Consider the following 67800-nt stretch of genomic DNA (forward strand, 5'->3'; position numbering starts at 1 on the left):
TGGTGGCGGCGCTGGCGGCGGCGCTGGTGGCGGCGCTGCCTTCCAGCACACAGCTCCCACAGAGGCGCCAGCTGGTAATTAACACTCTGCAGATTACGTTTACAGGACCGACCTGGTCTGCCTGGTTTTATTGCCGCCTGCTCGTGCCGCTGCCCTCCAGGGATACAAAACAGGCTCTGTTTGACTTTTGGCCGCCGCCGCGAGCGCTCAGCGGGGTCCGATGGTGGCGAGACTCTTCTGGCGGCGCGCTCGCTTCCCTCCACGTCGTTTCATTCCACAGGAGACGAAATTCCAGGGTTTGTTTCTGCCGACAAAACTTTTATTTGTTTATCTTAGCAGTTAGCGGAGAGGAGCGCTAAAGCTAGTCCGCTTCGCCGCAGGCGGGAGGTCAGGGGTCGCCGGGAAACGGGGGCTCTGGTTGCGTAACGACGACGGGCCTTAGCTCGTCCCACGCTAACAGTTAGCACATGAAGAAGCCCAGAAGAGAAAACCGGGTCAGTTTGATCCGTTTACAGAACCTGGTGCTCACCGTTGGTGTTCTCCTCGGGGCCACTAGAGGGCAGATCTCCTCTGGAACTGGACCCAAGCAGCCGTTACTCTGGTTTCAGAACATTCCGGAGGGCCACGGGTCCGAGTGTGTCGGACAGGTGGGATACGCTGGTTTCAGAGCCCAGAAGATTCACCTGCGGTTCCGTTTGAGCCTCAGCGACACATGTTCAGCTTCTACTGGTCCCTGAATCAGAACCAACTGGTTTGAATTGGTCATAAATTTGTGGTTTCGGGTCCAAAAGCAGCTCTGATGGTTCAGAAACGACCTCCTGCTGTGAGGCGGCTCCATCACACCCTGAAGTTCTGGACCGTCGGTGTTTTCTCCTCTGGACCCGGATTCTGGCAGAACTGATCCAATCTGAGCAGAAGTTGGGGGCTCCTGGACGTGGTTGTTCAGAACCTCCAGAATCCGGTCCACACCAGTGGTTCGGACTCCCAGTGGCACCATCAGGGTCCTGGTTCAGGCACAGTAGTTGGAGTCCAGGCCTGTCTGAAGTTCTGCAGAACATCTGGAGAACCTCATCAGTTCAGCAGCACCTGGAGTTCGATGGTGCCTGGAACATCGCGGCAAGATGGACCAAAGGTCCGGGACCACCTTCACCTGGATCTGGTCCTGTTCTTTATGTCAGAGAACCTTTTCTGGCAGGTCCAAACGAAGGTTCCGATGTCTTAAACAAAGGTTAGCGGCAGGTTAGCGACAGGTTAGCGATGCTAATGTGCTGTTTACGTTTCCTGCGGTACCGCGGCGCTTCGGGCCGCTACGATAGACACGGGAGTTCCACACATTCCGGGTCTTCTCGCTCCGACCTTGAGCACCAGATGAGGTTTGGAGTAACGAGCTCTGCACATCAAAGGCAGCGTCTCCACCCACGGGTCGACCCGACAGCTCCCAGGATTTACAGCAGAAGCGGAACCAGCGTCCGAGTCCAAGCAGCCTGACCGGGAACGGGACGCAGCCGGAATGTTTCACAAACCTCCAATTATCCGATGAGTGGGAGCGCACCAGGAGGAGGCCGAGCACGACCTTCAGCGCCAGCAAAGACCTCTGAATGGACCTGATCCGACCGGTTCTGCTCTCCAGGAGAACCTCGGTTTTACCTCCACTGAGGCCTCGACGGCCAGAACTAAGCCTCCACCAAGAGCTTCCGCTAAGCTAACTGGAGGTTAGCAGCTACGCTACAGATCCGGTTCCGTCGGGAGCTGAACCTCTTCCTGTGTGGAGCAGTTGGGTTCATCATAATGATGTCATTTCCTGTTTTTTAATGTCTTGTTTTCTTTGAAAACTGATTTGTGGCTTTGATGAATTCGTCCCAAACATGGATCAGAAGATTAGCTGATTAGCTCCGGTAGCGAGCCGGACTGGTCCTGGTTCTGGGCTCACCGTGGAACAGCAGAACCAGCAGGCAGCTGCACGTCTGGACGCCCTGACAGACGGACGCAGACCTGCGGTTCCGGTCCAAGACGGGTCTGTCCTCACCAGGGACGTCCTCCAGACAGGAATTCTGTCCTCCCAGGTGGAAACGCTGGTTGGACCTGGGTTCGACCTTTTTAACCCTGGGAGTGTTTCTGTGACCCAGATGTTGGTTCTGATTCGGCCCGTAAAGGAGCCGGTTATTAAAAGTGTTTGAGCGACTTCAGTGGGAAGAACAAAGAGGAGTTTGCTTTGATCTGGAGAATCTCCAAAGCCTGATTAGCGAGGAGCGGGGGAGCGGCGCCGAGGCCACCGGCCTGAACGTCAGCAGGAACGCTGAGTCAGCAGAAGCTCCAGGACCCCAAAACACCCCCAAATCCCACTTTTCTCCCATTCCCGGGATTTTAGATCCTCCTCATCAGGTTCTCAGCTCTCCTGCGGAGATGAAGAGGAGGAAGAGGAGGAGTCCGTCAGCAGCTGCGGCCTCTTTTATCACCCCGTGATGAGTCTGACACCTCCGTCACGTGATCCGACATCTGATCCAACAAAGAAGAAGCCGCTCGCATGAGTTCAGTGTGGTTTTATTGGGACAGTATAAAGAATAAATAGCGCATTTTCCATAATTTACTGGATAAAACAAGAATCCACTCTGACGTCACGACGTGGCTCAATGCGCCTCCATAAATACAGAAGAGAGAAGCAACAATCTCCAGGAATAAAGAAGCCTCTGCTGACAAATAATACTGACTGACAGTGAGACATGTGGAGCCGCACGGCACCGATATACACATACATTCGCTCGTGCACGTGACACAAAGGAATCACCAATCAGGAGCTTCTCATTTATTCACTGTCAACCCGAACAGGAGCATTTGCAGTCTGTGATGACCGGATACTGCATCGGTATCCACGCGCACTTGAGTCCCACCTTCCTCTGCACGCACCTCCACCTCAGGATGGTCAGGTGGGTCGAGGTCGCGGGCTTGCACGTCATCCCCTCCGGCACCGAGCACGACCTCTTGCTGAGGCAGCTGCCGGCGCGCACGAAGCGCGGCCAGAAGCGGCTGCCCAGGTCGGTCCAGGCGTGCGCGAGCGGGCAGAAGGAGTAGGCCCACAGCCACTGCTGCAGCCGCCGCTTCAGCTTCTTGCTCGGCTTGTGCTTCTTGCCGAGCTGCGGCGCGTCGAAGTCCACCGCGCGGATCTCCTTGGGCAGCGCGCCGCCCCACCTCTGCGCGTCGAAGTCGTCCAGCTCGTCGTTGCCCGCGTGTCCGTCCTCCGCGGGCGGCAAAACGGACAAAAAGCGGCTATCAAAGTCCCCCAGGACGCTTTTCAGCTCGGTCTCGTTCAGGTCCCGCTCCTTGGGGTCGAACACCGGGTCCGGGTCCTCCTTTAATTCCACAATGGGCAGGCTGTCACTCGGGATGGGGCGCAGCAGGTAGTAGGGCTGGCACGCGCCCCCGTGCAGCAGCAGTCCGACGGAGAGCAGCAGCAGATACGTGGCGACGCGCAGCCGCGGCGGATCCATGACGCGCTGATGAGGCTCTGTCTGCTGCGTAATTACGCACCAACCGTCTCCAAACGTGCGTCTCGCTCAAAGCTCAGTTTCCCATGTTGGGACCAAATCCGCGACGGTCTGCAGCATCGGCGTCAGTTCGTGACCAGGTGCACCGCAGAGCTCAGGTACGTCCTCGGGCTCCACGCGCGCGCCCTCGTCATGATGGTCCACCAGCCTCCTCCGGAGAAAAGCGCCCGGCGCGAGCCGCCGCCTCCTGTTATATGCGTAGCTCTGGGCGTGACGTCATGCGTGTTGCCCCCTCCGTGAATGTGGGTTTGTTGTCTAGGAGATCCCCAACAGGGAGGGGGGGGGACGCCCCCTGTCGGCTCTCCAGACCGGAGCTGCGTCACAGTGAGGACGATTGTTGGAGGTGGTGAAGAAGGAATGAAGCTGCTGTTGTTAACATTCATTCAACTCATGTTTTGAAATCTAAGAATTTGTAGTTTTTGCTGATTGAAGATGCTCGTGAGCGCTGAGGGAGGGAGGAAGGTTCCCAGCAGAGGACGGGGCAGACTGACCGGGTCCAGAACCAACGACTGAAGCTGCAGTCAGAGCCAAACCTGAAGATCTGGACCTGCGGGACCTTTTCCTCCGCTGCTCTTAAATCCAGATTTTCTGTCGTCATTTGTGTCAGCAGATAAACAAAAACCAATAAAAGACATTTAAAGCCTGGTTCCGACTGGTTTTTGGATTTCAGACGGACAATTTAGCCCCCAAACAAACATCCTGCTGAGCGGCGGCGGCGGTGGAAACGATCCCGTCTGAAACTCAATCACTGGAAAATTATCTGATGGAAGAACGTTGCCAGCAGCTGCATCAGCCGGAAACCATCCCGCTAAAGATAAAAGCATCTCTGTTTCCACGCTTGAATGAGCTAATTCACGCACGCGACGCGTTTAGTTTACGCTCATGTGGAAAATGTGGCTCTGGATTCTTCATCAGACCAGAACCAGAACCAGACAGATGCGGCCATGCTGGAGGTCAGCGGTGATGTCACCACCAGCAGACGTTAGCGCCACCAGCAGACGTTAGCGCCACCGCTACGCTACCACGGAGCTGCTGCCATCGGTCCCCTCGTTCCTGCAGACGATCCTGAAGATCCGTGGGAAAAGATGAGCGAGTCCAGTTGGATGATGGTTCTGGTAGCGACGGTCGTCTTTTAAACGCGCTCCTTTACCTTTTTCCCTTCCCACAGTTTCTCCACAGCAGCATCGGAGTGAATTCCGCTTCATTAACGGCGATAAAGCAGCCAATAAAGCCTCTGCGTTTATGGGCGAAAGCTGCGGCCCACGGGCCCCACGTGGCCCGTCAGGAGGTGACCTCCGGTCCACCAGAACTGATGCAGGTCGCACAATATTTCAACGCAAAAAACAAAAACAAAACGCAGTTTCTGTTGAAGATTGATCCGATTTCTCACCGCCGCGATTCTCAACTTCAGAAGAGAAACCTCGACAATTCTGAAATTCTTTGACAAACGTGACGTTTGGGAGCAGTTTTCTTTCGCGAAAGTCTCAGGATGTCGCAGCAAAGATGAAGCTGTTTCATGCTAACGTTCATCAAGCCCTCACGATAAAAAGGATGTTTAAGAACACGCTAGCATGTATGAGCATAAGTGTACGTAGGGAACGTGAAGCTAAGAATGATGAGCGCTCTCCCTTGGGCGGTTTGATCTGCGTGCGTGAGGACGCCGCTTCACACCTCGTGCTAATTGAGGCCACGTTGGAAAGCTGAATACACACTCAGACGGAGGCGGTGCCGCTCTGTTGACTCTGGCACTCCAGAGGGGAGCAATTTGCTAGTTTGTTTAGCACTTTTCTTTTTTTCCTCATTCCTCTGCGATCCGAGAGCACACAATCGCAATAATCACTCCTGCTGGGCGCTTAATTAAAATTAATCACCGTTTCACTCTGCTGACCACAGACGGAGGCTCGTTCTGGCCGTTTGTTTGCTGGAGGATTTAAACTTCTAACAGTTTTAGCCTTTCGTCTCCGACTCGCAGGGAAAAATCGCAGCTCTTCCCAATTTCTGCTGTTTTAGCAGCGTTTTGTTTCTTTGCAACAAAGTGATAAAACAAGTATCACTTTAAATTAAAAAGAGCGGACGGCCCGTGTTTACGTTATTCCAAATTCTTCATCGTTTCTCGGTGTCGGACCGACGATTCTTCACTCAGAACTCGTAAAGTCACAATAAACGTTAAAGTGTTTAAAACATGTGAAAAATGATCTAAACGAAGGAAACGATACATAAAAAAACCCAAATTTGCTGCTCGATAACCTGTAATAAGCTAAAGCTCGCTGAGGTTCGTCGCCACCTACTGGAGAGTCTAATGACTTCTGCCAAAGATTTAGCATTGACTGTTAGCATGGCTGAAAAGAGCTTCAGGTTTCTCCTCCCACACAGAGACAACTCGTTGGATCGGAGTCGTGTAGCAGCGCTCATGTTAGCATCCCGGAACGGCTGGAGGATCCATGTCAGGAAGTTCCTGATCCTGGTGGGATCATCCGTTTGTCACAAACAACATGTTGTCGCCGAGGAAAAATCCTAGAAGCGACGCTCGATTGGGAATATCTGGTGTAAGACGCTAACAATGCGTGGACGGTCACGTGACTTTTCAATGTCCACTAAATTAGCAGGTTTCATCCCCACGACAACAGAAGCCGACGGGATCCACAGGCGGCGATCCGGTCAGAGCGCCAGCGGTGGAGGCTGTGGGGGGGGGCAGCAGGGGATGATGGGAGGTCGCGGCGTCTCCAGCCGACAGCACAGACGTGTGTTTGTGCCACGCAGCCCTCCTGACCCCGCCCGGCTCTGAAGCGCTCAGCTCCGCGTTCACACTTCATAAATCAGGACGACCCGTCCCGGTGCGGCTTCGTGTCTCTCCGAGCCCGATAATACTGGCGCTATTGTTCCGGCGTCGGGATCCATTTCAGGGCTGCAACGTGGGTCCCGCGGCCGCCGCGCCGCGCCGCGCCGCCCCGATAGCCCTGGCAGCGCCGGCGCTGGCCGCCGGGCCGCGTCTGCTGGGTCATTATCCTCAATCCTCTGGCAGCGGCAGCAGTTCCAAAAATAAGACGGCTAATTGGCCCGTGTTTATTTCTGTTTGGGAGAAATACGCTAAGTGTTTTTAGCAGGTTGTTTGTGGCCCGACGGTCGGGCTCTCTGGGAGGTAGCGCTCCGTCGCCGCATGGAAAAAGTGCCGACTCGCCCCTTCTTTTAATAAAGAAGACCTTTTATCCAGAGCGCGGCGGCGTGTGACATCATGCCTGTTGACTCACGAGCAGATGAGTGATGCACGCGCAGCCTTTAGCCTCACAAACACGCGTAAACCGCTACGTCTGCCCGTCTCTACGGTGGGGGGGCACTAATGAAGCAAGTGTTCCCAGTTTGGGGGGGGGGGGGGCTGTCAGGTATGGACACAGCAGACCTCTGTCACCTGTTGCCACCACCGGGGGGCCCCCGGGCGCCAGGCCAAGCGTGCTGGCCCAGTAGCGGGGGGCCCCCGGCTCCACCTACAGACAGCTTGGCGGGGGTGATTTACGCTCAGGTGCCTGGGGGGGGGGCCATCGGACCAATGGGCTGAGGTTGACATCACAGGTTACGTGGAGGCGTGGCCTAATGCTCCTGTTAGCATTTCTCCGTTTAAATTAACTTAATTCAGGATGATTCGTACAAGGAGTCGATCCGACACGTGACAGGACGTCGTAACCACGGAGATCCACGGGCACGTTGGCTACAACCTGGAGCTGCCATCCATGGCGTTACAGAAGGAGGGGTAAGGATTGAGCGGGAGCCACGAAGAGGAAAGGAGGGTTACAACACTCGCTTTACAGCGCCCCCTACAGGCTGTGGCCACAACGCGTAGCTTTAGCTTAGCATCAAAGACACATAAACCAACAAGGTTGGACGATAAAAACGAGGCTGCTCCTCTGGAATGTTCCGTATCGGAACAACAGGGACACAACGTTCCCCTGGTAACGTAGCTAAACTTGGAATAACCTGGAGTTCTGTGTGGAGGTTCGCACGATGATCCGTGCGTTTCGGGTTGGAGGTGATTCCGTGTGTGAGCAAACCGCACCAGGATGTATCGCCATGGCGATTTACCATCTCTGCATCTGTTGACGGGGTCGGAATATCACACCAGAAGTTATCGGAATTTTCAGGGAACATGGACTTCTGGTAACTTCCTGCAGGACTGAGCGAGACCCAGAATCCATCGAGGTCTTTCAGCTTTGATGTCTTTGATCATCTGCACCTTCTTTTTGAAAAAAACTGGACAGGAAGGATGGAAAATATGAGATGGCAGCAAGAGCAAAAAAAGTGGGAATCTGAAGCGGCGGCGGCGTCGGCGCTGGAAGAGTTAACGGCAGACAAAAGTGGATCCAGATGTGCCGTTTTTATTAATATCTGTGGCTGATGAATGGGAAGGTAAAATTACAGGCGCCAGCCGGGAGGCCCCGCCCACAACCACCCAGACGCTTCACCTCAGGGACGGTGAGAGGGCGAGACTCCGGGGGGGGACAGTGGCGCTCCGTCCCATCAGGATCAGCTCCAGTCGGGAGGATTTGGGTTGCCGGGACCAGATTTACGTCTGATTTACGTTTGCTCGATCCGTCGAGTCACCCGAGAGGATTTATGGCGCCAAATGTTTTTATTTCCCCCGACAGCCGTAAAGACGGAGCAGACGGAATATTTAGTGTTTTTCCTTGGGATGATTTGAAGAACGTGAACGTTTGGGACGGACAAACGTCGTCAACGCGTCACTTTCGGCCAGCGGCAGCAATATTTCGCACCGTTGACGAAGCGAGGAAACACGCGACAGAAACGTGTTGCTAACCAAGGCAACGCTAGCGGGACTTTACCGTCAGACCTGATCCAGGCCACCTCCAGGTCCGGCTGATCCGGTCCGGCTCTTCTAGGTCGCTAAAGTTTCCTCTCTGATCATAAAAGAATCCGACGCGTGACAAAAGAGGGTGGAACAACAAGGTTAGCTAAAGCAGTAGCCAGAACAGGTGACTCAGGGTAGCGTCGTGAAAAGCTAGCCCGGGGACACCACTTCCTGTTTAGCTCGCGGCGTCGTGACGCTCCGATCACAGAAAATGTGAAAACGGTCCATTAAAGGTCCCACAAACAAACATTGGTACAACTGCGATTTATTCTCAAAACCTTTGAACCATTAGCATGACTTGAGTTTACCAGAAAGCGTTTCCTGTTTCCAGGACAATAAATTCTGGGATGTTAGCGCTCCGACGAGCTCGCGGCCGTTAAATGACGCACGGCGGAAAAATGTTAATTGATTTCTAATCGTTGAAATCGGGCTGTTGGGTAAACAGGAGAGTAATTCCAGCACAGAGGAGACTTTAAAACTCTGGAGTCGGTCTGATTGCTCCCCCAGGAGACGCCCCCCCCCAGAGACCCACAAATGACATGTTTGTGTGTAACGTAATCCACTTTCTTTAAGAGGTGGCGCTCCAGTGGCAGACGCCGGCCCCCCCCAGGCTAACTCCTGTTGACGCTTCCACTCTGCTTCTGCTTTTGTCAACGTAAACGTGAGACGTCTTATCTGTTTGATTTATACGTGCACGCAGGGCCGTGCGCAGGCTTCCTAGGCCCCGGTCAGGGGGGGGGCGCCCCCCCCACCCGAGGCTGAAACAAAGGAAAGCTCGACAACAACTTTGAAAAGATGCTAACAAAGATCGAGGTTTTAACAAAGCGGAATTTTTATGATGGGAAAAGTTGATCTGGAACTTTTTGGGAACCGATTAACGAAACGTTTACACCTGAAGCATGATGGGAAAAGAAAACGCTGCTTTTGTCCTGTTTCCTCCGGTGGTCGTTCGCGGTATTACGTGATGGACCCGTTGGGGACGAGAGTGGGACCAAGAGCAGAGCCCTGAGGAACACCAGGCCGACGGGAGACGAGCGAAGGTTCCAGATCCGTTTCTCCCCGTTTCAGCAGGAGAGTTGATCCCAAGGAGCTCTCAGAACCTCTGAACGGTGTTCCTGGCGTTCCAGGATGGTCCCTGTTGTGTGAGAGGGACCTCCAGAGTGATGGATGGTCTCCAGCGTGGAGACGCGCTGGTCTCTGGAACGGCCGCCGCCACCGAGCGGCAGATCAAAGGGAGCGTCCGAGGTCAGCAGGACACTTGACCCCGGCCCTCCTTCATCCCTCCATCACGGCCCCCCGCTGGATGAACTCTGACTCCGTCCTGGAACCAGAGCTGCTCCAGCTTCGTCCTCTTCACGAACAGAGGGGAGGAGGGCTGGGGGGGGGGGGGGGGGGAGGGGTGATGTATGCCGGGGTCCACTGGGTCCAGAGCAGGGATCCTAATGGTCTGCAGCAGCAGGAGGGCTGATCCCAGCAGAGGAACCATCATCAATAAACCCATCTGTGAGGGGGGGGTCACCAGATCCAGCCGGTCCGATCAGAACTGTCTTTAAGGCCCTTTGATGGAGGTGACGGTCCAGAAGACATCACCTCGGCTCTTCGGTGAGTCCTCCTCGGAGGTTCTTTGTCCTCCAGGAGGTCACTTCAGTTCAGTGTGTTTTATAGTCGTCTTCATCACACGGACTCCTGGAAGGGCACAGCCGCACCACAGCAGGGTCCAAATGGACTTTTCAGATGTTCTCCTTCTTCTGCATCACCGGAACATCTGTCCCACCAGTCTGCTGAGAAGGTTCAGATTAAATCTTGGATGTTCTGTGGAGGATGGATGGAAAAGGTCCAACCGGCGCGTCTCCATAACGGGTCCGTCTGTTTTTTGCGTTCGGCCTGAAGGAGCGTTTACGGCTCCAGCTCGACTTCCCAGACGGTGAAGTATGAAAACGCTCGGATATCCGAGACGGCGAGAGCGACGCGCCGTCTCTCCGGTCTCCGTAAAACGTTGCTGCGATAATTAGTCGCTGCGACGAGCCGAAAGGTCGACAGACGTGAACTGAGAAGATCCGAGGAGCAACGCCGGCCGGGACGTTCTGGAGGTCCAGATCTGCATTAATCTGACGGATTTAACGAGATTTTCCTCTGACGGGGATGTTTGGCTCCGGCCGGCGTCTCTGTGGGCTTAGAGAGCCGAAGAAAGACTAAACAAACCCCCTCCAGGGGGCCCCGGGGGCCCCGGGGGCCACAGCTCCGGCTCTGCAGGGCTGCAGGTAAACCAGCGGAGGACTTCAAACGTATCGGCCTCATCTGGAATCAAAATGGCCGCTCATTAAACTAATTCAGGCCCCAAACGGCCAATAATTAGAATAACAAAAGAAAATGATTTCCTGTCTGTAAACTTGGAAATGTTTCGATGATCGGAAGACAAATGAGCTCGTTTAGCTTCTGAATTATCACGTCGTTTGCTAACAAAACAAAGCGAGACTTTTCTGATTCCTTTTTTTCATGGGAAACGACGACAATCTACTGCCGCTACTCTACATTAGCAGCTAACATGCTAACCGTCAGGTCTCCTCAGACTCTCCAGAGACCTGCAGGAATCTGGGCCGGCGGCCAGAAACCACAGAAGAAGAGAAGAAAAGGAGAGGAGCCTCCAGTCTGTACCAGGAGGAGGTGGGAGGAGGTGCCAGCCAGGGGTGCCCCTCCCAGCCACAATTAGCTTTAATCACCCCAAACACCCACAACCCACGTTACCCAGCCGCTCGCCAGCGTTACACAACGGCCTCGCGCCTGCAGCGACAGGCAGCCGGCGGCGGCGTGCACGTACAGCTGTGTACTGTCAACAGGCGGCAGCTCCGGTCCAACCCCTGACGGCGGCGCCCGACTCATCACGCAGAAGGTCTGAGAACCAGGACAGCAAAACAGACAGAACCACAGACGCGGCGGCTTGAAGGTCGCCGCCGCTGGAGGTCACCGGGCCGACTGATGTGGGTCCAGCGGTTCTCCTCCCACCTTTGATCCTTTAATTGCTTTGACTTTTCTGAGCCAAACTCAGCAATTAAAGTTGAAAAAGGAGCAAATGATGATAAGAGGCTGGCTGGTGTTAGCGTTCTTTACGCCGAGGAATCCGACCGCTGAATCAAAGGATTCAGATGAAAGCACATCACGTGACAGAGCCTTCGTATCCATGGTTACATCGTAGACAAGCTAACTCGGAGCACTGCTAGTTAGCATCAACAAAGCAATTAGGGTGACTTTTATAAAACAGCCTCTTAAACAAATTAAAGATGCTTCCTCCAAATTAAATGGAAAAACCGTTAGCTTTATCGGCTAAGCTAAGTCTTTCCCTTTCAGGAAACAGCAGCGCTATTTGTGTGAGGAGAATAAAATTCTGGGACTGCTGCCTCCAGTTTTCCGTCTCCATAAACGCCACTGGAATCTAGAGGCCTCCATCAACATGTACCTGATTAGCACAGAGGAGCTAATGAACACATTTCAGGAGTTTCCAGGGTCAACCAATCCCCCGAGATCGCTAATCTATCTCTAATAGTGATCTATTAAAAATCACAGAAAAACACGCTGAAAAATCGGTTTCCTGGCAGAGCCGTTATTTTGTTACCTCTGGCAGACAGAGAGGCACCTGGGAAATCTGAGCCCACATTAGCGGGTAGAAACTATATCGCTTTCTTAAGCTAATTAGCTCCCTGTTTGACGAATCAGAGGAGCCTCGCTGCCAAGCCAAGAAACATATTTGTCTTCGAGCGGCCATCGTTGACCCAGAACATTCCAGGGATTACACGCTAGCACCAAAGGCTGTTCTGAGCAACTGACTTCCGTCAATGCTAACAATTAAAAACATCACAATTCCCCAGTTTATGTCAAACAAATTGAAAAATGACATGAACGATACTGCTAAAGACAAGTTTTTACAGTCAGTGTTTACGGTTTAGTTGCTGCTAGGTGCAGTGTTAGCTAAAGCAAGATACAGCTAACATGCATTTACTAGCTAATGCCTGTCATAAATATCTAAAACAATGGTAAATGTTAGCTGTGCTAAATGTTAAGTAATGAGATGGACTGGGATGATTTCCACTCCACTAGATGGCGCAGGAGCTCTACCAAAGTTTCCATTAATCTGCGTCATTTTCCTATTAAAACTAGTATTTTCATCATGAAAAGATTATGCAGAAAGTTAAATATTTATAGGTGCTTGTGTGATTTTTGTAGCTTCTTTGAAACGACGTTTATTAAAGAAGAAAGAGGAGAATCCCGAGGCAGGCTGAAGTACCTGGCCTTCGCCAGCAGAGGGCGGCAAACACCAAAGATCAGAGAGCTGAGAGAAGAAGAAGAAGAAGAAGAAAAGGCGAAACCGGACGCGGGTTCAAACCAAACTTCTGTCCCAGAATGAGTTCAGATCTTCTCTGATTGGTGAAAAGATTCCGTAAAGGTAAAGAGAGACCGACCTGCACGTGAGCTCACAGGAAACCAGCAGCATCTTCTTCCTCCAGGAAACAGCTGGCTCAACACGTGACGTCACCGGCAGCGCGAAGTGGCGGGAGCGCTGGGGGGCGGGGTCACCGAGGTCAAAGGTCGCTGTCCTGGACTGACCCAATCTGTGATCTGATCAGATTAAAGGATCAGTAATCAGACCAAAGATCCCTCGTTAGCAAATATGATCACCAGGTTTATAAAGATAAAGATAAAATAAAGGCTGAACCTTTCTGGGTTTAGAAGGTGGGCGGAGCCACACCTGAAACTTTGATTAAAGTTCTGATGCGTTTCGTAAAGTTCAGCACATTTTTTCTAGTAAAAACAAAAAGTGAGATTAAAGTCCACGTTCCAGCAGATCCTTCTGGATCCCGGCATCAGCGTCAGAATTCCTAAAACAGGTCTGAAATCCAAGATGGCCGCCAGAAGAAAGGTCCCATTTCTGTCACTCACCTGATAAACCAACGAGCTCCTCAGGACGTGGCTCCTGTTAGCCAGCATGCTAAATGCTAAAGGTTCCTCTGGAGCTCCTCAGACACTTCAGGACGTGGCTCCTGTTAGCCAGCATGCTAAATGCTAAAGGACATCAGGTTTATCAGTCTACCAGCAGCTTCAGGACCTCTGAGGGGTCCTCGGGGGCTGAGGGGCTGCCCTACACCTGCCTGACCTGAAGGACCTGCTGGTGGAAACTTGATTTCACAACATGAAACTTTAAGGTTTTTTTAAATGCTGAAGGAAAAAAAACTCAAACTTTATTATATTTGAACAAAAATGAAAAAGTTGCTCAGGTTTGAGTCTTTGAAGGTTTATTGATTTTCCTTCCACAGTAATAATCTCACCCCGACCTGATTAAACACATTATCTGATTTATTAATCATAAAACGGTGGTTGACGTTTCTTCTGTAAACAATCGATCAATAACATCAATAACATCAGCACATCGATCAATAACATCGATCAATAATTCGGATTGTTTTGTGCATTTTGTGATTTTTCTGATCACAATAATTCCACATTAAGGTCAGACTTTCTCCTCCAGGCTGGTTCTGACCCACTGGGCCCGGCAGCCCTTTAGGAACCTTATGATTGGTCCAATCAGGCGTCCGTCATCTCTCCTGGGGGGCCGGCGTTGCCACAGTTGCTAGTTGCTGTAGTTGCTGCAGGCCTTCTGCATGTCTTTCAGGAAACCAGGAACTCCGCTCTGAGCAACACACAAAACAGGATTATCCCACGGCGGCCAGGGGCCAGCGAACGCCACGTCCACACGTGCAGGGAGGCTCGGTGATGATGTCATCAGCTGATGACATCATCACCGAAGCTACAGGAACAGAAAACTTTTTACTCAAACAACAAATTTATATATTCCACATTAATATGTTGAAGCTTCTGACAGATGGAAACAGCCCCCCCCCCCCTCTACCCCGCCAGGGTCTCAGCCAGTTCTGACCTCCACCCCCACATGTGTCTTTCGTTAACGCTCCTCCCCCCCATCTCCTCCCCACCTCCTCCTCTCCCCCCTGACCTTCCCACCTTCCCTCCTCCTCTCCTCTCCTACCCTCCTCATCTCCTCTCCTACCCTCCTCCTCTCCTCCCCTCCTCATCTCCTCTCCTACCCTTCTCCTCTCCTCTCCTACCCTCCTCCTCCCCTCCCCACCTCCTCCCCTCCTCATCTCCTCTCCTACCCTACCCTCCTCCTCCCCTCCCCACCTCCTCATCTCCTCTCCTACCCTACCCTCCTCCTCCCCTCCTCCTCATCTCCTCTCCTACCCTACCCTCCTCCTCCCCTCCCCTCCTCATCTCCTCTCCTACCCTCCTCCTCCCCTACCCTCCTCATCTCCCCCCCTACCCTCTGGAGCTAACGTTCTCTGTTAGCCTGGGACCAGCGGCTAACGCGGCAGCTAGCTGGCCATGGTGTGATGTCAGGACTCACTTTAGCCGCCCAGTTCACCAGCCAGGTGGGAATCATCCCGCCAGGATTATCGAAGTAGTTCAGGAAGACTGAAAGAGAACCGGTGGGTCATCAGGTCCACCTCGCAGAACCAGAACCAACGTAAGCTCTCGTTAGGACACAATTCTACACGGTTAAAAACGCCGCACCTCTAACGAGCCATTTCTGTCTTTGATGTTGAAGCAAGAGAACAAAGCCCGCTCTTACGTCACCTTTGGTCCCGTGGGCTCCGTCGCTCTCCAGCGCCACACTCTGGTGGTAGTCGGTGACCCGCAGGACTCCGCTCTTCTCCGGACACGGTGTCTCCGGGGAGCTGCGGGCCAGGATGACCCAGATCTTCCTCCCGCCCACGTCCAGGTCTCTGCGCTCCCTCACGTACACGTACTGAGCGGATGGGTTAAAGGTCCGGAACTCACCTGTCCTGAACATGGACTCTCTGGCGGAAGGATACGTCTCTGTTGGACAGGGGAAAGGGGTACTTGACCTCCCAGTAGACCGCCGTGTGTCCGCCGAAGTCCTGCTCATAGAGCGCTGAAACACAAACAGCCGATAAAAACTGTGAGGTCACACAAACACCCTCGAGAAGACGATTTAGGAGGGTTTGGTTTGGGTTTTAATGAGCAAAAGTGTTGCTATTCTTTCACCTGATACGACAACAATCAACAAATTCAAACATTCAAACTCGTCAGCGCGTTTCCTGTTGCTGCTTCTGGCTCCGCCCCCAGACGGGCTACACGCCAAACGTCACAATCACTACACATTTCATAGGGAAGCTACGTGAACTAGCAACAGAGACAGCTAGCGTAGCAACAGAGACGGCTAGCCTAGGTCTGCAGGTGACATCAAGGTGTTACCTGGTAAAAACTACACATTAATCAACGTTATTCCCAGATGAGAAGATCTGAGGAGAAAAATGGAAAGTGGTTATTTCGGAGTCGGCAGGAAGTCCAGCCGGACAGGTGACAGGAAGTCGACCTCGCCCACGTGGTTTCTACCTTGAACATATTTATCCCAAGACTTCCGATAGGTCAGGTCCATATAGACGTCGGCGCACAGCTCCGGGCCGCAGCTGCTGAGAACTCCGTAAACTTTGTACTCATAAAGTCCAGTTTCCTGTAAACAGAACCAGCGGTTAGGCCACGCCCACTGCCAACACGGCGACATTAGCCAAGAAATCTCTACAACTGCAAACACAAATCACACTAAAGTGTACCGAGACACAACTTTTGAAGACTTTATCATTACAGACTGAAAAAAGTTAAATATAAATATGAAAATTCAGCACCAATCTGTGAAAGTTGTTGTTTTAATTGATCTGAAATGTTTTTGAGAGCTGCTTTGATGTTTCTGTTTCCGACATAAAGACCGAATCATTCTGATTAAAATGGCCCATTTGAATGTCGGTCCGGACGCCAACACTGGTTCCAGTGGTTCGGTCCAGTGTTCGGTTCGCTCCAGCGCTTCATGTCCTCTAGTTTCCGGGTTCCTGTCGGTGCCGGCCGCTGGGTCAGCGGGGTTCCGACCAAACGAACCCGGCTAAAATCATCTAAACTCATGAACATTTAGAAGAAAGCTGGACTTTTAGTGCCGTTGCTTGGGAAACCAAAGCGGTTTGGCCGCGGTGTGGAGCGGGCAGTCCGGTTCCGGGCGGGTACCTGCCGGTACCGGCGGTAGATGGCCACCCCCAGGGTCTCGGTGAACAGCTCCCATCCTCCCTCCAGCTGCGGCTCATCCAGCTCCTTCCAGGCCGCCTGGAACTCTTCCTCCCTGAAGCGGAGCGACATGACGGCGTTAGTGGCGACAGGATGTGCACACACTGCACTTCCGGTCGACCCTTTCACGATAAAAGCACCTTCGTTCTGCGTGAACGGCGGCAGCAGAGAAACGTCGCATAAATCCCACAAAACCCCAAATATTCCGATTAACAACTGATGTCTTGTTACACTTTCTTCTCTTTTTGATGTGTAGGGAGAAGATAATGAAGGCATTAATTTACCTTAAATTGGACTTTTATTTTTAACCTTTTAACAGTAACTATATTTTTGGGATGTTATTTCCAGCAACAAATAATGTTAATTCTAGAAAGGTTCTTAAATATCAAAGTTCTGGGGTGAGAATGATTTGATTGTCTTTTTTTCATGACGTCTTTTATTGTTGGGTTTTGTTAAAAAAAATAAATCGTAAATTTCTGATTTTTTTCCATCATCTGACTTCTGTCTGAGAGATTAGAATTTATATAAAATTTGAATTTCACACCGGAAATGTGGTTTTCACTTCAGAGTAAATGTCACCCCGGGGCTAAGCTTGCTTTATTTTGAAAGGCCTGCGACATCCCCGTGTTTCCTGTGTTCTGTCCAACTTCACGAGCCTCACCGGGAGTTGAAATAGTTGCGTGAATGAACCCGCATCTGCGGACTCTCCGTGAATGAGACCGCGGCAAACACGTGCAGCAAAACGAGAGTTCATCTTTTAATCGGATCAGTTCGGAAATTAACCCTGAAAATTGGGACGCGTCGGTTTTTGCGTCATGGAACAAAGATCTGAGGTAAAGAAAAAACCTTCTTTGTTGCGCAAATGTTGCGTTTTCTGCTCAGAAACACGAGCTGAGAGTTCATTCCAGTTTAATGGAATTAGCTGAATCGGATTATCTTTTCTATGGATGTAATTTTGTGGCGAAAAGATTTAAATGTGAGATTTCTGCTTTAAAATAAATAAAATGTCGATTCTGCCTTTAAAGTTTTTTCTCAGAATCATGAGATTTATTTCATAAGTGAAGTAAGAAATTTAATGAATTGTGTCGAAATAAAACAGATGTTTTAATTAAGAATGAAAGATTAAAAAGATTAAAAAGATCACAAATCACACTAAACTAATTTGCTTTGTTTCATAAATCTTTAAACAGTTTTAAAATTTTACCCCCAAAATCTTCACATTTCAATATCAGTTCATTATTCTTTTGATTTTATAAAAGTCTCCTTTCATAAATCAAAAGTTTCGTTTTATCTGATGTTTTTGATTTTAGCTTTAAAATCAGAACAAGAATCAACCTCACAATTTAGTTACCGACAGATGTGACCTTTAACCTTTGATCTGGTGTATTTTGCTGTTTTGTTCTGGTGTATTTTGCTGGTTTTACTGGTGTATTTTTCTGTTTTTTCTGGTGTATTTTGCTGGTTTTACTGGTGTATTTTGCTGGTTTTACTGGTGTATTTTGCTGGTTTTACTGGTGTATTTTGCTGTTTTGTTCTGGTGTATTTTGCTGGTTTTACTGGTGTATTTTGCTGGTTTTACTGGTGTATTTTTCTGTTTTTTCTGGTGTATTTTTCTGTTTTTTCTGGTGTATTTTGCTGTTTTTTCTGGTGTATTTTTCTGTTTTTTTCTGGTGTATTTTTCTGTTTTTTCTGGTGTATTTTTCTGTTTTTTCTGGTGTATTTTTCTGTTTTGTCTGGTGTATTTTTCTGGTGTATTTTGCTGTTTTTTCTGGTGTATTTTGCTGTTTTTTCTGGTGTATTTTTCTGGCTTTTCTGGTGTATTTTGCTGGTTTTACTGGTGTATTTTTCTGGTTTTTCTGGTGTATTTTGCTGGTTTTTCTGGTGTATTTTGCTGGTTTTACTGGTGTATTTTGCTGGTTTTACTGGTGTATTTTGTTGGTTTTTCTGGTGTATTTTGCTGGTTTTTCTGGTGTATTTTGCTGGTTTTACTGGTGTATTTTGCTGGTTTTTCTGGTGTATTTTGCTGGTTTTACTGGTGTATTTTGCTGGTTTTTCTGGTGTATTTTGCTGGTTTTTCTGGTGTATTTTGCTGGTTTTACTGGTGTATTTTGCTGGTTTTACTGGTGTATTTTGCTGGTTTTTCTGGTGTATTTTGCTGTTTTTTCTGGTGTTTTTTTCTGGTTTTTCTGGTGTATTTTGCTGGTTTTACTGGTGTTTTTTGCTGGTTTTTCTGGTGTTTTTTTCTGGTTTTACTGGTGTATTTTGCTGGTTTTTCTGGTGTATTTTGCTGTTTTTTCTGGTGTTTTTTTCTGGTTTTTCTGGTGTATTTTGCTGGTTTTTCTGGTGTATTTTGCTGTTTTTTCTGGTGTTTTTTTCTGGTTTTTCTGGTGTATTTTGCTGGTTTTTCTGGTGTATTTTGCTGTTTTTTCTGGTGTTTTTTTCTGGTTTTTCTGGTGTATTTTGCTGGTTTTACTGGTTCTTGCCGACCGCCGCCGTTTGCGGGACAAACTACGGCTGATTTGGGAGCTCGCCTTTCAGCCGGGCTGTAATGTCATATCCTGCTCTCCAGGGAATGTCTCAGCTCGTGCTGGGGGGGGCTCCTGCGTCACTCTGACACCCTCCGCCGGGGGTGGGGGGGTGGGGGGGGTTTAGCTGGCTGGTTGTTGGAACTCTGAGAAACTGATCAAAAGTCTGAGTCTAATCGAGGTTCCCCACAGAATTCTGATTAAAAACAGGAAACGGCGATGGTTTCCATGGAAACGCTCCCAGCAGCTCTTGAGCAGAAGCATCTGTTCTGTGTTCGTCTCATGTCTGACGCAGCTTTTCTTCCTGTTGGCAGGCCGGGCGCCGTTAGCGAGGAGGACAGCGAGGAACCTCCTGGGTTGTGAGCGGCTCCCTCATCTCTGCCATGCCACAGGAGGTCAACCAGGACGCCATGAGGTCGCCCGCCCCCCCGCTGAAACCCGGCATCAGCGGGCAGCACGCCGAGGCGGCCGCGAAGGTCAGCGTCCCCCTGGTCAACGAGCTCCAGCTGATGGCGGCGACCGGCGGCACTGAGCTGTCCTGCTACCGCTGCACCATTCCCTTCGGCGTGGTGGTCCTGATCGCCGGGGTCGTGGTCACCGCCGTGGCCTACACCTTCAACTCGCACGGCTCCACCATCTCCAACTTCGGGCTGGTGCTGCTGTCGGCCGGCCTGCTGCTGCTGGCCTCCAGCGTGGTCTGCTGGAAGATGAGGCTGGAGAGGAAGAAGGAGCGGCGGCGGGAGAGCCAGACCGCCCTGGTGACCAACCACTGGAACCTTTTCACCTGACCCGGCCGGCGGTCCAGACAGAACCAGCACCCCCAACTTCAAACACCTTCTGAGGACTCATTTGTCAAAGGAGCATCTGGCGAGCAGGAAGCTGAAGATGAGGCAACGGCGGCTAGCTGGTGGGAGCTAGCGCTAACTAGCATGGAGCAGTTGAAGAGGGCGTCAGCTGGATTCGTTTACGAGCTAAACTGTTGTTAATTTGTCAAGTATTCCGAATGGTTTTACCAAAGAGAGAAACTTTATCCTGGTTCCCCTTTCACACGCCTCTGCCGAACGTCTTCAGGATGGCGGCTAAGAATCTTCGGATGCGAATCGTCGGTACTTTGAGTTCTGCTCAGATTAGATTAGCTCATTTCCTCGTTAAGAACTTTGCTCCTCAATAATCCACATGTATAAGCATCTATTAGCATCTGGAACAGGTGGCGTTAGCCTCCTCTCCTTCGATACCAAATGTAGCAACTGTGTTTATTCATCTTGTATTTTGCATTTCTGAACTGTTACCGTGACGTGACGAAGTGTAATAAACTCGTTAATACAAATGTAGCAAAGATGGCGACTATTGTTTAGCTACCTTTAGGCTAACGATGTTAGTAGCTTATTAGTTTAAGGTCTTAGCTTTTGGTGTTACCAACAATGTAGTAAAACACCTGCAACTAAAATATTTTTGTGAATATTTCGACGTCTACGTTTAAAAACAGATGATTGAAAGCTAATGTTGCTCTTCCTTTGTTCCTCTGTGATATTGAAAATAGACTAAAAACACTGACAAAGAATCAAATTTAAGGTTTCTTAAATGTCTCAACAATCAAATAAAGTTTTTAATGCGAAAATTAAACGTTTGTGTTTAGTTCTGTTAGCGCTTCAGTTAGCTGTTTAGCCTGAAAACCAAAAATCGCTTCAGCCTTTAAGCAGTTGTACTTTTTAACACCTGATTAAAGGGTGAAGTGATTGAAGTGATGATCTTCTTTGATCTGACCTTCAAATTAGATTAAGATCTTTAACGGTGATTTATCCTAAAATCTGAATCAGTTCAAGTCTGAAAAAGAAAACGGTGAATTTCTGGGCCCAGTTCCAGACCAGTTCCTTCAACTGGTTCTGACTCGCGTCCCCGGTTCCAGACCCTCATGGTCTCAGGTCTTCTGGCCTCCACAGGTGGGTTAGGATCAGGATCTGGAGCGGTGGTGTTCACAGGAAGTTGACCTCTCCTGTTTGACCCCTGCGGCGTTTAAAATAACCTCGACGTGGACGCGTATTTATAGGCTGCATCTGCGTTGCTGCGACACCAGACACGACAATCAAACGGGTTCCCTGCGTCAGAGGAGAACCTCAGACACACTGGGGGAGATCCACACTCACACACACTCACGCACGCACGCACGCACACACACACACACACACACACACTCACGCACGCACGCACGCACACACACACTCACACACACACTCACGCACGCACGCACGCACACACACACTCACACACACACACTTACACACACACATACACACACACTCACACACAGACTCAAACTCACAGACTCACAGACTCACACACACTCACACACTCTCTCACACACACACACACACACACACACTCAGCAGCTATATGTTGTTGGTGGCCTTTACTGGGATTGATGGGACGTTAGATGGAATCACTGGAGGCTGGAAAAACTGCTGAGGCCACATGGAGTCCGGCAGCTGTTCCCGTCTCCGTCTGCGGCCGCTTTACAGGCTGTTGACGTCTCCGGTGGCGGCTGCCTGCGTCATTTTCTACCCCTCACGTGGTCGTCGGACTTTGTTTACCAAGAAACAGGAGAAAGACAAGCGTTCCCGAAGATTACGAGGCCGGCAGTGGTTCCCTGTGGCTGGTCCTGGAATCTCCGGCTCCATCCGGATGTTTTCCAGACCGGCCCATGCTGTGGGATCATTTTACCTCCGACACCCAACACGCACACTCAGGAATTCCAGACTTCAGCACAAATCAGCTGTTAGAGGATCAGACGGAAGTCTGAACCTGGTGTTGACCAGGTCTTTGATCTGATCAGGTCAGCTGATCAGTAATCTCCAGGAACCACATGGCTGCCCCCTGGTGGATGGCAGCAATATAATCCTTAAACCCCTCCCACATGGTGACATCAGAGGAAAAACTAATACAACTGTGAGAGGGAGGAGCCAAACTAAGACAACCGTGAGAGGGAGGAGCCAAACTAAGACAACCGTGAGAGGGAGGAGCCAAACTGATACAACTGTGAGAGGGAGGAGCCAAGCTGAGACAACTGTGAGAGGGAGGAGCCAAACTAAGACAACCGTGAGAGGGAGGAGCCAAACTAAGATAACCGTGAGAGGGAGGAGCCAAGCTGAGACAACTGTGAGGGGGAGGAGCCAAGCTGAGACAACCGTGAGAGGGAGGGGCCAAACTGAGACAACTGTGAGAGGGAGGAGCCAAACTGAGACAACCGTGAGAGGGAGGAGCCAAACTGAGACAACTGTGAGAGGGAGGAGCCAAACGCTAGAGACAACCGTGAGAGGGAGGAGCCAAAATAAGACAACTGTGAGAGGGAGGAGCCAAACTAAGACAACTGTGAGAGGGAGGAGCCAAACTGAGACAACCGTGAGAGGGAGGAGCCAAACACCAGAGACAACTGTGAGAGGGAGGAGCCAAACACTAGAGACAACTGTGAGAGGGAGGAGCCAAACACTAGAGACAACTGTGAGAGGGAGGAGCCAAACTGAGACAACCGTGAGAGGGAGGAGCCAAACACTAGAGACAACTGTGAGAGGGAGGAGCCAAACACTAGAGACACAGGTGAGGGAGGGAACAAGACGCAGGTGACAGCCATCAGTGTTTGAATCTTCACACTCTGTGTCTACGTGAATTGTTACTTTAATTCCATTTTAATTCCGACCTTCTCCACCACTTTTCCAGCCTTTCTTTACAGGGGAACGTTCCGATGGCGGTGACGTCATCGTCCAGCCGTAACGGGATTCTCTGTGGGAACAGGAAGTGTTCCGGATGAGGCTTCAGACACTCGCGGAGCCGCTGGCAGCACATGAAACGCTGCGTCTCGCTGTAACTCTCCCGTTAGCTTTACTTGAGCCGCTCCTTCATTAAAGCCTCGTAAAAACGAGGAGTCAGCAGAAGTGGTGGAGTTCATCTGAAGCTGGGCTCAAACCAGCAAAACATCCCAGCTAGCGCCTCCTATTCATGTCAGCGTTTGTCCAGCTGTGACCAGATGTGCCGACGAGCTAAACACCATCTCTGATTCTCGTCCTTCGAGCAACAACGTCAGAACCTGATGACATCGGTCGCCAACGTTCCCTCCAAAAACCCCACCGATTTACAAAGACTGTAGCATGAAGCTGCTAACTTTGTTAGCCATTTAGCACTTTAGCAGCATTGTTCAGCAGAAGCTGGTCATGCTAGCCTTGTGTTTAGCGCCCTAGCGCCTCTGCTTCATGCTCGGAGCTGCAGAAACAGCGCCAACGCCCTCCCTGATTGGCTCCACATGTGCGAGATCACATGTTGACTTTTCTTCCTCCCCGGCGGAGGTCTGCGAACGGTATCGCGGCGCGATGACGCACGTGTGTTGCAAAAGAGCGCCTGGAGTTTGTCCCCCCCGGTGGTGATTGGAGCCAGCAGGAGGAACCGCGGGCGGATGCCAGAACTGTGGAGCGGCTGTTTCTAATCTGCTGATGCTGCTCTGGCTGCACAAACAGAAACGTCGAGGAACCTCCTCAGGAGGCTCAACGTCGCCGTTTCCTTTGAAAAGTGGGCCTAACGCTGAAGCACTGTTGCCGTGGTAACAGCACAAAAGTCCCAACAGCGAAATCATGCATCCTAAATATGTGAACGTCTCAGAGGTTGATGGATCGTGTTGATGTTAAACCTCCGCGGGCGGTCAGGAAACATCAAAGGGCTGAGCGGCTCGGCGAGTAAGGGGCGTGGCTGAGGTGTGGGGGCGGGGCTTCTTCAAAGCTTCAGTTTCATGTGAACAGCTGAGCTTCTCTCTCCCAAACAGGCAACCATAAAATAGTCGGATTCCTGTCTGTTTTGGAGGTTAGCGTCCATTTTCCTCCCGGAAGAGACACAACAATCCGATTTTCCTGTGAAATAAAAGCCAGCGTTTGTATTTGTAGCTACTCCTGCTGCTGATAACGGACGGCGAGCAGCTGATTCCACATCCGGCCTCTTCCTGCACGCTGCCTCAACAACCAATCAGAGCAGCGGTGGGTCGCTCATGCTAACCATAAGTACATATATCCTGAGTGTCCGCTCTGTTGTGGGCGGGCTCTGATCGTGGTCATCAGGCTATTCACCCACCCGCCGCTACGCCGCGCGTCACTGCTAACCTCAGAGGTGAGGAAGCGCCTCCTAATGAGATTTAGGGTTTTTCAGGCGTGGACATTCCTGCGATGACGTACGCGAAACAAAGGCGAGGCGTCAGTTTTATGGCTCCCTGCTGGGCGTCAATGTGGAGCATGACGACACGCTGAGGTCGTTCATCAGGGGAACATCCTAATGGGACAGAAACCGTTAGCCTGTTAGCCTGTTAGCAGAGGAGTCAGCACAGAACCTTTCAGTTGGCTGGGGTCTATAGAGCTGATCGTTACCTTAATCAGGAACATCAGCAGGAACATCTTCCTCCAGCTGCTGCCGGTCGCGTCAGCAGCTGCAGAGGAAACCATGAACTCTGGGAGGAGAACGTTCCCACACCCAGAAGAAGAGACACAAACAGTCGAGGATCAGGAAGGAAGAGCTCCTCGTCGGGCCTTTATCGGATCCTCACGACGACCTTCACCGTTTCCCTGGTAACCTGGAGCCTCTCAGGTGTGTGAAGAGTCGGGTGGTGTTGGAGCAGAGTTGTGTAAGTTGCTGAGAGGTCGACACCAGCGGAGCCCAGCGGGAGGTTGCTTCAGCTGTCCAACGCTTGTGTAACAAAATGAGCTCATGGAAACATCTGTGAAGACACAACCGGGAGGAAGGATCACTTTCTCCACATCACCTGCCCCCCCGACACCTTTGACCTCCAGGCCAACGCCAGCTGGAGCTAAAACTCCACTTTAGACCATGCTAATACCTGTTAGCATCAGAATAACTCCAATATCGTAATACATTTTACAACCAGAGGGGTAAAAATAAGAACAAGGTGAATTATAAGACAGCAAAATAAAAAAATGTTCTTGCTATCAACATCCACTACGGCTAGCTAACATCTGCCACACTTCCCTGACACGTGTATCGTCCTCTACAGCCTAGCTAAGCTCCGCTCCGCCTACATTCATAAAACAGGCGAGACGACTTCCAGTCCTCCACAACCACTTTCACACCCTCCCGTTTCCGGCCTCTTGTTTGTTTTGGGAATCGTTGCTGGGTGGGGTCAAAGGTCAGATATCTGCTGGGTCCAAGAGCCTCAGTATCCCACTGGATCAACAGCCCGTCGGAGCATCTGCCGGGGCCGCCGGACTCCCTGGCACGGAGCCGCCGGTTCCCTGAGTGGGCCACAACAGGAACTTCCCCCGGGACACAAAACTTTTCCTCCGCCATTTTTAGCGCTCCAAAACTTTGAGTGACGGCGAGATGATGGGAAATGTCTTCACACCGAGCTAACAAACACGGGAATGTGCCGGAAGAATCTGAACACAACCAAAAACACATAAAAACTATTTAAAACTCGCAGAGCGAGAAGCTAACGGGAGCTAACGGGGGCTAACGGGAGCTAACAGGAGCTAACAGGAGCTAACAGGAGCTAACGGCTGTGTCTGATGAAGCTACATTTGATGCCAAATATGCTCAAAAAAATGAACTGAGTCAGTTTCTTCCTCTGATCCGGGTCCCAAGCGTCCTCGGCTCCCTGCTGCCCCCTCCTGGCTAACAGGAGTTTCCAAAAGACACATCAAAGCGGTGCGACTTCAAACCTTTAATCCCACGTGTTCATCAGACTTTCATCAGTGTCTCCAAATCACGTCATTTAAATTCTGGAGTCAGAATAATGTTCTTGATGTTATCGTGAGATTATAAAGCAGAGCAGCGGTTTGTTTCAGCGCTAATCCCTGATTCCCTGGCAGCCTCACACACACACACACACACACACACACACACACACACGCACACACACACACACAGGCAGGAGCTTCTCTAATCTAGATTATTGGCGTTAACATCTTGATGAAAACGGAGATTTTTCATTTGGTCGCCATGTTTTGCGCAGCTAACCTTGCTAGCAGGTTTAGCATTTACTTAGTGACCAGATGGCTTCCTCTGTCAATCCCCACTCACAATCAAGATTAAGATTACACCACACACACACACACACCCACACACACACACACATCGTAAACACAAGTAATTAATGTTCACTTGCAGATGATATAACGGAATCCGCGGCGCTGCGGCAGCTTAGGCCGCCATCGATCAGAGACGGGAGGAGCGACCTGGATTAAAGTATTTTTACCACATGAGCTCGGCACTCGTCTGAAAGCGAGAGGCGAGAGTTGGCCGAGCGAGGGGGGGGGGGGGGGGGGGCAGATTGAAGAGGATAGAGCGGCTTGTCCGGGACCCGGCTCAGTCTCTGCCCGGCCTCGGAGGAGCCCGGCATGAGGAGGGATCATGGGCTTTCTGGAGAACTACCAGGAGATCGATCCCGTCACCCTGAACCTTTGCATCCTCATCGCCAGCTACGTTATCTTGCTCCTGGTCTTCCTGATATCCTGTATCATGTACGACTGCCGGGGCAAAGATCCCACTAAGGAGTACGCCCCGGACCCGCAGCCGACCCAGTCTCCCATCAGGCTGGTGGTGATGCAGAGCTCTCCGGCGCCGGTGGGACGGTGGGACGCGGCCAACATGATCACCACCTACCATGAGCCCAAACTGTCGGACTTCAGTGAGAAGAAGAGCACGATGGTGTGAAGCTGGACTCTGGACTCTCCTCTCTACGAACTGGACTTGATTTACTTTTGCTTTTTCGTGCTTGTGGTCTTGTTTCTTTCTGCCGGGACCATGCCGGGCTTGGACCTGCACCGGGGCAGATTCGCACGGTAAGTTCTGCGTAAGTGAAATCCCTCTTGATCTGGAGGATCTGGGACCAAAGCCTGAAGGTCTCCCTGGGTGGGGAGGGTCTCGGCTCTGTGGGTCGTGTCTCTCAAGGGAACTCAGGAACAGAACCGGCGGCCCAAAGGTGGACTTTGTCCTCCAACTCAGATATCTGCTTTAACTGCCATCGGAATCAGAGCTGCCTGTGTCTGACTGGCTGTACGGATCGAGGGGAGCGAGGTCTGCTGGACGGCCGGGTTCACCGCGGTTCTGTGGGTCCATGAGGGTGCCCTAACCCTAACCCTAACCTCAGAAACAAAGGTTCCTGATTCCTGGTGACCTCTACAGAGGTTATGCCTCAACAAAGTTGCCTCATTTCAGTTTTATTGTGGTTCTTCCAGACCTTCACCAGAGGTGAAGCTCTAGAACTATCTAGAACTCAGGCAGGCGTTCCTCCAGGAACCCTTTGATGTTTCAGGTCATTCCCAAATCAAATCTCATCAGAATCACTGCTGAGGTTCTGGTTCTGTTTGAGGAACAGCTGCTGGTTTTATAGCAGGAAGATGAGCAGCTCTTGATCCTTCAGCAGCTCTCCAAAGATCTCCTCTGGGAACCAGACCGGATCCATCAGTCCATCAATCAATCAGCTGATGGATGATGATCCAGAAGAAGATCAACTCTGCTCCGCTGGTGGTTGGTGGTGGTTCCCTTTAGCGGAGCAGGTTCTAGACCCTGTGAGACCAGCGAGGTTCTGGTTATATTTGGTGTCTGTAATCTGGTGTCACCTGGCACCTCGTCCAAACGGTTAAGACCTGAGTTCTGGGTAAATCTGGCCCGTTCCGGACCTGAACCGGTGGCCCGGTGAGTTTGGTTCGGTTCGGCTCAGGTCTGAGAGCCTGACCGGCTGTTCTGGGCTCTTGCGAGAGCTTTCTGGGCTCTTGCGTGCAGAACTTCTGTAATCTGTGACCAGTCAGCCTGATTAGCTGAACGGTCACACGGTCTGAAGCCCAGATCCGATCTGGATGACTGTGTCAGGCACATATTTCAGGTGACACATATATGCTCTATCACGACCTCTGACCTCTGCTGCATGAGGTTAGCCTCATTAGCATGTTAGCGTCAGACAGCCTCAACGAGATGAGCTGGATTGTGAAGGTCCCTCTAAATGAGCAATTGTTTGGTTCTTCAGTGACTCTGACGAGGAATCGGGCTGTTTGTTCGTATGTCTGAGGCCCTCGGGACCGGGTTTGGATCCTGGTCCCCCAGGGCCACGATCCAGCCAGCTTTCTTAGCTACCAGGCAGGAAACGCTTTTACCCGCCGCTGCGTCGGCCAGGAAACCTGGCTGGGTTGCGGCCCTCGAGGACCGGGTTTAGCCATCCCTGTTATAGATGTTCAGCCTCTGGGATCAGGCTGTTTCCCAGGAAATGACAGTATAAATAACAGCTCAGACCTGGAAGAAGCTGCAGAACTGAACCGACGGTGGTTCCAGCTCTGCCAGCAGAAATAGAACCAGCAGACCTGGAGGCCGGTCTGTCTAATCCTTCTGAGAAAGGCTGCACCATAACGTGGACTCTGAGAACTCCTCAGCCTCCAACAGGTCAACTGGACTTCCCTCTGGTTCCCTGAAGATCCTGGCATACGAGAGGTTCTGAAGAAATGGAGGAAGTTCCTCTAAAGGAGCAGAACAGGAACCTGTGGGGTGTTCTCCTGGATACCTGAGAACCTTCACCAACGTAACCGTGGTAACATCACTCAGTGGGAGTATTCCGACCTTTGCTCCCAACCGTTCAGGTCCAGGTTCAGGTTCAGGTCTGTTCAAGCAGCGGGTTTGAACTCTGACCCCGGCGCTGCTCCACGTGGGCGTAAACACGTAAACACCGACCGACGCTAACGACACGCAGGAGACGGAAAAGTGCTGCGGAGACGAGATGGAGGCTTTAAAGTTCCACCTGTCCGACAGCATTAGTGGATTTAGGCTAAAACCAGAACTTTTGGTGGTTGTACCTCAACCTTCGGTCCACAGTTACGAGCTTGAGATAATCTGATTGCTTTAATCTGACTGGACTTTTGTCGTTCTTCCAGTTTTCTGGTGTAACTGGAGGCGTTTCTCCTCCCTCGGATGGATGAAACAGCTTTTTGGGTTTTGTTAATGAGCGTCGGAGCATCGAGGGAAGCAGTAAACCAATTACAGAGCTGTTTAACGCGGGTCACATGTTAAGATTACTCTAAAGCCTCTTTCTTTCAGAGGGAGCTTCCGCCCGTGGCGTCCTGGAGCGCTTCTGGTTAAACAATCGCCACCTTTGCTCCGGGCGGGCAGGGCCAGCCAGCCTCGTGGCTTCTTCTTTTTCTTCTGAGGAGTGAAGGTTTACAGAGGGGTTGGGATCAGGATCCGGTCAGGATCCGTCTGATCCTCACGCGACGGAGCTGACCTCTGACCCCCGAGCTCACGTACTGATGACATCACTTCAGCAGCGACGGCGTTCGTTAGCAGAAATATTTACTTCCTGTTTTAAAACCACCAGGTTAATCTGCAGATTATACCCAGATAGATTAGTAATCTGATTATTCATCAGTCTAACGTAAACCTGCCCCCCCCCCCCACATAAGCAGATCTATCTATCTATCTATCTATCTATCTATCTATCTATCTATCTATCTATCTATCTATCTATCTATCTATCTATCTATCTACGTGAGGTACCGCCTCTCGAATGTGATTGGTCACATTTCCGGCTTCCTCGTTTCTGATTGGTTCGCCTGGTTGTCACTCAGAAATCAGCGCTCTTCAGCGGGTGCTCGGCACGACTTTGCCGGGCGGAGTTCCGAGCTTGTTGGGGGGTCTTCGGGTTTGTCTCCGGGGGGTCACCGGTACTCATGGATGCTTCCGGCGGACAGACGAGGCACTGAGCCGGCCTTGTGACCCAGAATGGTTCGAAGGAAACGGCTGAAATGGTGCCTGTAATGTAGGAGCCGCCGGTGCCTCGTAGCTGTAGAAGTTAGCCGCTAATGCTAGGCCTTCTCTCTCCTGCTGGACCCTTTTTGGTTGGATTCTTTTCTCCTAAAGCTGCTTTTTCGGATCTTTTCTCCCGTCTTGGTCGGCAGAGATGGCGAGCGTGGGTCTCCAGAGGTGGGTGAAGGTCAGGGTGGTGTGAAACCTGTTGAGATGGGGCCTTCTCCCGGGGTTCCTCCTGGTTCGGTGCCGAAAACTGCTCAAATCTGTCTTTGTGCCCTCAATTAAATGTTTAATTTCGTTATTGTGAACATAAGAGTGACGGAACACTTTAAAACTGCTTCCTGTCCGCGTGTTTTAGCATCGCAGATGTGTAATTACACGTTAATATGGGTGTTATTAACCTTATTATCGCTCACCTGCTCTGCTTTTGTCAATCATTAACGCGACTTTTGCTGCTAATCTGGGACACAAATATTGTTTTTCACCTGCAGATAAAATGACCTTTTTTAGATTATTTTTACAAAGCTTACGGCTCCTAAAGCTCGGAAATTTGACACATTTTTAGGGAAAATGAAGTGAAAAAGCAACAATGTTGATTTTGCCTCCGTGTTTGTGCGGTTTGACTGTTGCATTGTGGGATTGTTGCACGTTTGTGTTTGTTCTGAAGGAATCGCTGATCTATACAATCTGTACGTTTCAGGTTCATGAACAGACGGGCGTCGGCTAACTGTCGCTACCAGCCCACCTGCTACGAGCACGCCGCCAACTGCTACACTCACGCGGTGAGCCTCCTCTTGGCCGGCGCGGAGGTCGGCTCAAGGTCGTTCTAAACTTTCCTCTCGGTGGTCTCCCTCAGCTCCTCATCGCTCCGGCCTTCATCGGCATGGCGCTGCTGTACCGGCTGTCGGACACCAGCTGGGAGCGGCTGACGGCCTGGGTGTACGGGATGGGCCTGTGCGCCCTCTTCCTGGTCTCCACCGTCTTCCACACCATCACCTGGAAGAAGAGTCACATGAGGTCTGGAAAATCACATGCTTTTATTTTGGCGCGCTACTTCCTGTTTAGCTGTTGGAGTCGACGGAAAGTTCTGTTTAATGCTCTGATTCTGAACTTCTGACCATCATCTTCCCGTGTGTGCGTGTGTGTGTGTGTGCGTGCGCGTGCGTGCGTGTGTGTGTGTGCGTGCGTGTGTGTGTGTGTGCGTGTGTGTGCTCAGGTCTATGGAACATTGTTTCCACGTGTGTGACAGAGTCGTCATCTACTTCTTCATTGCTGCCTCTTACACGCCTTGGTAAGGGCTGGTTCTGAGCCGTGTCCTGGTTCTGACCCGTGTCCTGGTTCTGACCCGTGTCCTGGCTCTGTGTTCAGGTTGAACCTGCGTGAACTGGGCCCTCTGGCTGCTCACATGCGCTGGTTTGTCTGGTTCATGGCTGCTGCTGGAACCTTTTACGTCTTCAACTATCACGAGAGGTGAGTTTGGCTGAAGCGGCTCGGTTCTGATCCGCCTGTCGCTCGTGTGTGGCGCTGACTGTGGCTCTTGTGCGGCAGGTATAAAGTGGTGGAGCTGGCCTTCTACCTGACCATGGGCTTCTTTCCTGCTTCAGTGGTGGCATCCATGGTACCAGTATTGATCTCCTCGTTACATTGATGAGCGATCGGTTCTGTCGGACCTATCGGACCCCCTGGGGGCTGCGCCGAGAACCGCAGCCGTAGTGTTGAGCCCTTTTGATGGTTCTTCCGCCCTCTTGCAGAACAACACCGAGGGTCTCCAGGAGCTGGCGTGCGGCGGTCTCATTTACTGCCTCGGCGTCCTCTTCTTCAAGAGCGATGGCATCATCCCCTTCGCCCACGCCATCTGGCACGTCTTCGTGGCGCTGGCTGCCGCCGTGCATTATTACGCCATCTGGAAGTACCTGTACACGCCGGCCAAGGACGACGCCCCCCGCCGGTCGTGACCACGCCCCCCCCGACGATCCACCGCCTTGGTTTGGGCGTGCAGGAGCGGAAGGCGGAGCTAAAGATCAGAGCATGAGATCAAAACATTTTTTTGTTAAGTTTGTTTTCCGCAAAAACGAACCAAAGATGAACGAACCGGGCTCTGTGACGTCATCGGGCCTGGGACCGGTCACGTGACCGCGCCAAGCCTCACATTTCTCCAGCAGGTTTCTCCTCCTGTGGTGCTTTGGCGCCCCCTGCTGCTGCTCCCGGAGCATTTCCGTGCGCGTGCGCGCGCACAGTGTGATGAGTTAATTTATTTGCAGTGATCTGTAGAGTACGGGAGCCCATTAGGGCCAAAAGAGGCGACGATTCAGTAGTTAAAGTCCCAGCTTTGACCTTTCTGTTCCCATTTGGGTTGTTTTGGAGAGACAATCGAATCGTGTTTTAGTTTCTTTTGAATCTAGAAGAATGTTGAAGATTTCCAGCTGTTTCCAGATGTGACGATCATCAGCGTCGTCACCGTGCTTTTTTAATTTTCTACTTGGCTCTCGCGTGTCTGTGGCTCCTGAACTTGAACCACTGCTTTTGTAACCTGTGTCTGTTGCTGGTCATGTGACCCTGGCCTTCGTGACCCTGCTTCCTGTCTGTGCTGTGGTGCCGCTGGTCATGTGACCCTGCTTCCTGTCTGTCGGCTGTTTCTGGTGCTGAATCAACCTGAGCGACTTGTGATTTGACGCCGTCACGTTTTTACCACTGACCAATAAAGTGTTTGGACGTTTCCCGCCGACAGTTTCGGGCTTTTTCAGACCAAATGAGACGCGAGAGCAGAATTGGAGTTGTTTTATTCGTCACTACAGTTTACAGACGAGGGCGGGACAAGACAGGAAATGTTGAAACGCATCGTGACAAACAACCATCAGATCAGCTCCTGTCGCGCCTGTCAAACGTCCGCTGGTGTTGCCATGGATACCACCGGTCCGGAACGACGTCCGTTTGCTCGGAGAGATTGGGAACAGTCGCGTTACTCAAGGCACTGGAATTAATCTGGATTATTATGGTTACGATTCCGGTGAGGTAGTGAAGTCACTGGAGAGCGAGGTCATCTGGGGCTGAATCGCATTATTGGCTTTTTCCTGTTTACGCCGCCATCTTTATCAGGTACACCTGACGTCACCGTGGTAACGGGGGCTGCCCCAGCTTCCTGTTACTGGCTAACCAGAGCGACCCTGCAGAAGCCTCTGCAACGTGATTGGCTGGTTGGCGTTCTTCAGGTGACGCTAAGAAAGTGGCTGGTGAGAACGTACAAAGATGCTAAAGAGGCTACAAACCCTGTTGCCACTGGCAACAACACACAACTACTGTGAAACACCTGTGGATGGTCGACCACGCCTCTGTGGGGCTCCGCCTACGTTTGCAGGTTTTTGGGGCACAAGTTTACGATTTTAAACACTAAACTACGGAGGCCGAGCGCCGCCACGCTAGGTTTCGTTAAAACGCTGCGCCTGTGTAAGCCCCGCCCTCAGCAACCTTTGAGACTAAAACCACGCCAGGCTCCAGGGGGGGCGCTACAACCGGCGGAAACGAGAGCCACAACAGCTACCGATCATCACAAACCCGTCAGAATCGGATCGCCACTCTGGAGCCGTCGGACGAACCCCCCAAAGTTCCAACTACGAAGGGGCGGGGCATCTCCAATGGATTCTTTACATTCTCGCTGCGGCGGCGACATTAGCGGGAGCGTAGCAACGATGGCTAAAACCGCTGAGATCTCCCAGAGGTGCAGACAGGAATCGATACCAAAATACCACTATATGCATTTGTTTTTGTTATATATCTCTATTCTTTAATATTCTGGATCTGCTGTGCCTTTAAAATACATAATTCAGTAATTTTAGGAAAAATACTGTACAAAAAAAGAACAACGTAAAGGTTCATATAAACATCTCTCCTCACCAAATATCACCCATGTTGATGACTTTGGTCTGTGGTAAACAAGCGGATATTTTGGGTGGAACCACAGTATCGGACAACACCAACTCGTTTTTGTTGTCTTACATTCATACAGCCATCGTTAACGAGGGCAAACGGCTACGGCGACAGGACGCCCAGTTCCTCGGAAAGAAAAGCACAAACATTGGTCATGCTAGCTCAACAGAAGCCAGAAGGATTATTAACAACTCTGCAAACAAAGAGAGAAAAGCGCTTTTGTCCTGTGAAAGAAACTCATGCTAAGATGGGAAGAGCAGCTAAACCATGACAGTGTCAAAAGTAGTGTTAATACTAACAATTATGTCAACAGAATACGGATATTTATATTCATATATATATATAAAAAACAACAATCTTCCATCTGAGAAATAAAAGGTAGATAAATACCAGCGGAGCAACTTTAGAACAAGTGGAACCAAACGTCAGGATTGTGACGGACGCTTTAGTGCAACCTTGGTTACCGGGGGGCGGGGCCTGCGGGGGGCGGGGCACGAGAGGGCGGGGCGTGGGTGGAGCTCTAGACTGGGATTATTGCTCGTGTTTGTTTCTTAGTCAGAGTGAAAATTAAAATGCGCTGAAACTTTTGTGTGGATGAAGGTTAGCATGGCGCTAACTGTCCTCGGGAACGCTGGACACAAACACTTTCGGGGGTTCACGAGGGGCGGGGCGGAGGCGGGGCAACAGGAAACAGTTCTCAGTCCTGATCTGGCGTCTATAAAATCTGTATGAAAGTGGGTGTGGCTTGTTGAGGGGGGAGGGGTCTCAACACAGTACAGTAAAGTGGGGACGAGTGGACAGGAAGTAACAACAAAGAAAATACCTGGGGGAGGCGGCTGTGGGAGGAGTCAGGAAAAGAGGGGGAGGTGCCAGCAAGGAGGAACATTGTCCTTCAGACAAAGGTGTGGCTTAAAGGGTGGCGGGGAGTGAACCGGGTCGGGGTCAGGGGTCAGGGGGCTCACAGGGGCCCGTGTCGCGCCTCGTATTTGGCCAGAATGTTTTTGCAGCGGCCCAGCTCCTTCCTCATGTCCGCCACCTCCACGCGCAGGGCGGCGTTCTCCTTCTCCAGGAAGCTGGCCCGGATGGCGATCTGGTTCTCCTTCAGCCTGCGGGCGTCCCGCGACCTCTTGGCCGCCACGTTGTTCTTCCGGCGCCGGGCCCAGTACCGCTCATCCTGTGACCAGAGCAGGGACAGGTCAGAACCAGGCTACGGAAGGGGACGATCGGGTCCGGCACCGGTACCGGCACCTCACCTTCATGTCCTCGGGGATGAAGATTTTGCGAGCTTTCTTGATCATGGGCTGCGGCTTCAGCTCCTCGGCAGAGAACTTGCGTTTCCTGGGGTCAAACATTTCCTGTCCGGGCACGCTGGACAGCGCCAGGTCCGCCGGGTCCGGCTCGTAGCTCAGGGGGACCTGGATGGACTCCGGGTCGATGGGACTGGGGGTGTCCCGAGCCGAAGGCAGCCCTGCAAAACAGGACAGAAACACTGTGAGGAGGGGAACAAAAACGGGTTCCACCCGCAGGAGGTCCAGTTAAAGCCCAGTAGGACCGGCTGGGGCCGCGGCGGCGGCTAACGGCACCAGCTAACGGCGGCCGGACCTCCTGTTTTCATTGGTGAAGGTGACTGTTTGTTTCCTCGCCAGCAGGGGGCGCCACAACACCAGAGATCAGCTGATCCGGGAGCAGCGCCGGAAAACACGATTTTAAACGTTTTCCTGCAAAATTGTGAAATAAAACTTCCTCATCCAACATTTTACGGAATTCTGGAGATTTTACCTTATTAACTCAACAAATGAATGTTTTTAAATCCTCAACCGTGATTCCCTGTGTTAGCATCTGGAGCACTAGCATCCGCGTGCGTTAGCATCCACGTGCGTTAGCATCCGCGTGCGTTAGCAACGCTGCAACTGTCTTAATTGGAAACAAAAGTGGACCAATCAGGAGAGAGACAGGAAGTGAGCGATGCCCCTGAAGAACGCCGTTTAACAATTATCACCTCATAAAATGTGACGAACGGCGGCGTCACACGACAACCTTTGTTCTCGCCAGGTGAGATGAGACTTGAACAGAATCGTTGCCAGAGTTGCTCCACCTGTCACGCAAACACGCAAACACCAACGCTAATCCAGAGCTAATCCGAGGCAGCGTCACCTCAGAAGCTGCTTTGCTGGCTAAAACGGAGCCGCCGTCCAGCGCAATCTGTCAGGACGCCGCTCAGGACGCAAATAACCCGCCGGCCGGCGACTAATCGCCATCGCGGCTCCTCGTTAGCATCAGCGGCTAAAAGAAGCGAAGATTTAAGCTGGTCAGAAACTCTCAAAACGTCCTCTGAATCTAAAATTAGCCAGTGAGGACGAGGACACACACACACACACACACAAACACACACACCCCTGCACCTTCATCCTCAGGTGAGGCTGCGTATCCATCCGCTGAAACTAGTCCCCAGTTTGGTTCATCAAAGGAGATGAAAGAGAACGAGATGTTCCCCGGACCCCCCCATCCCAGTTGGACCCTGCCAACAGCACAGCGGTCCGTCTCCTGACGTTCCAGGAGACGCTCCTTCCTTTGTTGGCCGTGACGACGTTATTGTGCTGTCTGTCAGCAGGACAGAGGGATTCTGGGTAATTGTTGGTGGTTGCCAGCGGCGACCCAAAAACTAATTTCCGGATGTGCGTTTTATCCTAATCACCCTTTTAAACCCGGTTCAAGCGAGACCATCAGAAGTACTGGTGTTCAGTACTGGAGCACTAGGCTGGTTAGTGCACTGTGGCGTGCACGTGAGCCGAGCACGCCACAGTGCACGTCACAGTCCATGTGATGTGTTGAGAGTACAGCCTGTGCTTTGGCTCCAGAGTCCAGGGAGAGTTAGCACCGAGTCCGGCCAGGGGAGGGGAGGGGGGGCGGGAAGGAAGAGGGTGTGTGAGTGTGTGTGTGAGTGTGTGTGTGAGTGTGTGTGTGTGTGTGCGTGTGAGTGTGTGTGCGTGAGAGAAGGGAGGGGGTGTTTTCATGCCGTGACAAGCTCCTGTTTGCAGCTCTGCGCTGCACACGGTGCCAACATGTGTCTGTCACATGGTTCAGCACGCTGAGACAAACCAGCAGCGTTCACGTGAGGTAAATGTGAGCGCACGTACGCACGCACGTACGCACGCACGTACGCACGCACGTACGCACGCACACACAGGCTGGAATGAAGGGGTCTGTTCAGGAGCTTCTGTCTCAGAAACAACCGCGTGTGTGTCTGCAACGACTGTTGGACGTCGTTAGCGTAGCATAGTTAGCTTAGATTAGCTCTGCTGAGCTTTTTGCTTCCAGCAATGGAAAAACCGACCCGTCACACATTCTGGGATTCTGGATCTCAGAACTTTTCCCTCTCTCCCTGCTGACCCGGAATCAGCGGCTAAAAGTCCTCGTTTGCTTTGGAACGCGACGTTTTGGCTGCTTTCATCTTCCTCCCTTTCATGTGTCCAGTGTTGTTGAGTTCCGCTTTAACTTGGATCTTTTCACTGACACCTTTCTCTCGATTTCGGCACCCAACGCGAGCGCCTGGCCGTCGCCATGACGACAGACAACAGTGACCTCAGGAGCCACGCAGACCTCCGTCGTTGGCTACGTTAGCCATTTTCTAGCTTTAGCTGTTGTAGCAACACGCAGGAAGTTTCAGACTCTAAAGTTTGGACGAGCAACTTCCGCGACACGTTTCCCCCTCAGGAGGCGCCGTCACGCCGAAACGTGTCGTTAGCATTTGTGTAACGAGAGAAACGCCCCCGTTTGGGTGACGTTGGCGTGCTCGCCAAACTCTTTGGTGTTTGCTGGTTATCATGGGATGGTGGGCCGGGCCGGCCCGGACCCCAATCCAATAACGGATGATTGGCAAAATTGGGAAATCCAGAAACTGGGTTAAATGGATTCGGCAGGACGTCCCTGCGTCACCGTAGCGATGGACGCCGTGATAACGAGCGGCGGTCACAGGGCTCGCCGCTTCCTGCGCCAACATCTTTAAAGCTAACGACACGACGCAGCAGGAAGGACGTCGCAGAGGTGCAACAGCAGGAACAAAACAGAGCGTTGCCCTGGCAACACCAGTGAATGGAGGCGCCTGTGAGGTCGGGGGTGGAGGACACACACACACACACACACACACACACACGGAGCAGCTCCCAACATCCAAACTGGAGGAAACTTCCAGGAACTGGAACCAGCGTCAACACCACAGCATCCAAGATAAACTTTACAGACTTCTAGCCGCGGCGCTAACGCTAACGCTAAGTCAGCGCCGGCAGCCAATCAGAAGTCAGACGGGTCCCGTTTGTGTCCTCATCTGGACTCCAAAGACCAGATCAGGCAGTAAAACTGGCGACAACTGAGACCATAAAGCCAAAATCTGCACAAAACACACAAACTTGACCTGTCAACGTGTGTGTGTGTGTGTGTGTGTGTGTGTGTGTGTGTAGGTGAGAGGTGGGAACAAGTGTGCGAGCCCACATGTGTCTCACAGGTGCCTCCCTACCTGCTGAGGGGGGGCTGTGCAGGCAGTTCTGCGGCGCCATGCCCGTGTGCACGGAGGTGGTGGCGCGGCTGCTCAGGTCCACCACGGACGGGGTCGGCGGTGTGGGCGGGGTGGGTGTCGGGGCCTGCGGCGGCGGCGGCGGCTGCACCGCCTGGGGGTTCTGGTCGCTCTGCGCTGTGTTGGCGGGGATTCCGTTCTCCGACAGGAACTCCTCCAGGTCCATGTACTCCAGCTGGAAGTTGTCGGCATCGTACGGCAGGGTCTTGTCCCAGAGGGTCGGGCCCAGGAAGGCCGACTGCGGGTGGCTGACGGTGCTGCTCTCATCCTCCAGCTTCTTCCCTTTGTCCTTTTCTTTACCGAATCCTGAAACATGTTTAAAAGCAGCGTCAACAGGGCTCCTCAAGGTCAGCAGGTCAGTGCAAAGGTCACCAAAGCTCATCGCCCTCCGCTGTACTCACAGATCCTTCTAGCCTGTTTCACTAAAAGGATCTTGAGCAGATCTCTAGCAGATCTCTAGCAGATCCCTGGGCTGGCCAGCCTGCGGACCAGCGCCCTCTATCGGCAGCGCTGGGTCTCACTAATACAAAGGCGAGGGTTTAAAGGTTACAGACGTCACGCAACGCTAAAAACAGCTCCGCTGCGATAAAAAGCAGACGTGAATTCCTGTAAATATCCATTAATGTAAATTTCAAATCAGCCATATGTTGAGTTCTCGTCAAAAGTCGGGGTCGAGACAACCGTCGCGCCGCGTTAATCATCTCTGCACACACGCCAACAATAAATGCGCGTTTGATTCACTAACTAAGATCGCAAAATGAGACGAGGAGCCACTCTCCGCATCTGTCAGAGGCTGATGTCCGACGCGGAGCGACAGGAGCCGGAGAGCTGCACGGAGAGCTGCCCGGAGAGGGCCGCCGGGTCACGGGGAGACAGCCTACCTTCCTCATGGTGGAACGGCAGCTTCAGCGGGTTTTCCAGCAGGGACTTCAGCACCCCGTGGGTCGGCGGCAGGAAAGTTGGGTTGACAGGAAGAGGTCTGGCCATTTTCTCCATATTTCTTGAAGGGCACCTGAAGAGCCAAGCTGGCGAAGACGAGCTCGGTGTTCCCCTCCGGAAAAACACACGCGAACAAACTCACGAGTCGATCCAGTCGGGGAAATGTAAAGACGCGACGCCCGCGTTCGAGGACTGCGCAGCAGGACGTTCAGCGGCGGTGTGACCGTCGTCGAGGCTGGCTGGCAAATAGCTGTGGGAGGAGGCGCAGCGGCGGCGGCGGCGGCGGCGGCGGGCGGGGCGGAGGGAGCGGAGCCTCGGCGGAGCCGCGACACTCCTCCGTCCATGTGCGGAGACGGCTGCTGCTGACGTCACCGCCCCGGAGGGCGGGAACGAAGGCAGCGTGGCGTTCAGGGACGTCGGAAAGCGTCCTTTTGCCCGATGGCGCCTTCAAAGACTGTCGGAAAAACTGACGGCCAGCGGGTAGGAACACCGTTCAGATATTCGCGTCGTTTTTCCGCTGGGAGTTAAAGATCCTGGAGATTTTAGGAAGATGCGTTAAGAAAACTTTATTTTTTATATTTCAGTTGAAATAATGGAAAAGCGTCTCTTTCTTTGAGCGTAAACGCAGCTGCTGCTGTCCTTCCCGGAGGCCTCGCGCGTCTCGGGATCGAAATGTTCCCGCTCAGGTGGAATCAGGCAGATGAAACCGGTTCCTGTCACATTTTTGTTTCGATGGTTAACCTGTCGACCTTCTGTCTCATTAAAACTCAAATTTACTGCCTCATAAAGGCTTTGCTGCATCTTTTTATTGCTGCCTTTTGTGATTTGAAGACCTGTCCGAGCTTTAATTAGAAATCCAGGATTAAACAAAGGCTCAATAGCAGCTCTTCCGGACTCAGGAGGACATTATTGTGCCACATCTGTTTTCAGTTAAAACTCCTTCAGATGCACTTCCTCCCATTTTCTCTTTAACTTGCTACATAATCAGTTTAATGTCGTTTATTACAGTCGTTGCAGTCGGGTTGTAATCCGCCACAGTGACACAGGAAAGGGTGGAGAGGATCTAAAGCTGACCTACTTTCAGCCCTGTTTGCCAGCAGGTCGCCGCACATGGAAACTGCTGAGTCACGGTTTCAAACCCTCGACCCACCTCTTGGGTTCTGCTTGTTTAGCCTGTCTGAGGCAGAATTTAACACTCTGCTGTCGGAACAAGGAGAGAAAGGGTCAATAGGAGCAGGTTTGGGATCCACCGGATCCTTCACCCGTCTGTGAGCAGCATGTCTGAGGCGTCTGTCACTGGAGAAGGTTCTGCTGTCTGGGGGGGTTGAAGAACCTTCCTGAAAAAGGTTCATCACGCAGCAGGGCGTCGTCAGCGTAGAGGAACTGGGCCCAAAGACGGGACCCTGAGGGATCCCACAGAACCAAGCCCAAGGTCTTGTTCATGCGACCCAAACAAAACAAGCCTCAAACGGGCCGGGAGAGCGAGGCAGTTCCACGTCTTCCTGGCCGTTCCCAAAGCAGATTCCAGATCCGAAAGGGGCACATTAAGGTCTTTGATTGGGGATAAATGGAGAAGAAGAGACATGTGTTTGGGGATGATGTTGAGTTGCTTCGGGCCTTCGGTAAACAGGAAGGCTAGTGTTGTCTTAGCTACGTCTCGTTAGCTTAGCCTGGTGCAAATATAATACAACGTTCAAATTTCAATGGTCTTTATTCGTCACGTACGCACCATACGCAGTAAAATGTGTATTAAAACACTCCAGAAAAATGAATATAAACATTACATTCATGCTAATACGGACGTTAGCTATGCTCAGTAGTATTGGCGTCATTTGCAGTTGTTGTAAAATAACTATTTGTACCAAATTAATGGTTTTAAATGGAATTTTAAAGACAATAAATGACACATGAAAACACATCCGGTTGTTTATTTACTGTAAAACATTAAAAGGGTTTAGATTCCACAGCTAGGTGGCTAACGTCAGGACTCCCGTTTACACCAGGCTAAGCTAAAGAGACGTAGCTGCTGATACACAATCCGTCAAAAGTTCATAAAGTCGATGCCAAAAATACCCCAAAAGAGGCAACAAAAAAGGACTTTTGTGTCGACGGTCAGCTGAATCCAGATCAGCCAGCGAGGACAGACGAGGATCAAAGACGGCCTCTGGCAGGAAGTGTGTGTGTGTGTGTGTGTGTGTCTGTGTCTGTGCGTGTGTGTGTGTGTGTGTGAGGCAGCAGAGCAGCAACATGTTGCTGAGACATTAAAAGTTTCCAGTAATGTGAAGAAACAAAACTGTTTTATTGTTTTCTTCCCAGAATCCTCCTGGTGAAACGCTGGTTTGAGCTAAGTGGACGGGTCAGTCTCACGTGGGGCAAACCCTGTCAAAGCAGCAGGTTAGCCGATGCTAACTGGGTCAAGACGATGTCACACGCCAGCACGTCTCCGAGAACGTCGTCAGCGAGGGGGCAGAGCCACCAAATAAGCGTGATATTAAGCGGGATAATCCAGTGGCGCTGAGACGCTAAGGCTGCAGCTTTGTGCTGAAACGATGTCGAATGTGCAGCAAAAACATTGCTGTTGCGTAACTGCAGCTACAGTCAGATCGTCGCTCCTCGCCCGGAGACGCCGCCCTGGCGCTGACGGTCAGCTGACTGGAATGTCGCCCGACTGCACTTTTTTTTAGCAGCGCTCCAGTTGAAAGCTAGCATCTGGGCTATTTTCGAACATCCGCAAAGGTTCGTTGAAAACAGACGAGGCATTGTGGGGTCACGTGACCGACAGTGATGGCGGCCATTTTTGCTCCTTCGCCAAATGTTTGAGTTTTATATTCAAATGCTAACATTAGCGTTCGGGTCTGCCCAGGATCATCGTTCATTGTTGAGCTTTAGCCTCAGAACTGAAGCTACCTTTTCAACAGCTAAAGGTCAACCATCTTGGCTAAATGTAGCCGGAGTGAAACCCTCTGCGGCGCTCCCGTGCCCGACACCGTGCGTGTTTAAGGAGCGTTAGCTCATCGAGGCTTTAGCCTCCGCAGCGTTTTCCTGCTTCAGCCTCTCTGCAGAAGCAGCTTTTTCCGTCTCTTCTCGCCAGCAGTTGAGAGATGTTGAGGTGCAGAGTTGCTCATCGCCGCCTCCCACACGCCGCATTAAACACTCACGTCCACGCGCTCGCTGCCATGCGCCGAGGAGCCCACACACTGCGAGAGGGCTGCAGGTGAAGCGGCGCTGACAGATTCTGTGTATTTCTGGCTGCTGTGAAGTCGCTTCTCCTGTGTAGGAGGCCAACAGAAGGTTTGCAACAAACAGTTTACCTACACGCTAACGGGCTAAGCTAACCAGTTTCCAGCTGTATCATGTCCGTGAGGCAGACACGATGTTTACCGTGATGGTAGCATGCTAATGCTAACGTTGGCCAGGTAACAACGACAACACGTAGCTGCTGACGTTTCTTTGACTTTGAACTTTTCAGGGGAATTTTCAGTCCTGAAGTGGCTGAAAAAATCAAAATGGCAGCTAAAGATGGTGTGGGCGTGTCCCTGGCAGGGTCAGGACCGCCCCCTCCCAAACCCCGCCTCTTTCCCTTTTCCCCAGCGATCAGATTGTTTGTCTGCAGGTGGTCGAGCTGATGCATCGCCTCATCGAAGCGTTTTGATGCTCGACCAACCGTCGCCATCGCCGTGAGGTCGCCTCGTTACCACGGCAACCGGCTCAGCAGCTGGAAACCACCAAACTTTATTCAACATGAACGGACGTAAAGTGCACGTCAGACCCAAACAGGAAGCTCACGGAGACGAGAGCAGGAAACGGGCCAGGTGGCCCCGCCCACACCAGTGGAACCAGTGGAACCAGTGCTCCCATTAGGACTGCTGAGACAAGACGGATCAGTCAGGACGACACGTGCGTGCGTGCGTGTGTGTGTGTGAGTGCACATGTGCATGTCACGATTCTGAGAGACCGGCTGGGGATCTTGACGCCAGCTCACTCATGCAGACATAAACACACACACACACACACACGCACGCACGCACGCGCACACACACACACACACACACTCACACACTCACACACACACACACACACACACACACTCACTCATAAACACACTCACACACACACACACGCACACACACACGCACACACACTCACACACAGACACACACACACTCACTCATAAACACACTCACACACACACGCACACACACTCACACACACACACACTCACACACACACACACGGCCTGGTCACATGCTCCCAGCATGGACCCACATGGCTCCTTCCTCTGTGTTTTCCTTCACGCTGACGTTCGGAACCTTCGGATCGTTGCCGATCCAGCGTTTTAATTTAGCCTTTTTTTCCGGGACACCGAGCACGAAGGATCCGGAGCCAGCGGAGCTCCTCATTAACGGACCTCCGTCTGCTCCTGTTCCGGTCTCTGGTGTGCCGAGGTCGTTGGTGCCGGTCCAGAACGCGGTCTGGCTGTCCACTGTTGCAGAAACACCATTAGCATTGTTAGCTAAAGCCCTGAGGCTAAGAGACCCTGACAGAGGTGTGAGTTTGGGTCACAGCAGAACCTGCTGATGCGACACAATCCAGGACTTCTGAGTTTGGGTCCAAATCTGGGTCGTTCTGATGGGCGACTCCCCCGACTCCAGGTCAGGACCTGGAATGGCACCTGGACCAGCACTTGGACCTGCACCTGGACCAGCACCTGGACCTGCACCTGGACCTGCACCTGAACCTGCACCTGGACCTGCACCTGGACCTGCACCTGGACCAGCTCCTGGACCTGCACCTGGACCTGGACCTGGAACTGCACCTGGACCTGCACCTGGACCTGCACCTGGACCAGCTCCTGGACCAGCTCCTGGACCTGCACCTGGACCTGGACCTGCACCTGGACCAGAAGAAGAAGGTTTATTGCCATTGTTCCTGGACCTGCACCTGGACCTGCACCTGGAACTGCACCTGGAGCTGCACCTGGAGCTGCACCTGGACCAGCTCCTGGACCTGCACCTGGACCAGCACCTGGACCTGCACCTGGACCAGCACCTGGATCAGCACCTGGATCAGCACCTGGACCTGGACCTGGAACTGCACCTGGACCAGCACCTGGACCTGCACCTGGACCAGCACCTGGATCAGCACCTGGACCTGCACCTGGACCAGCACCTGGATCAGCACCTGGACCTGCACCTGGACCAGCACCTGGATCAGCACCTGGATCAGCACCTGGACCAGCACCTGGACCTGCACCTGGACCAGCACCTGGATCAGCACCTGGACCTGCACCTGGACCAGCACCTGGATCAGCACCTGGACCTGCACCTGGACCAGCACCTGGACCTGCACCTGGATCAGCACCTGGACCTGCACCTGGACCTGCACCTGGACCTGGACTGTTCGATTTGTTTTACTTCCTGCTGTGTTCTGAACAACATCCTTCTGCTGCCTGTGTGTGTGTGTTTCTGTGTGTGTGTGTGTGTGTGTGTGTGTGTGATCAACCACTCGGCTGGTGTGACTCGCTGTCGTGGTAACGGGCTGCCTCCACCTGAGAGCCTAACAAAGGGAGCGTGCACCCTGGAGAGTGCACGTGTTTCTCGTGCGCTTCGCCACATCTGCAGCAGCGCTGGTCGTCCTGTCTCGTGTCACCTGGACCAGGAGGACATCATGGCAGAGACATGTGAGGGACACCAGCGTCACGTCGGCCACAAACATCCAGACTGTGACTTCAGGAGAAGCAGGTTCTCTGTTGCTAGGCAACCACAGATGATGCCTTCCACCACGAGCGTGTCGCCTAATGAGGAGCAGCTGCAGGCCGGCCGGTGAACTCTGACCTGCCCTTTGACCTCAGGGGGCCTGTGGAGCCGTGACTCACGCTGAAGTCCTCCAGGACAGAAAAGCAAGAACCAAAGTTGTTTTATCCATCAGCTGGAAGCTAAAGGCTACTAGCTAACGGCTAAAAGCTAACGGCTAACGGCTAAGTCAGCAGGGCACTTTGTACTAAAGCTCCTGAAAATGAGACCAAATTAAGCATCAAATCTGCCAAAGGTGTCAGAAACAGGGGGGAACCAGTCTGATCTGGGACTAACGCTAATGCTAATGCTAACCCCCCCGAAATTCATTACGAGGCCGCTGAGTTCATTTCATGTGCTAGCAGGTTCGTTTACAAGCTACCAGGATCGTTCATGTGCTAGCAGGCTAGCTGCAGACTTCAATTTGAAACATTCATTCTCCTCTGGTTCTTCCAGGTTTTCCATGATTCTTTCCAGGTGACATTTTGTTCTGGTTCAACAGTTTGTGGTTCTGGAGGACTGGAGGAGAAGGTTCCCTGTATGCACGCACACACACACACACACACGCACGCACACACACACACACACACGCACGCACGCACGCACGCACACACACACACGCACACACACGCACGCACACACACACACACACGCACACACACGCACGCACACACACACACCTGCCAGGTGAAGCAGTGATTCCGATCAATCCTTCCTAACACTTCCCGAATGAGGAAACATAAATGCGGCATCACATGACCAACAACATCGTCGTCAAGGAAACGGTCATCAGAACCAGCCGGACCGGACTTTATTCCAGACACCCGCGGTGTCAGTTCAGCTAAAGAGGAAGCAGCCGCGGCGCTGATGTCACCTGGGAAGGAGGGAAAACCAGCAGGGAGGGAAGACTGAGGACTTGTGTCCTCCGGGACAGAACCTGAGCTGGACAGAACCTGAGCTGGACAGAACCTGGTGAAAAGGTTCCACACCGAAGAACCTCAACGTGGATTCTGTTGCTTTGGTGCTCAGATGATTTGAGACCAGTTTGGATCTGCTGAAGGAACCCAGCTGGGTTGGTTCCATCAGTGTCCTCGGGACGTTTCTGGTTCTGCTGAACACCAGCGAGCTCAGGGAGTTAGCCTGTTAGCCTGACATTAGCCCGACATTAGCCTGACCTTAACCTGAAGTTAGCCTGACCTTAGCCTGGTGTTAGCCTGACATTAGCCTAACATGCCTGGCCTTAGCGCTCATGCTAGGGGCCTTAGCGCTCGTGCTAGGGGCCTTAGCGCTCATGCTAGGGGCCTTAGCGCTCGTGCTAGGGGCCTTAGCGCTCATGCTAGGGGCCTTAGCGCTCGTGCGTTGCTGTTGTGTTTGTGCCTGTTGCTGCTGCTCCGTTGTGCTTCTGTGTTGCGTCGCTCCGACACAACGAGCATCAGTTGCGTGTTGGGTGAAGTCCGGGTTGCGTAACGAGCTCTGCATTCCAGGTAGGATCCGGGCCGGCTCACAGGCCCGTGGCCCCGGAGGAGAATGTGCGGGAGCAGACGAGCAGCAGAGCCGCACGCACACAAACAGAGCTGCCTGATTTTATCGGAGCGCCGCGGGCGGCCGGGCTGGACCCCGGCCCGGTTCGTCTGGAGGTTTTCCTGTCACTTGACTTCATGTGCACGCCGCTCCGCGACCCCGTGACCTCTCATTCGTCCTTTCATCGGCGCCGCACGCTAACAGCGGCGCTCCCCTCCCCCCCGCTCGGCCGCCAGGGTGTGTTGTGGGCACCGCTGACTGGCTGCGTGTCACCAAGATCAGTCAAGACCCCTCATGCACGCTCGTGCACACGCACCATCATTCCAGTTGCTGAATAATACAAAGCAAACACTGACCTACTTTCAGAGCAGGGAACATGCTCCACGGAACACCCGGAGCGGAGCGCGCACAGGAACGGGACTGTGGGCGGAGCCGGGCGCAGGAGGACTCTTCCAGCCATTGGCTCGTCCAGGGATTAAAGGCGGGAGGGGCGTGGCCTCAGCAGGCAGCACACATGGCAGCGCATGTGATCTGCCTGACACCAATCCGCTCCGGGAGGGTTTTGGATCCGGCTCCGGGTCTTCGCTCCTCTTCCAAATGTGATTAGAGCGGCAGCAGCAGAACCCGGAGGGGCCTCCAGGATGGGGCCCCTCCGGAGCAGGAATGCAGTCCTCAGGAACTGGGCCTCACATGTGTCCTCCCGGTCCACATTCCACCCTCTCAGGGTTCTGCTGGTTCTGCCCAGCACGAAGCAGAACCCTGAAGATGGAACCAGTTCCATCCCAGTGCTGCGGCAGGTTGACGTGGTGCGTCTGTGGCTCTGCTGTGCGTCTGTGGCTCTGCTGCGCGTCTGTGGACCTGCTGCGCGTCTGTGGCTCTGCTGCGCGTCTGTGGACCTGCTGCGCGTCTGTGGCTCTGCTGCGCGTCTGTGGACCTGCTGCGCGTCTGTGGCTCTGCTGCGCGTCTGTGGCTCTGCTGCGCGTCTGTGGACCTGCTGCGCGTCTGTGGACCTGCTGTGCGTCTGTGGCTCTGCTGTGCGTCTGTGGCTCTGCTGACCTTCAGGCTGATGATGGTGACCAGAAAGTGGGACGCTTGGTAAAAATAGAGCAGTGTCACGTCTGAGCTGGGACCAAAGGAGATGAAAGGAAACGTTTGCTAGCGCCATTAAATTACCCCAACTGACCCCCCCCCCCCCCCACCCCCCACTGGGCAAACTGGGACCTAAACACTGGTCCAGTCCCAGTCGGCTACGCTAACGTGATGGTGATCATGAGCTGCCGCGTTAACGAGCTCGCTCACACCTGCAGCGCTAAGAAACGCTCGTTTCCGTGGGAACCCAGACCGGGCTCTCCATCCTGGAGCTCCGAGTGCTGCTGCGGATTACGGAGCTTTCAGAGGCCTCAGGGAAGAAAACAATTATGTTCACAAAAGTCAGGGAAATAATGACGCTTTTACTTGGACCTCGTTAGCATTAGCATTAGCATGGTGCCTCTGCCTGCGACCAACATCAAATTACAAAGCTATTGACAACCAATAAATTTAAATCCATCGGGTTTGTTCTTCTGCTTGTGCACCTGCGGCTAACAGAAGCTAACAGAAGCTAACAGAAGCTAACAGAAGCTAAAGGTGACACAGGGGTCAAGAGAAGATGGACCAGAAGGTTCCTGAACTGGAAACAGTGTCAACAAAGCAGCGCACATCAAGGTCGAGCTGTTTGCATCTCGCATCGTGTGCACGTTGCCATGACAGCGGGAGAACCTGCCCGCCGAGGTTTCATCCCAATAAAAACAAGGAATGTTTCTGGGAACGTCGGGATCCCGAACAGAACCTCGTGGTTTGTTGTCCTCTGGCTGGATTTGTCTCCCGGACCCCCGCTGACACGATGTTTAGCATTTAGCTAGCATGCTAAAAGAAGAGCGGCTTCCTCTTATTTCCCTTTGGTGACGCAGCACTGACGCCACGCGGTCAGTGGCGGTACTGCACCCCCAACTGTTTATGGAATTGTGTGTTTGGTTTTTAAAACCAAAAATGAAGAATTTTCTTCAGAAATATTTCAAATTCTGTGTTTTCACCTCAGAATCAGACTTTTCTGTTAATCTCAGCTGAAAGTTAGAGCTTCATTCTTCCACCAAGGAGCCTTAAAGACACCAGGATGATCCAAAACCGCCATAAGAGACCCTGATCCAGACCCTGGTCCGATCCTAATGGGCTTGGACCTCCTGAACCCCAACGTCCCTCCGGAACATCGGACTGGGTCCCATCGACTCGCTTTCCCACTGCACCAACGTTCGCACCGTTGGAAACCATCAGATCACGAAGACGTCGCTCGACGCTCCACAGGGCCGGATGGTTTTAGCATTAGCGTGAGCCAAAGGTCGCGTGGTCTCGTCGCCCTCCTGTCGCCCACAGCGCCCCCAGAGGCGGGAGGAGGAAGTTCAGGACTCAAGGAGACAAAAGTGGCTTTAAATTAATTTATTTTAAAAAAGCATCTTTCCACGGAAGCAGAACATTATGGTTTTCTTTTGCTATCGTTTGGAACGTGTACGGTCAGAAACAGACTCGCCGGGGGGGCGGAACAGTAAAATCATGGGGGGGGGGATCTGCCAACACCACAAAGTCAACACAGCCAGAGGAGGAGGAGGAAGGTGGGAGAGAAAGAAACAGATGAAAACACAAACATTTAACCAAGTGCGGGGGGGGGGCGGGGGTCAGGGGTCATGCAGGGTCAACATCTGGAGATAAACGTGGAGGCTATGCTGCTCATCTGTATTAAAATATGTTACCAAGCCGTTTCCATGGCAACACGGGGAACAGAACCCAACTTCCTTTGGGTTCGATTCATCCTGATGAAGCTGGTCAGAATGGGGGGGCCGGGGGGGGGGGGTGAGAGCGGCTAGCTGCCAGAGTTCAGGAATATTCACCGATGAAGGTCAGGACGTCCTGCCGAGGTGTCCTATCTGCTCTGAGGTAGATGCGACAGAAAGGTGGCGTCCTGTCCAAGCTGAGTGTCTACCCCCCCCCCCGAGGGGGGCGGGGGGCTGTTGTTAAGGCTTCCTGTGGGCGTGGCTTCAGGTTCACAGGTGGAAGGGTCCGGTTCAGCTCGACGCACTTTTATCATCTAAGAGGGAGGTTTGGCACCCGGGAGGAGGAGGGGGGTGGTAGGAGGGGGGTGTGGGGGGGGGGCGAGCAGCCTAGTTGACCTGACTTCCCGGGTCGTTGGCAGAGTCCGAGTCAGGGGGCTGGGATCCAGCCTCGGCCTCCGTTTTGATGCGCTTGGTGTCGGGCTGGGCGCCGCCCGGCTGGTCCTCGTTCTGCCGTTTGGTGGGGAGCGAGGCGGAGGCGGAGGCGTGCGCCGCCAACAGGTGCAGCGGGCTCGCCGCCACTGCAGCGCCACGGCGAGAAAAGAGGCGGGGTTAGCAGAGGAAGCAGCCGCTGACGTCAAAGCACTTTAAAATGAGCCAATTCCGCCACCTGGCGGCCGAGACCAAAACCTGCAGGCGGAGCCAAAATGGTCCCTGATAGAACTTTGGTTCCGACCCGCTCAGGCGCCGATTCATCAAGACAAACTCACCGGAGCTGGAGGGGCCCTGCAGGGCGGCGGCCACGTGGGTCCCGTTCTGTGTGATGGCCTTGACAGGAAGCTGGTGCTGACCCAGCGGCGCCTGCTGCACGATGGTCACGGTCTGCAGCGGCGCCGACGGGCTCTGGATGACGCGACTGGAGGCTCCTATGGAGGTGATGGTGGGAACCGCCTCCACTTTAACTGAGGAGGAGCAACGACTCAGACCCGGAAACATCTGGAACCTGGTCCCGATGCTCCCGGAGGTGCGTGGGACTCACCTTTGACCTCTCCGCGCTCGCCGTTCTCCTGCAGCTCGGCCTTGCTGATGATGGCGGCGGGCTGAGCGATGACGGCGGTGGCGGGGCTCAGGGAGCCCGCCGGGATCTGCTGCAGCACGTGGACCGTCTGCACGGCGGGCTGCGAGGCGCTGGTGCTCACCGGCGAGGCCATGGTGTAGGTCACAGGCTTGATGGTCTGAGGTAGCGAACGCTGCACCGCGATGAGGACCGGGCTGCCCACGGGAGAACCTGCAACACAGACGGCGTTAGGGTCCGGAGCGGGAGGGGCGCCGGGGCGGGAGGAGCGCCCGGAGCAAGACCCGCCGGGTCACCTGGCGTGTTGTGGCCGAGGCGGGCTTCCTGAATCACCGCCAGTTTGGGCTGGAGCGCCGCGCCGGAGCTGCCGGAGACGTTGGCGGAGGTCGGGGTGGAAGCCGAGGAGGTGTCCAGCTCCAGCGGGACCGGGGAGCCCTCCCGGGACAGGCTGTCGGGGGTCTGCAGCCCGCTGGAGTGGGCCGACAGGACGCCGGAGTGGTTGGGAGAGGCCGGGGCACTCCTGCAGGGGCGAGAGGTCAGGGGTCAGAGGCAGCAAGGTCAAAGGGAGCCGCGGCCGTGCGCCGGCCAGACCTGGAGGACAGGGGTCCGTGCGGGGTCCTGAAGCAGGGGCCGCCCCGCGGCCGCCGCTTCCTGAAGGCCTGCTCGATGAGCTTGGCCTCCGAAGACGGGTCGATCCTCCAGAAGGAACCTTTGCCCGGCTCCTCCTGCGACCGCGCCACTTTGATGAAGTACCGGTTCAGCGACAGGTTGTGGCGAATGGAGTTCTGCCGGGCAGAGAGCGGGTTTATGTGGGAGGTTCTAAGGCGGCGTGCGCGGCGGGAGGCGCTCAGAACCCACCTGCCAGCCTTTGTCGGCGGTGCGGTAGTACGGGTAGTTCTTGGTGATGTGGTTGTAGATGCCGTTGAGCGTCAGCTGCTTGTCGGGGGCCAGCGCGATGGCCTGGACGATCAGCTGGGCGTACGAGTACGGAGGCTTGGAGTCGTCCTGCCGGGAACACGGAGCCGGACCCGTTAGCCAACAGCCGGTTCTGGTTCTGACCACAGACCCGCACGACCTTTGCTCACCTTTGGACTGTCGCCTCCGGAGGCGTCTTTGTCGTTCTCCGGCTGCGAGTTCTCGTTGAGGAGCTGCAGCTCCGCTGAGGTGACCATGCGCCCCCCCCATCCTGAAGCCCGAGGAACCGGCGCCGCGCGGGCTGGAGGGACACGAGTTGGCGGCGCTGCGGAGAACAGATTGGGTTAGGTTGGGTCCAGACGGAAGGAGCGGGAAACTCAAGCAGGGTCAAAGTTCTGCCGTGGTTCTAGTGACCGGGGTTCTGCTTCAACATGACATGAACCGGTTCTGGACCATCTGGGTCAGACCAGGCGTTCTGATGGGCCGGGTTCAGAACTTTAGACCCGGATTCGGCTCATTAAGTCGGTAATGCAAGAACTTTAAAAACCAAACCAAGGATTTCACGTCTGAGGTCCGCGAAGTTCTGGAGGGCGATCTGGTACCTGATGGTTCCGGTCGGCGAGGGCAGCGGGCTCATGAGGTGGGCGATGTTGTCTGGAATGTTGATGGTGAGCGGCGAGATGTGCGGCTGCACCGGCTTCACCGGAGACTCCGGAGCTTCGCGCTTCAGCTTCTTGGTGCTGGTCAGAGCCGTGAAGGTGATCTTGATGTTGGTGCTGGGGAACCTGAAGGTGCACCTGGAGGGAGAGAACACCGGGTCAGAACCAGCAGTTCTGGAGGAGGCCGGGGACCGCCTGGAGGGACGTGGTCCCCCGTCCACTCCTGGGACACCAGGAGTAGCTGGAGCTTCGGACAACCCAGTCCGAACCGAGTCAGCGGAACACCCGTTAAAGTCCAAACGGATCAGCTCCAACCCTCCGGATCTGCTCGGAGATCATCGTGGACCCCGGGGGGGGGCAGTAAACGGGACCGGCTCACTGCCCCCCGACAGGACAAGATGGACCCGACTGAACCCCCCCCCCCCCCCGACCCACAACCAGAGAATGTAAACAGGAGGATGGCGAGGGGGGAGGAGCCCGTCCGTGGGTGAGGGAGGGGGGCGCCGCTCCCTCCTGGAGTCTGTTGACATCACCACAGAGGAATCCCGGGAACCCGGCCCACCAGCCCCCGCTCTGAGGCGGGTCGACCGAGGACCCGGGGAGGATCAGGGGGAGGCAGCGGGTCCACCCGGACCAGCACCGCTGGGGGGGGGGGGGGGCGCTCCCGTCCTGCTGGAACCTTTACACAACCTCAACAAGCTGCAACAAGTTTATTTGTGTGGTGAAAAGAGGAGAAAGAGCAGCGATGGAACGCCGGCGCTGATCCAGCAGGCACCGGCCCCCGACCCCCCAGGAAGACGCCACGTCAACGTCACCAGTCCAGCTCTGGAACCAGCACAAAAGCCGCGTCCTGGACCAGTTATTGACTCTTCCTGATCCACCCGAGTTAATCAATTATCAGCAGGATTCAGGATCAGGTTTCACTGCAGCCACTGGTTGCGTGAGCTGCTCCCGCATGGACCCCCCCCCCCCCCCCCCCCCCCCAGGAAAACACTCCCTGGACCCCCAGATGGGGGTCAAGTCCCCAAACGTGGCTTCAGCAGCGCTTCAGAGCAACCTGCACAAAATGGCTACGGGCGGCCGTAAATCCGGATGGGGATTAAGCTCAAGCGAGCATTTCTGCTACAACTGCGATCAAAGTGCACGTAGCTGCTACAGGTGGGGGGGCCACGGCGGCCCTGGGGGCCCCGGGCCGCGCCCCGCGGGGCCACAGGGCGGGACGGACGGTTTGTTTACGTTTCAGGTCGACAGCGGCTCCATTCACAACACCGCCGATGCTAAAGCTAACTGCTAGCTCACATGTCCGCACGGCAGGGAGCAGGACTGTTTACACCACCACGCAGATCCGTGCGTGATCCCGCGGGATGTCCACGCAAACTAACCTCCGTTAACAGCGATCATCCGGGGGGGGGAGGGAGACCAGCTAGCTTTAGCCGAAGCCCCCAGCAGGAGCCGCTCCGTGCGGCTAAAGCTCGGCAGAGCCGGAGGCTCGGCAACACACATGCTAACAAAAATGTCAACAAAGAAAATGGCAGAAGGAGCAGGACGCCGCCTCGGTGCTAACAGGCTAAAACACGTGGTGTCCTCCGACCCGGCGGGGCCACATTCACCCGGTGTTGTTACGCTTGGCGTTAGCCTGCTGCTAGCGCCGCCGTCCACATGTTCGCCCGCAGACGCACTCACATTCGCGGCAGCTGCAGAGGAGCGGCGCCCCGCCGCAGGAACACTCCATCCACGAACACCCCGTTCTTGCCCAGACACCTCAGGTAGAAGTCGCCGCTGCCCGTGCCGTCATCACTGGCGGTGAAAATCTCCAGATGCCTCCGGGAGATGAAGCTGGAGTGGCCCATGCTCACGTCCACCGAGCCCTGGGACGAGTTCCGGCCGATAGTAACCGAGCGCTTTTTCATCATGTACTCGAACTCGCGGCCCTCGAGCCGGGCGACCGGCCCAGAAGCGCCGCTCGCAACAGCCATGTCGGCCTTTCCTGTCTCTAAATACCGGGCAGATGATTCAGCGGTGTCGCCGCGCCAGAGTGTGGCCCTTCAGGCTGGAGCCGAGCAGCGAGACGGGCACCAAACACAAAACAGGAATTTCGGGGCGAACATGCGAGGCCAGGACAGCGGCTCCGACCCACCGCCGAGAGAAAGGCGAGCGGGGAGGACCAACCAAACGGGCCCGAGCGGGACGGGGCGTGACTGACGGCGCGCTGCGCCAATCAGAGCGCAGGGAGCGCTCGCAGCTCCGCGGCTGTGGCCAATGGGCGTCGGGAACGAGCCCGAGGACGCGTTCAAGGACGGTTGGTGCGTAGCACGACGCGCGTTTGCTGCCGGAGGGAAGTAAAAGGCGGAAGTGGCCTTTCAGAGACCCGGGAGCGGAGCGGAGCCGTCCACTTTCCACACAATCGCCTCAGCAGAGACACGTTCGCGATTTACTGCCATTTTCCGGCATCATTAGTTCGTTTCAAGCGCCGATCGAAGCAGCGGAACGGGCAGACGTGCGCGTCCATGTCAACGCCAGTCTGCCGCATTTCATCCTCTTGCCGCATCACGGCGTCACGCGCCTCCGCTCCCTCACGTGCTCCGCGCCGGGTTTGTCGACTCTCCGGCTTCTGCAGCATCTTCATGACGACGTCGTTCGATTTGTTATTGCTGATTACACGTTGTTGGATCAATGACCGGCTGATTTACGGCAGCGGGGTCCGCAGTAACCCGCTGGTCTTTAGGAGGCACCTCCCTCGTGACCTCAGATGTCAGTGACCTCTGACCTCTGCAGGACACTTGTTTGTAAACAAGTGTGACCTCTGCTCAGGTGTGAAGTCACAGCCAGGCCCCTGAGTGCCGAGGGGACCGCGGCGCTAATGTCCTGAGCCGAGGCCCCCGTGAGGACCGTTGCCACCGGCGACGGTGCGACCGAGAGCGCTACGTAGCATCCAGGCAGTGCTCGTTCCTTTAGAGCGCTGCAACATCCCAAACTGAAAAAACACTTTTCACATTGCAGGAACAACAAAGGGACACTGCTGCTAATTAGCTTAATGCTGCCAGACAAGGCTAACACAAGCTAGCCCGTCCTGCTTCTCGCAGCACCAGAAGAATCATCACATTTCTGCTCGCAGGCGTTTTCAAAAAAGTTGCTATTTTTGTCCTCAGACAAGAAACAAATCTGCTCTTTGTCCCCACGTCACAGCGAGGTCACGCTCTTTAGATAAGCTTTAAAAAATAACCCACGGTACATTTGAAAGTCAACCCAGGAGTCAACAAAGACTCAACATTCTCAGTAAAAACATGCAACAGTCTGCAGGGTTCCTGGCCACCAGGGGGCGCCACGCTCCGCCTCCGGCCTGCACAGACGCCGCCGCGACCTCGCCAGACATTTGGAGCAGGAACCCAAACAAGAGATGATTGTGTTGAAACTCGCCCGTATTTGTACATATTTGACATATTTGACTCTGGGTTCTGCTCTGAATTAGAACCTTTTAGAACCCGGAGAAAAGCAAAAGAAACTCTCGTTACCGAACACGTGCGCTTGATTATCGATGTGTTGTTTCTGCCAGTTTGATCGGTTGAATTATTTTATCAACACACAGGTAGACGAGAGTTAGCATGTTAGTTTAGCATGGCTGCAGGCCCAATCACAGACCAATCAAAAGTGTGTGTGAGGACCAGGATATGCTTTTCACTAGTAAAGTGAGGACATGTGTCCGGTCCTGGGCATCTCAAAGGTGTGTGTTTGGGTTCAGATTTGTTTGGGTTAGAGTTCCCTTTGGGTCAAGGTCAGAGTCAAGGTCAGGCTTTAGGGGTGTGGAGCTGGGGAGATGGATTATGATGCTGAAAGTCCTCACAGTGATAGAAGTTCCAGGAGCAGTGGGCGTGTGTTTGTGTTAAGAAAAGATGCAGGCGAGTCCTGAATCTGGTCGATCGTTTTATATCATCATTTAAAATCTTGTTTACATGTTTACTACCTGAGATTCTAAACCTGTACAAATTAAGTTATTGTCAATATTTTAATTAACACGTGAGCTCATAGCATCTCCGGGGAAACGCTAACGTACTATATTACTGGGATTGTAATGACATCTACCATCAAGAGTACTTCAGGGCCAAAGCGGAGGCGGGCCGGTCCCGCGGGAGGGTGGGCCGGGCCGGGCCGGGCCGAGCAGCAGGGCTTCCATCAGCGGGAGAGGCCCATTAGGCCGCTCTCCCATTTCCTCTGGCAGGAGCAGCAACCAAATGGACACATTAATAACGTCTGAGGGAGCTAATGGCTCCTTGAGTGCTGATTAACGCTGGGGAGGATCGGGTGTTGCTCACCACCACCTCCCCGGCAGCTGTGGCTCAGGAAGTGAGGAGAACCTCCAGATGGACCTGGCTCGTTTTCACGTTAGAGACGTTCCTCAGGCCGGTCGGATCTCAAACCCACAGCGCCCGTTTGTCTGGTCTGAAGAGGAGCGGCCGCCCGGAGAGCAGCACTCAGGATCCCAGTCGATCCCCTGCAGTCGTGTGATCACACAAACGGATCCAGGTCCACTCACAACCGGCGACAGAGAGGAAGAGGAGAGTCCCGGGTCTTCATCAGGACCAGCTCCACGGCCTCGGCTCCAGTCCGCCTGGCCATCCTTCACAGGATGTCACGTCTGTTCAGGTCCAGCTCCTCCTCGGACACGGTCAGGCTTCCCAGGTACCAGAAGACCCAGAGGAAGAGGCTCAGGAAGATGAGCAGAGGTCCAGACAGCACGAAAAAGTCCCAGAAGCTCAGCGGCGCGAAGATCCCAACCAGGAGCAGCAGCAGTCCGACCACATCCAGGATCACGGCGATGGACAGGAAGACGTTGGTGCAGCTGTTCTGCACCATGGTCCCGGCGCTCAGCTGGGTTCTGTCTGAACCTCCCGGCAGGAGTGAGAACCCGGCAGCTCTGGCTCTGACATGTGACCGCTCTGGTATCCAACCACGTCAGACGGGCCGACTGGCTCGTTAGCAACGTGGTCCATCTTCATTCTTCAGCCGGGTCGACCTGTTCTGCATCTCCTGCTGCTCCGACCCGACACGCCTGCTGACGCAGTCGCCAAGCAGGAGAACCGGCTGATGGTTTTCAGGTGTTTCGGATGAGAAAACCCTCATGGTTGTAGAGGGGCGGCGAGGCCTGCTGGCCACGCCCCTTTTCACTGTACACGCTAATGTCACAGCTGCACGAGGGCAACGTCCCCGACACCAAACCGCCCGATTATATTTGAGATCCACGGTAACGAATCCTCGCCGGGGGGGGCGAGGACGCCAACGCGGGCGTTTTGGTCCCTTTGATCAGGGTTTTAGTCCCACCAAGAACCTTTTGCTAGTTAGCATTAGGAGCCCAGAGCTAAGACGGATGGTTTTAACCAAAGACACAATAAAACCCCTCTGAGATCAAAGTTGAAGTTTAAGTTTATTATCAGAAGTGAAATCACACACAAAAGAACATTTTACATTGTTTCTTCATAATCCCAATCATTTTGTGGTTCTACAGGAGCCCAGAAGGACAAACAGACTCTCCAGCTAGCTTTAGCGTTCCTGTGCTAACTGATCTTTGGTGTCACATGAAGCAGCGATGGTTCCGAGCTGACCCGGCTGAACCGGGCTGAACCGGGTGTCGCGGGGAGTGAGCGAAGGAGGGATCGCTGCTATATTTGTGCTAGGTGCAGCCCTGCAAATATTTGAGCCTTTGTTGTTCAGCACCGACAACAAAGGCTGACAAAGAAGAACCGCAGGTTCCGGAAACTCCTCCGTGAGAGCCGCCGTGACCAGGTTCAGGTGACAGGTTAGCTCCGCCCCCTGAGCAGCTGTAATGACCTAATCCACGACTGTTCCAGAAAAACAAGTCAAATCTCCCAGGATGCTTTGCTCTCTGCTGTTTGTTTTCCCAACGTGGAGACGAACCAGTCCGACCAGTCCCAGCAGGACCTGGCTGCAGGTTTAACCCTCGGAGACGACGTGAAACTGGAAATGAGCGTTTTGAACGAATCACGGAAGCTTCCGGAGGTTCAAACGCAGCCTCAAACGCAACGTGACACCTTTAAGTGCAACTATTTACCCGTAAAACCAGCGAACGGTGAAATAAATACAATAAATAAAGCGAAGCCGAGTGAAATGATTATTTAACTCAAAATAAATATTGAAACATTTAAAACCTGAAATGTTCAATTAAGCCTGAAACATGTTTGAAATGTTTTAAAACTCTTCCTGAGTAATAAATAAAATAAATTTTCCATATTTTCATGTTTTGGTCACCAAAACATGAACTGATGAACATGAAATTATTAATGATGAATATTAGTGGACGATCAGTCTCTGCAGTAGCAGGATCCAGGATCAGGGATGTAGGTTCAGGGATCAGGGATCCAGGATCAGGGATGTAGGTTCAGGGATGTAGGTTTAGGGATCATGGATCCAGGATCAGGGATCAGGGATCCAGGATCAGGGATGTAGGTTCAGGGATGTAGGTTCAGGGATCATGGATCCAGGATCAGGGATCCAGGATCAGGGACATAGGTTCAGGGATCCAGGATCCAGGATCAGGGATCCAGCGTGGCTCCGGCCCCTCATGTGTCCCAGATTGTGATGAAGCTGAAGGTCTGATGAAGGTCTGAGATGATGGGTCACCTGCTACCGAGCAACTTTCCTGCTGCTTTAAAATTCAAACATTTCTTCTGGGGTTAATTTGGGATTTTCCAAGTTCATCATAAACATTCATTTTGTCGGGTTTGGGGGGCTGCAGGGAGCCTCGGACCCCCCAGGTTCCGGCCCGGCCCCAGGACCCTGCCGAGCTGACCTCAGATCTGCTGATTCTCCTCACCTTCCGTCGGCTCCGGCCTCCCCTGATCCGGGTCCGGGTAGTGCTCGTAGCCCTGGTTGTGGAAGGCCTTGACGGTGGATTTGCCCCAGGTTACCCGGCTGGCTTTGGGCGGGGGAGTGGAGCCCGCCTGGCTGCCCCCCCCGGCGGGGCCGAGGCGCGGCGGCCCCCGCAGCTTCTCCCCCAGCCGCTCCGACAGTTTCCGGGCGAGCTGCGCGAGGCGGCTGCTGCTCCGCTTCAGCTCGTCGCGCGCCGGCGCGGGCACGTTCCCCGCGTACCAGAAGATCCAGAAGAAGAGGCTGAGGAAGACCACCAGCGCGCCCGTGAAGATGAAGAAGTCGCCGTAAAAGCGGCCGTCGAGGCGCAGGTTGGCGAAGATGCCGATGAAGAGGAGAATCAGGCCGAGCGCGTCGAGCACGAGCGCGAAGAGGAAGAGCGGGACGCAGCCGCCGAGCCGCCGCAGCAGCTCCATGGTTCCTGCACGAGGCACCTGAGCGGAGGCTCACCTGTGCAGACACGCCCCGCCCCCAGCGGGTGCTGCTGCACCAGGGGCTTCTGGAGAGGTTCAGAGATTTGACTTTCAAATGTGTCCGCGGCGACACGAGCACGCGCAACCCGCCGATGGTAGTATTGTTGTTGTTGTTGTTAGTATTATATTGTTGTTTTTATTGTTGTTGTTGCTGCTGTTATAGTTGTTGTTGTTAGTATTGTTATTGTTGTTGTTGTCGTTATTGTTGCTGTTGTTGTTTTTATTGTTGTTGCTGCTATCGTTGTTGTTGTTATTGTTGTTGTTGTTAGTAGTAGTCAGAATAATTCTGCAAGCAGACGTATTTTTTTTCTGATATTCAGCTTTTTTATTCAGAATTTTTATCACATCCAGGTAAAAAAAACAAAACTTCCTCATTTTTTTATTGTTCAGCAACTTTTAAAACCTTTCAAATCGAATTCAGCCTGGTTATTATTGGATGGTTTACATCCTTACACGGAGAGAAGCTTTGAGGTGACCAGACGTTGGTGGTCTCCATGGAAACCACGGCTGCCTGGTCTCCTCGGCAGGCTGGAACCTTCAGGTCCGCGACGACGCTTCCGAGGAACCTGAGGAGCAAACTGAAGACGCGTAATTTGAATGTGATGGAAATGAGCTGCAGGACGCCGTTGTCGTGGCAACACGCGGCCTCACAGGCGCCTTTCAGCGATTCAGCAGCAGGAAGTCCTCATCAATAAAGTTTAGCACCTTCGGGACGCCGAGACCTTCGTCTTCCTTTGTTCTTTGATGGTCATGCGGTGAGGAGAGAGGAGCTGGGCCGGCTGGCTCCGGTCCCAGCCCGGGGTCAGAGGTTAAACACGGGAGGCCTGTAGTAGCTCAGCGGCTTCTTCACGTTGGACCTCTGCCTGTTCTCCTTGGTGATGGGGATGAGGACCACGCCCACCACCAGAACCATCAGTCCGATGGACACCAGGGCCGGTCCCAGGATGTTGGTCACCTTCCGGCAGTGGCCGGCGAAGTACAGGCCGCTGATGATGAAGCCGCACAGCAGGAAGCTGCCCCCGGTGGACATGAAGTGGATGGGGAGCCAGAGGACGTCGCACCTGCCCCGCGCGGCCTCGGCGGTCCACAGCGACTCGCTGCGGGACAGCGTGAAGACGGTGCTCTCCGTCCGGCTCGGAGGGGTCAGCTGCTCCTTGGACTGGGACAGGGGGCACTCCCCCAGGGGGATGTTCTCCGGGCTGCCCGGCATGGACGGACCTGGAGAACAAAGAGAAGCGGAACGATCCTTCAGGACTCGGAGCTTCCTCCATCCACAAATGTTTAATCCAACTATAAAAGCAAACGGCTTCAGCTTTAATGTTTTAGGAGACAAACGGGACAGCAGAGGTTCCGGAGATCCATCTGACCGCATCTTCACCGGGAAAAACCTTTTCTAGCCGATAATCTGGCAGCACATTTGTTCTTTCACGCTCGTCTTTGATGTCAGGACGCGACATCATCGGAGTTCCTTTCATCTTTACGTGTTCCTGACGTTTCCTTTCTGCTCCTGTTGCTTTTATTGAATCGTCGGATCCGAGCTTGATGTCAAACGTCCACGAATCCTGGAAAAGATCCTTCGCAGGTTTCCCGACCGAGACGGACGCCCCTCAAAGATCAAAGCTGCGTTCCTCCAAACTTGTTCTGGGAAACACAAACGCGGGTGAGGAGTGGACACCTACCTTCAAGGCAGTTTTGAAGATTCAACGGTCACTTTTGGTCGGTGGGAACCAGCGAACATCCGGAAATCTGAGGACAAACCAGTTGTGTCCACGGATCAACCAGAGAACCCAGTAAGACGGGAGATCCTCCCTCCTGCACTATCTCCACCTCCTCCAGAGCCCTGTGACCACCATCCTTACCGTCATCACCATCGCTCAGGGATGTGGTTACATCCTGGTGGGAGGGGGGTCCACAGAACCCCCCCTCGGCTCCTCCCCCAACACCGAACGATCCCAGAAACTTTGTCTAAAACATCCAAAACGTTCCAGCTGAGGACGGAAAATAGCCGCATGAGAGGAAGAGGAGCAGGACAGGAAGTGACCGCAAACACACACACACACACGCACTGACTTTCCAGTGCACGTTGGTCCACTATCGATCCTGACACGCCCTGCAGCCATCGTCTGATCATCTGGTCATGTGATCATCTGGACGTTGGTTTTGTGTCAAATATGAGCTCAGTGAAGAAGCTTCAGTCCTGGTTGTGATTCCTCTAATCTGCTCTTCTGGTGTGTGTGTGTGTGTGTGTGTTTGTGTGTGTGCATGTGTGTGCGTGTGTGTGTGTGGTGTGTGTGTGTGCGTGTGCGTGTGTGCGTGTGTGTGTGTGTGTGTGTGTGTGTGTGTGCGGTGGGGCTGATGCAACATGACACCCTCGTCTCCATTAGCAGCTTGTTGTTGTCCTTGTTGCTGGTGTGTTCATTGATCCGGTCCGACCGTACTGGGATGGACCGGCTGGTGCAGACTGGTGACACTGGTCCTGCTGCCGGATCCCACTAACGGGCACCAATCAGAGCCGAGCTCACCTGAGGACACCTGTGCTGAGGTGTTCCGGCCAGCAGGGGGCAGCGCCGCCGCACTTTTGTCCAGGTTTAAGGTCGTGAAGGCTGGATGAGCTCTATCACGCGTTCCTCAGCTAGCATTAGCTCATCAAGCATTGGATGTGGAAGAAATCCATCCCTCATCCTCAGTTGTTACCATGGTAACCCTCAGGTGGGACAGAGACGTGCTCAGGTGGTACTGATAAAGCAACTCAGGCATCAATTTAAACCCGTCTAACATGGAGCAAACAGAGGGGATCAAAGCTAACGGGGTTAGCATGCTGCGTTTGTTGGTTTTAGGGTTGGACTGATGGGGGGGGCAGGGCAGAAATGATGCTCTAACAACTGGAGGCAGATGAAGCAACAGCATCAGGACCCGTTAGCTCGTTAGCGCATTAGCAGGTCTGCTCTCCGGCTCTGAACACGTGACCCTGAGAACCGGATGAGAAGCTCGTCATGGACGTAGGACGTCCGAAAGAAGTTGGACGACGGAGCCGCAGCTTCCTGCTCTGCTGCCCCCTGCTGGACCAAAGGTCCAGACCCCTCGGATCAGCCTCTGATGGGACAGTTGGGGTCCAACAGGGGGCTGCAGTAGCAGCAGCTGTCCTGCAGGCGTCACTCTAACCACCTGAACCCATCAGAACCTGCTTCCGGTCTGACTGAATCCTGAGCTCAGGAAGGAGCCTCCAGACCAGCTCCTGAGGGAGGAAGAGCAGAGGAACCAGCCCAGGAACCTCCTGGAAGCCTCTCGGCTCAGAAACAGGAACTGCAGCATGTTGTGAGTATGAGAAAATACAAGGTCAGAAGGTTCTGGTCTGAGGCCAGAAGGTTTTGGTCTGAGGTCAGAAGGTTCTGGTCTGAGGTCAGATTGTTTTGGTCTGAGGCCAGAAGGTTCTGTTCTGAGGTCAGAAGGTTCTGGTCTCAGACCAGAAGGTTCTGGTCTGAGGCCAGAAGGTTCTGTTCTGAGGTCAGAAGGTTCTGGTCTCAGACCAGAAGGTTTTGGTCTGAGGTCAGAAGGTTTTGGTCTGAGGTCAGAAGGTTCTGGTCTGAGGCCAGAAGGTTTTGGTCTGAGGTCAGAAGGTTCTGGTCTGAGGCCAGAAGGGGAGCATCTGCAGGGGATGGTGGCGTTACCATGACAACGCCCCCCACAAACGTTCTGTCCGCGCTTCTCTGGTTCTGCAGCCTTTTCAAAGTTCTGTGACACCAGAAGATCCTACAGAAGGTCACAGCACTAAGAGACTCACATCAGACCAGCTGAAGGTTCTAAACCGGTTCAAACAGGATTAACCAAGGACCAGAGTTCCCAACAGGGAACCATGGAAAGAACCCTGAAAATAGTAGAAGATCAGTGGATTCATTAGGGATCAACCAGTCAGACCAGAGGGCCTCGCTCTGGTCCGACTGGACCGACTGGGTTTGGTCTCCCTCCGATCGTTGAACATTTCGGACTTTCTTCTAAAAAGCTTCTTGGTCTATTTTAGATTCCTGAAACTGACCCAGAAGTTCTGACTGAGTTTCTCGACCTGAAAGAAGAATCAGAGCTCACGTTTGTTCAGGAGCTTCAGGAAGTTCAGACCTTCGTCAACGGGGTCGCCCAGCGAGGTCTTCTGGCCACGCCCCCTCCGGCCTCCGGCTCCGCCCCCTCTGGCCTCCACCCGCTGGTCTGGATCTCCACCAGGTTCCTTCTGGTCCAGGACAGGAAACCAGTGCTCTGCTGCTGTCTCTCCAGGACAGAATCAAGGTTGCGCAGCGTCATTTAAATCTGGGACGTCTCACCTCCAGAGAGCCCGCCAGGACCACAGCGGGTCAGAACCTGCCAGAACCTGCCAGAACCAGAACATCCAGGCCGGCAGGTCCTGAGACGGCAGGTTTCCAGTTTAACACTCACGACAGCAGGGAAAGACGTTCTGCTGGAGGAGGTCCAGCAGAACCTTCAGAGGTTCTGGATAAGGGTCCCAAACCGGGAAGGTGGGGGGGGGAGAGGGAGGGAGGGAGGGAGGGAAGGATGGAGGGAGGGAGGAAGGGAGAGAGGGAGGGAGGAAGGGAAGGAGGGAGGATAGGAGGGAGGGGAAGGAGGGGAGGGAGGGAAGGAGGGAAGGAGAGAGGGAGGGAGGGAGGAGGGAGGGAAGGAGGGAAGGAGGGAGGGAGGGAGGGATGGAGGGATGGTAGGAGGGAGGGAGGGAGGGAGAGAGGGAGGGAGGGAGGGAGGGAGGGAGAGAGGGTAGGAGGGAGGGAGGGAAGGAGAGAGAGAGGGAGGAAAGGAGGGAAGGAGAGAGGGAGGGAGGGATGGAGGGATGGTAGGAGGGAGGGAGGGAGGGAGAGAGGGTAGGAGGGAGGGAAGGAGGGAGGGAGGGAAGGAGAGAGGGAGGGAGGGAAGGAGGGAAGGAGGGAAGGAGGGAGGGAAGGATGGAAGGAGAGAGGGAGGGAGGGAGGGAGGGAGGGAGGGATGGAGGGATGGTAGGAGGGAGGGAGGGAAGGAGGGAAGGGAGGGAAGGGAGGGAGGGAGGGAGGGAGAGAGGGAGAGGGAGGGGGAGGTAAGGATGGAGGGAGGGAGGGAGGGAAGAGAGGGAGGGAGGGAGGGAGGGAAGGGAGAGAGGGAGGGAGGAAGGGAGGGGAGGGAGGGAGGGAGGGAAGGAGAGAGGGAGGGAGGGAAGGAGGGAGGGAGGGAAGGAGAGAGGGTAGGAGGGAGGGAAGGAGAGAGGGAGGGAGGAGAGAGGGTAGGAGGGAGGGAGGAGGGAAAGGATGGAAGGAGGGAGGAGGGAGGAGAGAGGGTAGGCGGGGAGGAGGGAGGAGGGAGAGGGTAGGATGGGAGGAGGGGAGGAGGGACTGTGTGTAACTGTGGATAATAAAGTTGCAGATGTTGTTTCCCTAAACTCTGATTTCCCTGGAGATGGAAACACAACGACCAGAAGATCCAGAACCTGGAAATATCTGGGAAAACACACACACACACACACACACACACACACACACACACACACACACACACATTTAATGTGTTTATTTGATAATTTTAGACTGTAGAAATGTTCGATGAAAAAAACCAAGCTAAGGTGTAGCATTAGCTTAGCTTAGCACCCACCATAAAGTTAGCACAGACTGAAGCTTAGTTTAGCAACGTAGTATGAAATGATTCAGCTTTTTTGATGTTAAAGACAGTTAAAGTTAGCTGTTGGCTGTTAGCGTGAAATCACTGCGGCTGGACGTGTTTAAACGGACCAAAAACGTTCCGGTTTCGTCTGACTGGGATCAGTTTTCCCTTTTTAGTGTTTCCAGTCAGACGCAGCTGAACCATCGACTGGGCAGCAGTGGAACGCCGCGGCGCAGCGATCGATGCTAGCCGCCTCTTCCACAACAATGAACTGTGAGAGTGTGTGTGAGTGTGTGTGTGCGTGTGTGAGTGTGAGTGTGTGTGTGTGTGTGTGTGAGTGTGTGTGTGAGTGTGTGTGTGCGTGTGTGAGTGTGTGAGTGTGTGTGTGTGTGTGTGTGTGTGCGTGTGTGTGTGTGTGTGCGTGTGTGAGGATGGGCTATTAGCTGCCTGCATCGACCCCCCACCCCCGGTGCCTTGCTCACTGGCGAATGTGGTGTTTACACGCTGGAGCACTTTATTAGCTCGGCGCTCCCGTCATGTGTGCGGCCTCCCTGGAGGAGCAGCTCCAGGAGGCCATAAATAACAGCAAACGTGCACTTTTCCCTGGAATAATTGGCTGCAGATAATGAGGCTGCTTCCTGCTCGGCGCCGCAAAGTTTCCTTATTGTTTTACATTCATCATCCGATGCTACGCTAACAGATTTCTGAGGGAGATGTTCTCAGCCATTTACTGAAGTTTATGGCCAACAAACACGAAAGAGAAACACGGAGAAGAAAAAGAGTCGGAAACAGACAAGAAAGCCTTCAAAGCACCGGAGAAAAGCGGGAAACATGGATCAAAGCAGAACATCGTCTGCAGATCCAGGAATTCCTCCTTAAAGCTCCGGAACGTCCGCTAACCTCACACGATGCTAACATACAGGGAGAACCGGAGGAATGTCCGGCTATGCTAGCTAGCAACAAGCTTCCAGCTGCAGGCTAACGACACAGACGTCGTTGTTAGAGCAGGAAGTGGAGCTGATCGGTGATTATTGATCAGCTCTGATCTCCAGCGGAGCTTGTCCTCCTCCTCTGGCGAAACATCAGTGTTCTGACGTCTGAGCTGCCGTTGTCACGGTAACCGTTCTGGACTGTTGGTGGAGGAGCGGTCAGGGCGGTTCTGGGGGCACCGGGTCCCTGCTCCGGCCTCGCTCACGTTAACCTGATTCCGTTTTTCCATCTAAATGCAAATAAAGTCGCCGCCTCGTTGTCGCGGCCAGGAAGTGGCCGCAGGAAGTGGCCGCAGGAAGTGGGCGGCGTGTCCAGCGTCTCCGTGGAACAACAGACATCAAGACGGGCGTCAGCAGCTTCTCAAAACACGGAGGAACACAAAACCTTCCCTGGAAAATAAACCCCGACGTTCCCCGAAGGTGAGCGGCACCAGCAGAGGCCTCGCTGGTTGCCATGGTTACAAACAGGCCTGGATTCAGCAGACGGGAAAAAAAGCACGTCACGGCTTCTCCAGCTAGCTAAGCTTTTCTACTTCCTGCTTCTCATGCTAAAGAATCCTTAGCTAAAGCTAAACCCCCTTTTGAGGCTAAAGGACTTTTAAAACCTCAGATTTTGTCTCAATGCTACATTTTGAATATGAATAATGAAGCAGCGGGCTAACGCTAACGCTAATGACGTCCCTGTATCAAGTGAGACAAATTCCCATCTCATTTAACCTCGATATTTTCTGCTGCCACGTCCGTTTTAGAGGCTCTGAATTGGAACAAAGAGAACTAGTCCAGGCCAGCAGAGAAATCAGGTCTTCCCTCCGCAAAGTGGGTCTGTAGTCAAGAACTGGTTCCAGAAGAGAACCGGCAGCTCCTCTGGGTCCACCGGGCCTTCACACATGCAGAACCGCTGGCCTACTTTCCCTGATGGTGCTGATGTTTGACAGCCTGTTTCACATGACCTTTGACCCTTCAGCCAGGCTAAAACTCACCAAACATCACGGCAGGTTCTTCAGGTCCAGATCAGCTGTTTCGGTCGCCACGGTGATCTGATGTCACCCACCACGCCCCCTCAGTACTGAGGAATAATCAGTCAATAAGCAATACGGGGGTCAAAGCTAATGCTAATGTTTAATACCCTGTCAAGCTAGCACGGCCGCTAACGACCAGTGAAGTGGGAGGAGCCAAATGCTGTGATGAAGAAGCAGGAAGAACAGGAGGAGGACCAGGATCAAAGAAGCATTGAGAGTAAAGGAGTGAACACGAGGTTCTTTAATAGCTATGAAAACAAACAGAAGATACATCAGAACAGTCATGTGACCTGTGAGCCTCGCCGCCGCCGCCGCCGCTAACGTAGCTGCGCCATATAAAACTCATCTAACAACTCACAATGTGTAGGCAGGTGGAGATGACATCATCGCTCATAAAGGATGCTCCGCCCCACGGAGGCTCCGCCCCTCAGGTAACCGCCCCCATGCCTGCCCCGCCCCCATGTCTGCCCCGCCCCTTAGATGCTCAAAATAGTCAAAGCTAAGGTACAAACTTTTGACATCATCCGTTGAAGAACAGGGATTTTTAGCAGGTTAGCAAACACGTTGCCGTGGCGACAGAAACGCGCTGACGCGAGAAGCGATCCTCGGTAGTGAAACGTTTTCCTCCGTGAAATCGTTTAAGGCTTCAGGACTTCCAGACTTCGACGGTTCGTTTCAGCTGTTTTAAGACGTTTACAATTATTTTTATGCTGATTTAGAAGAAAAATGTCATTTTTGTGGCGACATCAGATCCGTCGCAGTGCCACTTCTGGCCACAT

General features: G+C 53.3%; 8 protein-coding genes and 1 long non-coding RNA gene across 9 annotated transcripts in view; 2 read left to right on the forward strand and 7 right to left on the reverse strand.

Annotated features, from left to right (window-relative positions):
* Positions 1 to 2525: 2525 nt before the first annotated feature.
* nog1 (noggin 1) lies at positions 2526 to 3693 on the reverse strand. The gene has a single exon (XM_003976090.3). It carries the CDS (start codon positions 3483 to 3485, stop codon positions 2814 to 2816), a length of 672 nt encoding a protein of 223 aa, XP_003976139.1. The 5' UTR covers positions 3486 to 3693; the 3' UTR covers positions 2526 to 2813.
* Positions 3694 to 12629: 8936 nt separating this feature from the next.
* LOC115249906 (uncharacterized) lies at positions 12630 to 13550 on the reverse strand. Its single transcript, XR_003888521.1, has 3 exons — positions 13333 to 13550; positions 12855 to 13011; positions 12630 to 12724 (listed from the first exon to the last, which is right to left on the reverse strand). It is a non-coding gene; the product is annotated as an uncharacterized lncRNA (long non-coding RNA).
* Positions 13551 to 13668: 118 nt separating this feature from the next.
* pctp (phosphatidylcholine transfer protein) lies at positions 13669 to 16653 on the reverse strand. The gene is made up of 6 exons (XM_003964989.3): positions 16483 to 16653; positions 15823 to 15940; positions 15279 to 15358; positions 15040 to 15211; positions 14810 to 14877; positions 13669 to 14080 (listed from the first exon to the last, which is right to left on the reverse strand). The coding sequence occupies exons 1-6, from the start codon at positions 16609 to 16611 to the stop codon at positions 14021 to 14023; spliced, it is 627 nt and encodes a 208-aa protein (XP_003965038.1). The 5' UTR covers positions 16612 to 16653; the 3' UTR covers positions 13669 to 14020.
* A 530-nt stretch (positions 16654 to 17183) lies between these two features.
* On the forward strand, positions 17184 to 20687 carry tmem100a (transmembrane protein 100a). Its single transcript, XM_011604318.2, has 2 exons — positions 17184 to 17372; positions 19379 to 20687. Exon 2 carries the CDS (start codon positions 19448 to 19450, stop codon positions 19850 to 19852), a length of 405 nt encoding a protein of 134 aa, XP_011602620.1. The 5' UTR covers positions 17184 to 17372; positions 19379 to 19447; the 3' UTR covers positions 19853 to 20687.
* Positions 20688 to 29655: 8968 nt separating this feature from the next.
* On the forward strand, positions 29656 to 32557 carry mmd (monocyte to macrophage differentiation-associated). Its single transcript, XM_003964991.3, has 7 exons — positions 29656 to 30011; positions 30538 to 30619; positions 30694 to 30854; positions 31054 to 31128; positions 31206 to 31307; positions 31386 to 31455; positions 31589 to 32557. The coding sequence occupies exons 1-7, from the start codon at positions 29989 to 29991 to the stop codon at positions 31790 to 31792; spliced, it is 717 nt and encodes a 238-aa protein (XP_003965040.1). The 5' UTR covers positions 29656 to 29988; the 3' UTR covers positions 31793 to 32557.
* A 43-nt stretch (positions 32558 to 32600) lies between these two features.
* On the reverse strand, positions 32601 to 39512 carry hlfa (HLF transcription factor, PAR bZIP family member a). Its single transcript, XM_003964981.3, has 4 exons — positions 39213 to 39512; positions 38275 to 38637; positions 35015 to 35229; positions 32601 to 34935 (listed from the first exon to the last, which is right to left on the reverse strand). Exons 1-4 carry the CDS (start codon positions 39325 to 39327, stop codon positions 34720 to 34722), a joined length of 909 nt encoding a protein of 302 aa, XP_003965030.1. The 5' UTR covers positions 39328 to 39512; the 3' UTR covers positions 32601 to 34719.
* A 9527-nt stretch (positions 39513 to 49039) lies between these two features.
* LOC101066007 (forkhead box protein K2-like) lies at positions 49040 to 54180 on the reverse strand. Its single transcript, XM_029836278.1, is given in 10 exon segments — positions 49040 to 49965; positions 50155 to 50346; positions 50424 to 50672; positions 50756 to 50979; positions 51051 to 51244; positions 51318 to 51464; positions 51545 to 51637; positions 51639 to 51699; positions 51977 to 52171; positions 53717 to 54180. Coding segments are annotated over 10 exon segments (1839 nt in total). The 5' UTR covers positions 54010 to 54180; the 3' UTR covers positions 49040 to 49774.
* A 5514-nt stretch (positions 54181 to 59694) lies between these two features.
* On the reverse strand, positions 59695 to 61332 carry LOC115249844 (phosphoinositide-interacting protein-like). Its single transcript, XM_029836279.1, has 3 exons — positions 61245 to 61332; positions 61065 to 61131; positions 59695 to 60603 (listed from the first exon to the last, which is right to left on the reverse strand). Exon 3 carries the CDS (start codon positions 60593 to 60595, stop codon positions 60188 to 60190), a length of 408 nt encoding a protein of 135 aa, XP_029692139.1. The 5' UTR covers positions 60596 to 60603; positions 61065 to 61131; positions 61245 to 61332; the 3' UTR covers positions 59695 to 60187.
* Positions 61333 to 67471: 6139 nt separating this feature from the next.
* Positions 67472 to 67800, reverse strand: part of LOC115250043 (protein shisa-6) — a 4494-nt gene continuing 4165 nt past the window's right edge. Inside the window, exon 3 of the mRNA XM_029836992.1 lies at positions 67472 to 67800. This exon is cut by the window's right edge and continues 1563 nt beyond it. The gene's annotated coding sequence lies outside the window, so the exon portion shown is untranslated.

The sequence above is a fragment of the Takifugu rubripes genome, chromosome 5, assembly GCF_901000725.2.
Source record: "Takifugu rubripes chromosome 5, fTakRub1.2, whole genome shotgun sequence".
Lineage (NCBI taxonomy): Eukaryota > Metazoa > Chordata > Actinopteri > Tetraodontiformes > Tetraodontidae > Takifugu > Takifugu rubripes.

Bases quoted from the DNA above. Each gene is read 5' to 3' on its own strand.
- nog1 (XM_003976090.3), bottom strand. From the start codon at position 3,485: ATGGATCCGCCGCGGCTGCGCGTCGCCACGTATCTGCTGCTGCTCTCC.
- pctp (XM_003964989.3), bottom strand. From the start codon at position 16,611: ATGTCGCTCCGCTTCAGGGAGGAAGAGTTCCAGGCGGCCTGGAAGGAG. The intron at 15,941-16,482 runs GTACCCGCCCGG...TTCTGTTTACAG, and splicing joins TCTACCGCCGGTACCGGCAG to GAAACTGGACTTTATGAGTA. The intron at 15,212-15,278 runs GTATCCTTCCGC...CCATCCGCTCAG, and splicing joins TTCCCCTGTCCAACAGAGAC to TACGTGTACGTGAGGGAGCG.
- tmem100a (XM_011604318.2), top strand. From the start codon at position 19,448: ATGCCACAGGAGGTCAACCAGGACGCCATGAGGTCGCCCGCCCCCCCG.
- mmd (XM_003964991.3), top strand. From the start codon at position 29,989: ATGGCGAGCGTGGGTCTCCAGAG. The intron at 30,012-30,537 runs GTGGGTGAAGGT...TGTACGTTTCAG, and splicing joins GCGAGCGTGGGTCTCCAGAG to GTTCATGAACAGACGGGCGT. The intron at 30,620-30,693 runs GTGAGCCTCCTC...GGTCTCCCTCAG, and splicing joins CCAACTGCTACACTCACGCG to CTCCTCATCGCTCCGGCCTT.
- hlfa (XM_003964981.3), bottom strand. From the start codon at position 39,327: ATGGAGAAAATGGCCAGACCTCTTCCTGTCAACCCAACTTTCCTGCCG. The intron at 38,638-39,212 runs GTAGGCTGTCTC...AACATGTTTCAG, and splicing joins GCCGTTCCACCATGAGGAAG to GATTCGGTAAAGAAAAGGAC. The intron at 34,936-35,014 runs GTGAGGTGCCGG...CTCTGGTCACAG, and splicing joins TCATCCCCGAGGACATGAAG to GATGAGCGGTACTGGGCCCG.
- LOC115249844 (XM_029836279.1), bottom strand. From the start codon at position 60,595: ATGCCGGGCAGCCCGGAGAACATCCCCCTGGGGGAGTGCCCCCTGTCC.